The sequence below is a fragment of the Dasypus novemcinctus genome, chromosome 9, assembly GCF_030445035.2.
Source record: "Dasypus novemcinctus isolate mDasNov1 chromosome 9, mDasNov1.1.hap2, whole genome shotgun sequence".
Classification (NCBI taxonomy): Eukaryota; Metazoa; Chordata; class Mammalia; order Cingulata; family Dasypodidae; genus Dasypus; species Dasypus novemcinctus.
Genome location: NC_080681.1, coordinates 108,207,075 through 108,268,022, shown reverse-complemented (window position 1 = coordinate 108,268,022; position 60,948 = coordinate 108,207,075). Strand labels below are relative to the sequence as shown.

At 48.9% G+C, this 60,948-nt stretch overlaps 2 protein-coding genes and 1 long non-coding RNA gene across 5 annotated transcripts; 1 reads left to right on the top strand and 2 right to left on the bottom strand.

Moving 5' to 3' along the window:
- Positions 1 to 524: 524 nt before the first annotated feature.
- LOC139439620 (uncharacterized) lies at positions 525 to 37,128 on the bottom strand. Its single transcript, XR_011649568.1, has 3 exons — positions 37,044 to 37,128; positions 16,142 to 16,217; positions 525 to 913 (listed from the first exon to the last, which is right to left on the bottom strand). It is a non-coding gene; the product is annotated as an uncharacterized lncRNA (long non-coding RNA).
- A 3,136-nt stretch (positions 37,129 to 40,264) lies between these two features.
- TRNP1 (TMF1 regulated nuclear protein 1) lies at positions 40,265 to 47,107 on the top strand. 3 transcript variants are annotated; one of them, XM_071217620.1, is made up of 3 exons: positions 40,265 to 41,177; positions 45,408 to 45,462; positions 46,366 to 47,107. In XM_071217620.1, exon 1 carries the CDS (start codon positions 40,340 to 40,342, stop codon positions 41,006 to 41,008), a length of 669 nt encoding a protein of 222 aa, XP_071073721.1. In that variant the 5' UTR covers positions 40,265 to 40,339; the 3' UTR covers positions 41,009 to 41,177; positions 45,408 to 45,462; positions 46,366 to 47,107. The 3 variants fall into 3 exon arrangements, with proteins under 3 accessions (XP_071073721.1, XP_058160026.1, XP_071073720.1); XM_058304043.1 differs by lacking the exon at positions 45,408 to 45,462; XM_071217619.1 differs by lacking the exon at positions 45,408 to 45,462 and having other exon boundaries at positions 40,265 to 41,195.
- Positions 47,108 to 50,318: 3,211 nt separating this feature from the next.
- Positions 50,319 to 56,860, bottom strand: TENT5B (terminal nucleotidyltransferase 5B). The gene is made up of 2 exons (XM_004478758.5): positions 56,474 to 56,860; positions 50,319 to 52,187 (listed from the first exon to the last, which is right to left on the bottom strand). The coding sequence occupies exons 1-2, from the start codon at positions 56,720 to 56,722 to the stop codon at positions 51,168 to 51,170; spliced, it is 1,269 nt and encodes a 422-aa protein (XP_004478815.1). The 5' UTR covers positions 56,723 to 56,860; the 3' UTR covers positions 50,319 to 51,167.
- Between the last annotated feature and the right edge of the window lie 4,088 nt (positions 56,861 to 60,948).

Below are 60,948 nucleotides of genomic sequence, written 5' to 3'. Positions count from 1 at the left end.
CCTCGCTCCCACATCAGAGGCCCTGGGTTCAGTTCCTGGTGCCTCCTAAAAAGACCAGCACACAACAAACAGATACAGCAAATGCAAACAACAAGGGAGTGTGGAAAAATAGATAAAATAAATCTTAAAAAAAAAAGTGCATAGTTGCATATCTACCACCACAATCAAGATATAGAAAGTTCCACCAACTCCCCAAATTTCCCTGTGCCCCTTTGTAATCAATCCTTCCTGCCATAGGTTGAATTGTGTTCCCCCACCCAGAAGGAATGTAGGAATGTTCTAATCCTAGCCCCCAGTCCCTTGAATGTGCTCCATTTGGAAATAGGATCTTTGATGATGTTATCAATTAAAATGAGGCCAAACTGGATTAGGGTGAAGAAAGGAAGAATTGGACACCGAGGCAGAGAATGCCAGAAGCCAGGAGATAGCAAGGGACAGATTCTTCCCTACAGATTTCAGAGGAGGCATAGTCCTGCTGATACCTTTTTTTTTAAGATTTATTTTTATTTTATTTATGCCCCTCCTCCCCGGTGTTTTACACTCACTCTCTGCTGTCTGTGTCTGTTCATTATGTGATTATCTTCTTTTTAGGAGGCACTGGGAACTGAACCCAGGACTATCCCATGTGGGAGGGAGGTGCCTAATAGCTTGAGCCACTGCTGCTCCCTGCTTATTGTGTCTCTCATTGTGTTTCCTTCTTGTGTCTCATTGTTGAGTCATCTTGTTGCATCATCTTGTCATGTCACCTTGCTGTGCCAGCCCATTGTGTCAGCCTGCTGTCTTGCTTGTCTTCTTTAGGAGGCACTGGGAACCAAGCCTGGGATGTTCTGTGTGGTAGGTGGGCATCCAACTGCTTGAGCCACATCTACTTTCCCCTGCTGACATCTTGATTTCAGACTTTCATCATCCAGAACTGTAAGACAATAAATTTTGGTGTTTTTTTTTTGTCTTTATTTTTTAAATATTACATTAAAAAAATATGAGGTCCCCATATACCCCCACCCCCTCACCCCCCTCCTCCCCCCATAACAACAATCTCCTCCATCATCATGAGACATTGATTGCATTTGGTGAATACATCTCTGAGCACCGCTGCACCTCATGGTCAATGGTCCACATCATAGCCCACACTCTCCCATATTCCACCCAGTGGGCCATGGGAGGACATACAATGTCTGGTAACTGTCCCTGCAGCACCACCCAGGACAACTCCAAGTCCCAAAAACGCCCCCACATCTCCTCTCTTCCTCCCATTCCCTTCCCCCAGCAGCCACCATGGCCACTTTCTCCACACCAATGCCACATTTTCTTCGATTACTAATCACAATAGTTCATGAATAGAATATTAGTAATATCAGTAAGTTCACTCTAATCCACACTCTATTCCTCCATCCTGTTGTCCTTGGAATGGTTGTGTCCACTCCACATCTATATCAAGAAGGGGCTTAGATTCCACATGGATGCTGGATGCAATCCTCCTGCTTTCAGTTGTAGGCACTCTTGGCTCCCTGGTGTGGTGGTTGACCTTCTTCACCTCCATGTTAACTGAGTGGGGTAAGTCCAATAAATCAGAGCGTAGGAGCTGAAGTCTGTTGAGGCTCAGGGCCTGGCTATCACATGGTCGGTCCAGAGATTCAGATCCCCTGGGTATATATTAAACCCCAGCACCAACTATAGTTCTGGTAAAAGTAACAGGAGAGGCTTGTGAACAAAGATCACATCTGAGTCCAGCTCCATCACACAGAAACACAAACTCCAAAGTAGGGCTAACTGACATGGCACTGAACTCCATCTGCCATGACCATAGAACCTGTGGGTCTCTGTAGACCTCAGAAGAACCAATACCCGGGATTGTATCTACTTTACCTGTCTCTGGGACTCTGCTGAGGTGTGCATAAGGGCAACCCCTCTGATAACCTCCCGGCTCTTTTTGGAGACTCATAGCCATATAAACTCATTTGTCCTTTCCATTTCCCCCTTTGATTCAGGTCAAAAAGCATTTTTAACTCCTGGTATTATATGTAGATTGAGATATTCTGCTGGTCCGAGTTGACCGTTTTATTCAAGGTCATTTTCTAGTTACATCATCAGCTGGTACTTGGTAGTAATCCCTCAGTGCCAAGGAGGCTCATCCCTGGGAGTCATGTCCCGTGCTGGTGGGAAGGTAATGCATTTACATGCTGAGTTTGGCTTCGAGACTGGCCACATTTGAGCAATGTGGAGACTCTCAAGAGGTAACTCTTAGGCACCCTGCAGCTCTAGACCTAGTTCTTAAGTCAGGCACACAGGCTCACAAGCATAGTCATTAGTATCAAGGGCTCATTGTTGGACCTTCATTCTTTTTTGGTCTTTGCCGTTGCACTTGGGGGATTGTTGCTGTTCCTTTAGGGACTGCTATAGAGCTCCCTTGGCTAGGAATTCAGCACTCCCTCAGTTGTTGTTTTTAATTGTACCCACTATGAAAATATCCAAACATTTTTATGTACCCTGGATATATGCCCTGTAGAACTCCCTGCCAACCATGTGTCCCCTGTCAATAACATCCCACACCAGTATTCCTCCCCTGCCATTGTTGAACCTCTCTGTGATCCAAAACTTCTTCAAAAGTGAAGCCCAATATATTGCCAGGTTCCATTAATAGTAAAATGGAATATAGTGATGAGTTTAAAGGTTAGATATAGAATACATATTAATTTAGAAAAATTAAGGTAAAAATAAATTGGGGTATCAAAAAATTAAAAAATGCAAAAACTTTGGTTTTGATGTTTTGCCTTCCATCACTGCAATAAGTGTTGCCCTGTATGCAAATTGGCAAGGCAACTACTTCTATCTTTTCCTCAGTGTCTATGTCCTATCTTTTTTTTTTCTTTTTACTAATTATTAAGCTTATCTTTACAAGAGTTTTAGATCACAGTAATTCATATATACAATATACAGTATTCCCACATATCCAACATAAAACCCTTTTCCCTTCCATAGCAATAATCTTTTTACATATTCATACTATATTTACTGAAACTGATGTACAGATATTGAGACAATAGTTTTCAAACAAGGTAACATTTGTGTTTACATTGTGGTTTATATTTTAGACTATACAATTTTCTAAATTTTTAGTTATCTTATGTTTTACATTATGATCTACATTTTAGCCTATCAGCCCCTATATATTTTTGGTGTAATTTCACATGTCTTATATCCATCCTTGCGTACTATTGTGGGACACTTCTATTGCCCACACAGTTACACTGATTCCATTTTTTCAATACCTCTTTCCCCCACCCTTAGGGCCCACAGTGACAGTCAATCTTCATTGCCTGAAGGGCCATGTTCAGAGATACTTGCAACAGTGTTGAGAGCTTGACATGCTCAACTGCCCTAATGCACTGGGAGCCACCATTTCTGTTGAGAGATACAGTTCCCTCTATTTGATGGCTTCAGTCCTCCCCAGGATGTGGGTATGCCTTCACTTTCATTATATGGGTCTCTATCCAATGATATAAACCACTATGGCAAAATGAGCATTCACATATTCCCTAGGAGCCTGTCCTGCATCAGATTATCCCTTTTAAGCATATTAAACAGGTAACCTTCCTTATTATATTTTTGAAAAAGTTTTCTCAGCATTATACTCTCAACCAAATACCTGACAATCTCCTATGTTCATATGTTGCCCCACCCTCCCCCCAAATTTCTTGGGCAATATTACCCATCCTCCTACCCCTAACCCCCCTCAAGCCAGCAAAGCCCCACCAAAATGTAACCCTATGCCCCCATTTTATCCCTTCCTTGTACAAATATTTACCTCCAGCTTATCATAGATTTCACCCATGTAGGTGTCAGCTTACATCCTTCCTCTACCCCCCAATTTCCTTTAAGCCTATCATCCAGTCTCTAGCTCTCTGAGGCAGCTTGGTTTACTTATTTTATATCATTGAGGTCATGCAGTATTTGTCCTTCAATGCCTGGGTTGCTTCACTCAACATAAGGTTCTCAAGATTCATCCATGTTATCATGTGTGTTTGTAGTATATTTGTTCTTAAAGCTGAGTAGTATTCCATTGTATGTGTATACCACATTTTATTTATCCATTCATCTGTTGATGGGCATTTGGGTTGATTCCAACTTTTGGCAATAGTGAACAATGTGGCTATGAACATTGGTGTGCATACATCAGTTTGTGTCCTTGTTTTCAGTTCTACTGGGTATATACCCAGCAGTGGAATTGCTGGGTCATATGGCAAATCTATGGCTAGTTTTTTGAGAAACTGCCAAACTGTCCTCCAGAATGGTGCATTCCCACCAGCAGTGGTTGAGTGTTTCCATTCCTCCACATCTTCTCCAGCATTTGTAGTCTTCTGTTTTTTTCATTGCTGCCAATCTTATGGGAGTAAGATGGTATCTCATTGTAGTTTTGATTTACATTTCCCTGATAGCTAGAGATTTGGAGCATTTTTTCATGTGCTTTTTAGCCATTTGTATTTCTTCTTTGGTGAAGTGTCTGTTTAAATCTTTTTCCTCCTTTTTATTTATTTATTTATTTTTATTTTTATTTTTTTAAAGATTTATTTATTTATTTAATTCCCCCCCCTCCCCTGGTTGTCTGTTCTTGGTGTCTATTTGTTGCGTCTTGTTTCTTTGTCCGCTTCTGTTGTCGTCAGCGGCACAGGAAGTGTGGGCGGCGCCATTCCTGGGCAGGCTGCACTTTCTTTTCACGCTGGGCAGCTTTCCTCACGGGCGCACTCCTTGCGCGTGGGGGCTCCCCCACGCGGGGGACACCCTTGCGTGGCACGGCACTCCTTGCGCGCATCAGCACTGCGCATGGCCAGCTCCACACGGGTCAAGGAGGCCCGGGGTTTGAACCGCGGACCTCCCATATGGTAGACGGACGCCCTAACCGCTGGGCCAAAGTCCGTTTCCCCTTTTCCTCCTTTTTAAATGGGTTGTTTGTCTTTTTATTTTCAAGATATAGGAGTTCTTTATCTATGCAGGTTATAAGTCTCCTATCAGATATATGGTTACCAAATATTTTCTCCCATTGTGTAGGCGCTCTTTTTACTTTCTTGATAAACTCCTTTGAGGTGCAGAAGGCTTTAATTTTGAGGCTTTTTATCGATCAGTTCTACAATCTGTTTGATTTCAGATGTACTGTCTTCCACGTCGCTAATTCTCTCCTCTGCCTCTTCTAATCTGCTGCTCTTTGCTGAGAGTGTATATTTGATTTCTTGAACTGTGGTGTTCATCACCATCGTACCTGTTATCTTTTTGCGTATGTCTGCAATTTCTCTCCAAGTGTTTTCTTCATATTGTTAATCTCTTCCTTTAGTTCATTAAGTTGGTCTCTAATATATGTTTTGAGATCTTTAATTACTTGTCTGATGTTCTGCTCCCCTTTCTGGTTTTTAGTTTGTTCATTGGATTCAGCCATGTTTTCCTGATTATTGGTTTGGTTTGTAGTTTTTTGTTGCTGTCTGGTCATCATTTTATCTTGACAGGTTTAATTAGTTCCTTAGCTTCTTTGTCTAGTCTTAGGGATTAATTAGTTGTTGTTCGTATGTAAGTGTTATGTCTTCTCTTTGTCACTTTGTTCTTCTTACTCTATTTTCTTGTTACTGGCTAAGTTCACTTTGAAGGAAAATATTAGGGCCAGGGAAAGCAAAATGAGTAAGAAAAGGAAATGTATAAAGTAGTATTGGTAATAAATGTTAACAGAGCAACAATGTGAGATCTGGGAGAATGGATATTAGACTCATGTAAGTTGTGTAGAGTTTATAGCAGTAAGTAGAGTACCTATAATGAGACAGTCAACTGAATATGGGAAGGAATATTGTATGAATTAGAAAGCCAGTGTTTTCATGAGAGAGGGAAAGAGAAAAGAAAGACAATAATATCGAGAATGGATAAAAGACAGAAAACAGAACAAAGTTATTAGAAATTAAAAGTCAGACAATTTGGGGGCCAAAGAAAGGGAGGTGGAATGTAAGAAACAGTAGATGATGGAGGATAGAAAGATGTGGGGGAAAGGGGACAGTGTAGGTGGCCAAAATCAATACACACAGAAAAGAGGAAATGGAGGATGTGGAAACACAGCAAGTGTGAAGCGCTCCCTGCAGCACCTATTATAAAATAAAATAAAATAAAATAAGAAGAAAAAGAGAGAAAAGAAGAAAAAAAAAAGAGAGAAGAGAAAAGGGGGTGGGCAAAGAAAAGGTGTGTGTGTGGGGGAACAAGCAAGAAAAAGAAAAAGAGAAAAAAAAACTAAATAAATGAAAAAGGACCTTGGGGGATAAAACAGGAGAAAAGACCAGGAGACAATGCAATATTAGCAACCAAGACAAAAAAGAAAAATCAAAAACAAATAAACAAAAAAAAAAACCAAACGCAAATGTGGAGGGCTAGAGTAATCAAGGATCTCAGATGGACCTCAGGGTGTGGTGGATTCAGGGATGGGAAGTCTGTGATATTGCAGACTCAAGGTGTGTGAGTCTCTGGAGTGTGGGCCACCAGGGTTTAGGGGACACAGACCTGGGAACTATGCTCTGGTTAACAGGGGGCCTGGGAGGTCTGCAGCACAACACAGCCTTCAGGGATCCCCCCAGCTGGGTGCCACCCCTAGGGGGAGGGGTCCCACCTGCAACCTCTGACCTCTGTGTCGGAAACCCAAAATTCCACCTCTCACAAGAATCTCTTCTGTCACTGTCTCACCAAATCGACATCCAGACACCTCCTGCCCTGCAAGCCCCTGAAACAGCCCGCTCAGGGTTTGGGAACACCCCACACAACAAAGATCCCAGGATCACTGCAGCCCGGCCGCCAGTCCTAGGGGGAGGGGTCCCACCCACAACCTCTGATCTCCATGTCTCCCAAGAATCTTCTCTGTCACAGTCGCACCAAATCAACTTCCAGACACCTCCCACCCTGCAAGTCCCCGAAACAGCCCTCTCAGGGCTTGAGAGCTCCCCAGCACAGCAAAGCCTTCAGGAATTGCCGCTGCCTCCAGGCAGCCAGCCCCAGGGGGAAGGGTCCTGCCCACAACCCCGACCTCCATGAAAGAGACCCAAAATTCTACCTCTCACAAGAATCTCCTCTGTCACCGTCCCATTAAATCAACATCCAGACACCTCCTGCCCTGCAAGCACCCAAAACAGCCTGGTCCAGCAGGACTCCAACCCTACTCAGCCACTTCTTTGCAGGAGAGATTATGAGGTGCACTCACTCAGACGCCATCTTGCCCCGCCTCCTCAATTTTGGTGGTTTTAAGGCACCCAGTTTGTGGTATTTTGCATAGTGGCAAACAGCTTAGGAAACTAATATCCCTCCCCTGACCCCAGTCCTTGGCAACCACTGATCTTTTTTCTGTCTCCATTGTTTTGCTTTCTCAAGAACTTGTTTTGTTTTAAATGCATCCCTTCTTATCTATAAAATTCTGTATTAGTCAGCCAAAGGGGTGCTGATGAAAAATACCAGAAATTGGTTGGTTTTTATAAAGGGTATTTATTTTGGGTAGGAGCTTATAGATACCAGGCCATAAAGCATGAGTTACTTCCCTCACCAAAGTCTATTTTCACATGTTGGAGCAAGATGGCTACTGACATCTGTGAGGGTTCAGGCTTCCTGGGTTCCTCTGGGCTCAGCACTTCTGTTCTCTCCACAAGGGCAGCTGTAGACTGTCAGGCCAACTGTCTCTCTCCCTGGGGCTCCAGCTTAAGACTAGCATCAAACTCCAAAATCTAAACTCCAACATTAAAAACCCTTAACTCTGTGCTTCGCCATGCCTTTTATCTGTGAGTCCCCACCCACCAAGGGGCGGGTACTCAATGCCCTACAGACACAAGTAATCAAGTAAACCTCTGAATCCAATATAATCTAATATGCCCAGAGGAAAAGATCGGTTTGCAAATATAATCCAATATTTCTTTTTGGAATTCATCAATAATATCAAACTGCTACAAATGGTAATGATAATATATCCCCCTCTAGAGTATTTTGTGGAATATTTTGCATTAGGTACAGTTAGTAGTTGTTATGCTAATTAAAGTCACACTGATACCTCTGTTCTCTGCCCCTCTCCCTTGGGCATTCAAGACACTGAGTCCAGGCGGCGGACTTGGCCCAGTGGTTAGGGCGTCTGTCTATGACATGGGATGTCCGTGGTTCAAACCCTGGGCCTCCTTGACCCGTGTGGAGCTGGCCCATGTGCAGTGCTGATGCGCGCAAGGAGTGCCGTGCCACACGGGGGGTGTCCCCCGCGTAGGGGAGCCCCACGTGCAAGGAGTGTGCCCCATAAGGAGAGCTACCCAGCGTGAAAGAAAGTGCAGCCTGCCCAGGAATGGTGCTGCACACACAGAGAACTGACACAACAAGATGACGCAACAAAAAGAAACAGATTCCCTGCTGACAACAACGGAAGCGGACAAAGAAGACACAGCAAATAGACACAGAGAACAGACAACTGGGGTGGGGGAGGGGGGGAAGGGGAGAGAAATAAATAAATAAATAAATCTTAAAAAAAAAAAAAAAAGACACTGAGTCCTTTTCCCCAGGGTCTACCACAGCAGATAATTCCATCCAATTCCACCCAAAACCAGTGACACTCTTTGACACCAAAACTAGGACCTCAGGAAGTGGATGTGGCTCAACCAATTGGGCTCCTGTCTACCATATAGGAGGTCCAGGGTTTGATGCCCAGGGCCTCCGGGTGAAGGGAAGTTGCCCATGTGGTGAGCTGGCCCACGTGGAGTGCTGGCCTGCATGGAATGCTGGTCTGTGTGGAGTACTGCCCCATGCAGGAGTGCTGCCCCGCGCAGGAGTGCTGGCTCACATGGAGAGCTGGCGCAGCAAGAAGATACAACAACAAGAGACACAGAGGAGAGACAATAAGAGATGCAGCAGACCAGGGAGCTGAGGTGGAGCAGGAGAATGATCGCCTCTTTCCCACTCCGGAAAGTCCCAGGATCAGTTCCTGGAGCTGCCTAATGAGAAAACACGCAGACACAGAAGAACACACAGTGAATGGACACAGAGAGCAGACAATGGAGGGAGGAGGGAGAAATAAATAAATCATTAAAAACAACAAACAAACAAAAACAACTAGGTACCTTATGGGTCCAGTATTCATCATGACAAAGGAAAGAGGCCAACTGGGATGAATTTTTCAGATTAAAACCAACCTCTTCATTGTACTTTCTTTTACAGTTTACAAAACAAACACTTGTGATTTTTTATTTGATTCTTTACAGCCCTATGAGGTAGGTATTGTCATATTCATTTTATAGACGGGGAAATTTAGGCCATACTGTGACTGCTTGGAGGAGCACCCAGCTCCACCCAGGGAGCCCAGGCCTCTGGCTTCCCTTACAGAGCTCCTCAGCCTGCCCTCCAGGACCTCAAAGCTGCCTTTGGGCTTCTAGGTTGGGTCTCTTTCCAAACAGACTAGAGTGCCTGCCTTTGCAACCAGCGCCAGAGGAGCAAGTTTTGCCTCTTGGCCGTGACCTGGGGCCTGGTCCCCTGCTCCTGCCGTTGTTGCTCTACTCTGTTTGATTTTTACTTTTTTGATCAATTTCCTCAGGCTCCTGGGCTGGTGACAGATTTAGGGGAAAGGAAGGAAGAGTGGAGGATGATGCAGTGTTTACTGGTTTGTGCTACTGGATGGATGAAACAAGAGGGAGGGAAAGTTTGGGGAGTAAGGGGTAAGCTTGGTCTTAGACATGTTGACTTTGAGGATTTGTGAGCTAGCCAAGGAATATTCCAACTGTATATATGGATGACATTCACAGTAATGTTTACAGGCTCTAGGACCTGAAGAGATTATGATGCCTCCCTTCAAATACGAAACTCAAAATAAAATATACTGTAAAACATAAGATTTATATGTATGATGCCATGAAAACAGTTTCTTTCTAGATTTTTTTAATTGTAAAAGTCTGGACATATTCAAAGTCAAACATTTTACTTTTTAAAAAAAGTTTTATCATTATTTTTTGGTCTGCCTACAAGAAAATCCTGCATTGATATGCTTTAGCTTCTTCACAGCATTTATCTCTCACTGAAATTATCTTATTGGTTTATCTGTAGACAAACTCAATGTACATAAATGTTGAATGCATTCACTCATGCTTATGCACATGTCCTTCTCTATGAGGTTAATAAAGAGCCATCAGCCCTGGGTATATCTAAAATCAAAACAAAAACAAACAAAAAATGGGCAAAAATTTTAAATAGACATTTTTCCAAAGTGGAAATACAAATGGCCAAAAAGCCCATGAAAAAAAATATTCCAAATCACTAGTTCAGTGAAATGCAAATCAAAACTACAAGGAGGTAGGAAGCAGACTTGTCCCAATGGATAGGGCGTCCTCCTACCACACGGGAGGTCCGCGGTTCAGACCCCGGGCCCCCTTGACCCTTGTGGAGCTGGCCCATGCGCAGTGCTGATGCGCACAAGGAGTGCCCTGCCACACAGGGGTGTCCCTGCATAGGGGAGCCCCACGTGCAAGGAATGTGCCCCTTAAGGAGAGCCACCCAGCGCGAAAAAAGTGCAGCCTACCCAAGAATGGTGCTGCACACTCAGAGAGCTGACACAGCAAGATGATGCAACAAAAAGAAACAGATTCCCAGTGCTGCTGATAAGGATAGAAGTGGTCACAGAAGAACACATAGCGAATGGACACAGAGAGCAGACAACTGGGGAGGGGGTTGGAGCGGGGGGGAGAGAAAGAAATAAAAAATAAATCTTAAAAAAAAAAACTACAAGGAGGAAAGATGTGGCTTAACTGATAGAGTGTCCGCCTACCATATGGAGGGTCCAGGGTTTGTTCCCCTGGGCCTCCTGACCTGTGTGGTGATCTGGCCCATGTGCAGTGCTGCCGCGTGCAAGGAGTGCCATGCCACGTAGGGACGTCCCTGTGTAGGGGTGCTCCACGCACAAGGAGTGCGCCCTGCAAGGAGAGCCGCCCCGCATGAAAAAAGCACAGCCCACCCAGGAGTGGCGCTGCACACATGGAGAGCCTGATGCAGCAAGATGATGCAACAAAAAAGAGATGCAGTTTCCCAGTACCACCGGATAATGCAAGTGGACGCAGAACACAGAGCGAATGGACACAGAGAGCAGACAACTGGGGGGGGAGGGGAAGGGGAGAGAAATAAAATAAATCTTAAAAAAAACAAAACAAAATAAGCTACCAGGAGAGGGAAGTGGATGTGGCTCAAGTGACTGAGCTCCTGCCTACCACACGGGAGGTCCTGGGTTCCCAGATGCCTCCTGGAGAAGATGAACAAGACAGTGAGCTGGCATGACAGGCAGGTGTGGGGAGCTGATGCAACAGGGAGACACAAAGAGGAAAGATAATGAGATACATAGCAAAGCAGGGAGTTGAGATGGCTCAAGTGATTTAGCACCCCTTTGCCACAGGGGAGACCCCAGGTTCGATTCTGGTGCCTCCTAAAGAGAAGACGAGCAGACACAGAGAGCAAATGGCAAATGGACACAGAGAGCAGACAGTGAGCTCAAACAACAGCGTGGAGGGGGGGAAGATAAAGAAATAAAATAAGTCTTTAAAAAAAAAAGCTACAAGGAGATACCATTTCACACCTCATAGAATGGCCATTTTTAAAAAACAAAACAAAACAAAACAAAAAAAGCCCTGGAAAACTACAGATGCTCCTTCACTGTTGGTGGGAGTGTGGAATGGTGCAGCCACTGTGGAAGGCAGTTTAGCAGTTCTTCAGGAAGCTAAACATAGAACTGCCGTACGATTCGGCAATCCCTCTTCTAGGAATAAATCAAGAAGAATTGAAAACAGAGACATGAACAGACATTTGCACACCATTGTTCATAGCAACATTATTCACAATTGCCAAAGGATGGAAACAACCCAAGTGTCCATCAACTGATGAATGGATAAACAAAATATGGCATATACCCATGATGGAATACTACGTTGCTGTAAGAAATGAAATGGGGACACATATGACAACATGGATGAACCTTGAGGACATTATGCTGAGTGAAATAAGCCAGACACAAAAGGACACATATTTTATGGTCCCACTATTATGAACTAAATACGAAGAATAAACACATGGAGTTAAAATCTGGAGTATAGGTTACTAGGAGATAGGGGGAGGACTGAGAAGGGGTCCTGATGCTTAATGTTTATAGAATTTTTTACTTTGTAAAAGTGTGGAAATGGTTAGAGTTGGTGGAAACATATTAGTGAGTATACGTGACACTGCTGGTTTATAAACGTGATTGTGGCTGAAAGGGGTAGTCTAGGTACGTAAATGTCAGTTGAAAAAAAACTAGAGAATAACCTAGGGACTGTGTAACGTCGTGAACGCGGTGGTGGATGAGGATTGTGGTTAATAGTATAAATACGAGAATGCCTTTCTATGAACTAGAACAAATGTACAACACTATTACAAGGTGGCAAGATTATGGAGATACATGGGAAAAATACAATTTATTTAACTTATGGACTATAATTAACAGCAATATTGTAATATTCTTACCTCAGTGTCAAAGAAGGTACTATATCGATGCTAAGGCTCAGTAATAGGGGGGTTGGGGATTTTTCCTACTGGACTAAGGAAAACTTTTAAAAATTTACTGAGGTGATGATGGCACAACTCTGATTCGACTGAAAGCCACTGAGTGTACACTTTGGATGGACTGTACAAGGCATAGGACTGTGTAATAGTGAACCATGCAGTGGATGATGGACTGTGGCTAGCAAAACAGATATTATAAATGTATAATACTAATACACAGTGTTAATAATGGGGGCTTTATGGAAAATATACCAAATGTAAACTATGAACCATAGTTAGCATTAATATTTTGATGATATTCTTTCATGATCTTTAACAAATGTTTCTCAACAATGCAAAGTGTTGTTGATGGAGAGGTGATATATGGGAATTCTGCAATTTATGCATGATTGTTTTGTAAGCTCACAAGTCCTCTAATTAAAAAAAAAGACAACTTGGAACTTGGGAAAAAAATCAGTTGGTCTTAGATGTGAGGTTTTATTTCTGAATAATTCTCAACTCGATTCCATTGTTCTACATGTCTGTTCTTTCGTCAGTACCATTCTATTTTGATAACTATAGTTTTGTAATAAGTTAAAAATTTTTTTATTAGAGAAGTTGTGGGTTTACATAACATGCATAAAATACATAATTCCCACACACCATGCTAATATTAACACCTTGCACTGGTGTAGTACATTTGTTATAATTGGTGAAGCAATATTTTAATAATTTTTAATAATATTTTATAATTGTACTATTAACTATCTAGTCCATGATTTAACTTAGGGTTCAATTGTGTTGTGCAGTTTCATTAATTTTTAAAAAATTTATTCTAGTACCATATATAAACCTAACATTTCCCCTTTAATCACATTCAGATATATATATATTTCAGTGCTGTTAAATTCACAATGTTGTGCTACCATCACCACCATTCATTACCAAAAACATACCCATTATTCCAAATAGAAACTCTGTACATTTCAAGCCTTAACTCCCTATTCCCTATCTCCACCTCATCCCCTGGTGACCTATATTCTAGATTCTGACTGCATGTATAATAAGTTTAAAACCAGGAAGTGTGAGTCCTCCAACTTTGTTTTTCTTTTTCAAGAGGGATTTGGCTATTAAAGTTCCCTTGCCCTTCCATATCAATTTCATGATTGACTTTTCCATTTCTGCAAAGAAGTCTGCTGGAATTTTGATTGGTATTGTGTTAAATCTGTAAATCACTTTGGGAAGAACTGATATCTTAGCAATATTTAGTCTTCTAATCCATGAATACAGATGGTCCTTCCGTTTATTTAGGTCTTATTTGATTTCTTTTAGCAATTTTCAGAATTAACTTTTAATTAGGGATATTTTAAGCATACACGAAAGAGGAAGCATAGAATGGTGACCCTTCTGTCTTTTAGCAATGTTTTATAGTTTTCTGTATATAAGTCTTTTACATCCTTGGTTAGATTTATTCCTAGATATTTGATTCTTTAAGTTGCTATTGTAAATGGAAAATTTTTTTCTTGATCTCCTGCTTATATTGTTCATTCCTATTCTGTAGAAAAAGTACTGCTTTTTGTGTGTTAATCTTGTACCCCACCACATTGCTGAATTCATTCAATAGCTCTGGTAGCTCTGTTGTGGATTTTCAGGATTTTCTGTATATAGGATCATGTCATCTGCAAATAGGGAGAGTTTTATTTCTTCCTTTCTAATTTTAGTGCCTTTTATTTCTTTATCTTGCCTAATTGCTCTGGCTAAAACTTCCATTACATTGTTGAATAACAGTGTTGTGTTTTTCCTAATCTCAGAAGGAAAACTTTCGGTCTGTCCCCATTGAGTATGATATTAACAGTGGATTTTTCATATATGCCTTTTATCATGTTGAGGAAGATTCCTTCTATTCCTAGTTTTCTAAGTGTTTTTATCAAGAGAGGATGCTGGATTTTGTCAAATTCCTTTTCTGCATCTATTTCCCCCCTCTATTCTATCAATTAATTGGGTTTCTTATGTTGAACCATCCTTGCATTCCTGGGATAAATCCCACTAGATCATGGTGTATTATTCTTTTAATGTGCTGTTGGATTCAATTTGCTAATATTTTGTTGATGTTCAATCAGAATTTTTTTTAATCTCCCTGAGATGGCTCTCTTGTCTGCTCTTTGTTTTTGCTCATTGTTTGTGCTTGTTGTCTGTTCATTGTTTTTTTGCTCTTGTCTGTTTGCTTTTTGCTGGTTGTCTGCTTGTTGTCTGTTTCTGGTTTGTTTTTTTTTTCTTTAGGAGGCACCAGGAACTGAACCTGGGACCTCCCATGTGGGAGGCAGGCACTCAACTGCTTTAGCCACATCCTCTCCCCATCAGTAAGAATTTTGAAGGAAATGTCTCCTCACCACAACTCTATGAGATGTTGAGATAGTTAACATGTATTTTGGTAAGTAGAAGAAAGAGACTGAGAATGACTCCTCGGTTAAGTAAGAGGAGCCATGGGAAAGAGTCAGTACTTAGAAGCAGGTGGGGGGGAACACTTCAAGATAATGAAGGATAAAGAAGTACAAATGGTGACGGGAGAGCTGGAGGAGAGTGACACAGGGCCCCCTCACCGCAGCAAGATGGTGGCTGCCATTGTCACAGAAATGGCCATGATGGGGTTTGACTCCGAAATAGAAGTAAATTTCTGCAGGTTTGTGTGTGTGTGTGTGTGTGTGTGTGTTTGTGTGTTTGCACGTGTGCGCAGCGAGTCAGGGTATGTAAGTGGTAGTGCGTGAAGGGGGCTCCAGGCTCTGCTTGCCTCCCTTCTTTCCTTCCTTCTGCCAGAGGTATCCCCTGCTGGCCTCTGGTGTGCTTCTCCCACGTCAGACACTAGGGGGCAGCATGCAACAGTGGAAATTACCGAGGCTTTGGCGTCATAGGATCTGAATTGGAATCCTAGTTGGATCCTGTTCAGCTGCAGTGTGAACTTAACCGCTTTGAACCTTTGCCTTTCTCATCTGAAAATAGGTTTAAGGGAGGTAGGATAGCACAGTGGTTGAGTGTGAACCCTGGAGCTAGAGCGCCTGGATTTGTGTCCCATTTCTGCCACTAAACTAGTTTGTGTAACCCTGGCCAACTTATTGTACTTCTCTGGACCTCAGACTCCTCGTCTATAAAGTGGGGAGAGTAATAGTTTCTGCCTCATAAGGCTGTGGTAACCCATGCAGAAACTGCACCCTGTAAGTGCTACATAGATGTCAGCTATTTTATTTTAAACTACCCCCCCCCCCGCCCCGCCCCCAGCCATTCTGGGTCCAGGACTCTCTGAAGCAAGACAACTGCTCTGAGAGAAGCAGGACAACAAATTACTATTACTGACCACCAACTACATGGCAGGTATATTATGGACCTTATTCCCTTTAATCATCACAATAACTCAGTGGATAGCTGTGAAAACTCCCATCTTATAGCTGAGAAAACAGGCCCTCAGAGATTTTAAGCCACTTGCTCGAAGTCACACAACTAGGTAGTGGCAGAGCCCAGAGCTGACTCCAGATCTTCCAGGTCCAGAGCCCGAGTTCTTTGCAGTGTCCCCTCACGTGCTCAGGAGACTAGGCCCTTGGGGGAGAATGGGGATTCTCACCTCAGGAATTCTCCTCTGTAATCATCTGCAATCTGTCTGCCATCCTCCTCTTTCTCCAGACAGGATTTCCTGGAATCTGAATGGAATAAATAGAATGGAATGGAATTGGCTTAAAGGGAACCCTGCGGGTTGCAAGGGAACAGAATGGGGTGGGATGAGGCAGAATTGCAACACGGGAGTTGAGATTATCTGTGCAGGCAGGGGTTTGATTAAGGACCATTCAGAGTTGCCTCTCCCCTTTCTTTTGGTGGCCCAAGGATGGTGTGTCCTGGAGGCTAGAGGGAACTAGGGGAGTCTGAGGGTTATCCTGGGGGGTAAGGGGCAAGTGAGCTGGGCTCTGGGCTGGGTGAAGAGGTCAATAGAGGTGCAGCCAGAGGCCCAGAATTCTAAGGAGCTTTTGAAACTCTAGGCTGGGCTGTTGATTGGGGGACCCCAGACCCCTGAGACTGGGGGGTTCCTGGGGCTCGCTGGCTTTAGCTTGGGCTGTATCTGGTTGCTGGAAGCGGCTGCAGGCTGAGGAGCCACCTGGTGACAGGTGGAGTGGGGGCTGTTTCTTTGGTCCTGAATTGGTTTCCAAGCCCTAGTAGAAGTGTTTTCCTCAGAGTCCTGGTGCTGCAAGAGCCTTCCTCATCCCACCCCTCCCACAACTACTGATGAGGAAACAAGGCCCAGAGGGGAGTGGACTGAGCAGAGTCACGCAGTGAGTAAGCGGTGGCCCTTGGAGAAGGCATGAATCTCAGCTCCCTTCACTGTGTTCTCTGTTGTGTCAAGATAAACCTGGATTCAAATCCTGCCTTTATGAACCAGGGCAAGTGACTCAGCCTCTCGGGGCTTTGTTTTCAGCATCATTAAAATATCTTTACTCAGTCAGCCCTTTTCTTGCCTCCACCTGCACTGCTCCCTCATCCTCACATGCTCTCACACACACAAGTGTGGCCACACATGCCTGATGCTGAGTCCCCTGGTCATTCACGGGGAGCAGTGGGCAGCTCTGGCACTGACCCCCCCACACTCCTTCCCGTCCTCTCAGCTCATCCCACCTCCTCCGTGAAGCCTTCTCAGAGAGCTCCCAACCAGAAGGCTATCTCCTTGAGCCAATTCAGAGGGCTGATGGCCTTGACCTCCCCTACTGCTTTCCCTGTCCCTAGACAGGAGCTCTCAGAGGGCAAGTTCTGGTCTAGTTCATCTCTAAGTCCCCAGCACCCAGCCCAGGGCGGGGTCCAAAACTGTGATTGGGAGTGTTTGGGGAAGAAACGAGGGAAGGAAACCCTTCCAACTCCTCCCTTGGAGGAGCCCAGGACTGCTGTCTCCACCCTCCCAGACCATGGTGTGGCAGGAAGAGCCCCGGAATGGGGACCAGACAGACCTAGGCTGGAATCCTGGCTCAGCCTCCCCTGGTGTGAACCGGGGAAATGATCTCACTTCTCCAAGCCTTAGTTTCCTCTTCTGTCAACAGCCTTCCTGAGAAAGTGACATGTAAGCAGAGGACTGAAAAGAAATAAATGGAAGGACCTAGAAGGAGAGTCTTCCAGGCCTTGTAAACAGTGGCTGCAAAGGCCCCGAGTTGTGAAAAAGTCGGTGTGGCTGCAGTGCAGTGAGCAAGGGGGAGTGTGAAGGGCAATGGGGGTGCAGACGTGAGTGGGCGCTAGGTCACCCAGGGCTTTGAAGACCGCTGGGGAGTCTGTCTTTTAGTTTAAGTAGGTGGGGACTGACAGAGGGCCTTGGCAGGGGAGTGGCTTGATCCGACCTATACTTCAAAACCTTTTCTCTGGTTGCTATAAGGTGACTGCAGACGGGGAAGATAAAGCAGGGAACCCAGCAAGGAGGTTGTGGTGATAAGCCAGGCGAGAGCTGATGGTGGCATGGCCTAGGACGGTGCCTGTGACATGTGGGACGTGGTCAGATATGTGCTATATGCTGGAGGTGGATCTCACAGGCCTGGATGTGGGGGGTGAGGGAAGAGAGGACCCCGTTTTAGTTACCTATTGCTGAGAAATAAACTGGCCCCAAACTTGGCTTGAACAGAGATGATGTATTACTTGTAAAAATTCTGTGGATTGGCTGGGGCTCTACTGTTTCATTGGGGGTCATTCAAGTGGCAGCATTTAGCTGGGAGCTCAGCTGGGTCTGGATTATCCAGAACGGCGTCTCTCCCCATGACCTCTCAACAGCCAGAAGTCTAGTCACTCTATTAGCTTCCTATGGTTGCTGTAACAAATTATCACACACTTGATGGCTTAAAACAATAAGCATTTATTCTCTTACAGTTCTGGGCCAAAATCAAGGAGTCGGCAGGGCCACCCTCCCTCTAGAAACTCTAGGATTCAGTTTCCTTGCCTTTTATAGACTCCAGAGCTGCATTTCTTGGCTCATGGCTCCTTCCTTTTCAAAGCCAGCAGTGTAACATCCTGCTTCAGTGGCCACATTGCCTTCTTCTGTGTCAAATTTCCCTCTGCCTCCCTTTGATAAGGATGCCTGTGATTGCATTCAGGGCCCTTCCAGATAATTCAGGTTAATCTGCCCATCTCAAAATCCTTAACTTAGTCACATCTGCAAAGTCACTCTTATCATGTGAGTTCATACTCTCAGGTTCCAGGGAATATCTCTGGGGGCCACAGTCATTCAGCCTACACACAGACCTTCTTTACAGCATGGTGGCTGACTTCCAAGAGGAAAAGCCCACTGTGTAAGTGCTTGTGGAAGCTCTCCTTTTGTGCTTCCTAATGTCCCATTGGCCTAAGCAAGTCACGTAGCCAAGCCCAGAGTCAATGTAGGAGGGGACAATAGAAGGGCATAGATATCTGGTGACCTGGTTCATTGCAGGTCACTGATGTAACAGTAAACCACAACTCCTGAGTTTTTGACCTGAGGAAATGGATGAAATTCAAGGATACTGGGGGAATGGATGGAGTTTTCTGGAGGTTTTGGTGGCAGAGTGCAGTGTCCTGTCCCAGAACCTCCCTGCCACAAGTTAAACACTGAGGACAGTGGGCTTGGGAGAGCTAGCAGTAATGGGGACATCAAGACCCTGGCAGGTATGGCAAGGCTGGGGTAGGGTGGGATGGGAATGGGGAGGGGCAGCAATCAGAGTAGAGGAACCTGAAAAGTTTCAGGTCATTCCAGAGTCCCTACTCTGTGCCTGACCCTGTGGAATAGAGAAGAATAAGACTCAGTATATGACCTTGGGGAGCTCACGGCTTGAAGGTGAGATAAACCATACTCAGGTGGTGGGACTCAAGCCTAAGCCAGAACCCGCTGCCTTCCAGCTCTAGCAGTGAAGAGGTCAAAGCAGACTCAGGAGCGGGGCAGGTCTTCTGCAGATAATGTTCCTCCAATTTTATGGGTGAGCAAACTGAGACTCAGAGATGGGAAATAACTCATTTCCATTCTGTTCAATTCTTGCTGCAATCACAGGGAAGGTGGAGGGGGACAGAGCTCTCTCCTGAGCTTGCTGGGAGGCCTCTATAGGCTGGGGTGGGAGTGGGAGGAGCTCCTGAGAAGGTGTCCCTCCCTGTGCCCTGCACTTGTGCCATCCTCCCTGAAGAAGCCTGGCTTCAGGCCCATTTCAGTTCTTTCCTGTTCCTCACTGTGGGAAGAGTCCTGTGGTTGAGCCAAGAATCAAAGAGCAATGCTAACACACAGCCTCTTGCCACTAAATCCCTATAAAAGAGAAAGAAATTGAGCATCTGAGTAAACTACATTCTAATCAGATGCCTAGATATCAGCAAAAAATTACAAGCCATACTAAGAAAATAGAAGACATGACCCAAGAAAAGTAATATATCAAATGCCTAAAAGAGACGCAGAATTTGAGAGAACTAAGCAAGATGTGCATAAATCTCCAAAATCAAATTAATGAGTAGAAAGACAATATGGTTAAAGAGATATGACATCAAGAAGACATTGAGTGAGTGCAAAGAAGAATTTGAAATCCTGAACAGAAAAGTAACAGAACTCATGGGAATGAAAGGCACAATAGGTGAGATCAAAAACACATTTGAGGCCTACAACAGCAGACTTGAAATGAAAGAAGTAAGAATAAGTGATACCATAGATAGAAAGCTAAAACTGGAGGAGAAAAGAATGGAAGAAATTGAGAAGGGCTCAGAGAGTTGAATGACAATAAGAAATGCAACACTATATGTGTCATGGGAGTTCCAGAAGGAGAAGAGAAGGGAAAAAGACAGACAGGGTATGAACTTCCATGTCCCAGAAGCACACTGTACCCCAATCAGAATAAACCCGAATAGACCTACTCCAAACACATAATAATCAGAATGTCAAATGTCAAAGATAAAGAGAAAATTCTCAGAGCAGCAAGGGAGAAGCAAACCATCATGTACAAGGGACATCCAGTAAGACTTAGTACAGATTTCTCTTCAGAAACTATGGAGATGAGAAGAAAGTGGTATGATACAAATAGAATACTGAAAGAGAAAAACTGCCAACCAAGAATTCTTTATCCAGCAAAATTATCCTTCAAATATGAAGGCGAGTATAAAATACTCACAAATAAACAGAAACTAAGAGAATTTGCAAAAAAAGAATCCACCTTTGTAGAAAGAAAAAGACAAGAGAGACAGGCTTAGAGGAGAATATAAAGGATAGAATAGCAGAAAGGATAACCAAAAGAATAAAAAGACTGACAAAATAAGATATGACATATGAAAAACATAGAATTAAATGGAGGAAGTAAATAATGCATTTATCATTGAATGTGAATGGATTAAACTCCCCAATCAAAAGATACAGGCTGACAGAATGGATAAAAAAAACATGAGCCATCCATATGCTGCTTACCAGAAACTCACCTTAGACCCAGGGGTACAAACTGATTGAAAGTAAAAAGTTGGTAAAAGACTACTCCACGTGAATAATAAACAGAAAAGAGAAGGGCTAGCTATACCAATATAGAACAAAAAATACTTCAAATGCAAAAAAGTTATAAGAGATACAAAAGGCCATTATATATTAATAAAAAGGACAATCCACCAGGAAGATATAATAGTCATAAACATCTATGCACCTAACCAGGATGCCCCAAAATACATGAGACAAACTCTGGGAAAACTGAAGGGAGAAAATGACATCTCTACAATAATCGTTGGAGACTTCAACACCCCACTCACATCATTAGCTAGAACAACTAGACAGAAGATCAACAAGGAAACAGAGAACTTGAATAATATGATAAGCGAGTTAGACCTAACAAACATATACAGAACACTGCATCCAAACTCAGTAGGTTATACACTCTTCTCAAGTGCCCACAGGTCTTTCTTTAGGATAGACCACATGTTAAGGTACAATTCGGCTCTTAATAAATATAAAAAGATTGAAATTATACAAAGTACCTTCTCAGATCATAATGGAATGAAACTGGAAATCAATAATAGATAGGAGAAAAGTAAATTCACAAATGTATGGAGGCTGAGCAACACACTCCTAAATAATCAGTGGGTCAGAGAAGAAATTGCAAGTGAAATCGATAAATATATTGAGACAAATGAAAACAAGAACACAACTTATTAAAACTTATGGGATTTATCAAAGGCAGTCTTGAGAGGAAAATTTACAGCCCTAAATGCCTATATTAAAAATGCAGAACGAGCTAAACTCAAAGATTTAACTGAACAACTAGAGAAACTGGAAAAAGAACAGCAATCCAATTCCAAAGCAAGCAAAAAGAAAGAAATAATAATGACCGGAACAGAAATAACTGAAATTTAGGGGAAAAAAAAAAAAAAAAGCAATAGAGAAAATCAACCAAACCAAAACCTGGTTCTTTGAGAGGGCTAATAAAATTTACAACCCACTAGCTAGACGAACAAAGAAAAAAAGAGAGAAGATGCAAATAAATACAATCAGAAATGAAAAGGGGGAAGCTATAACTGGACCCCATAGAAATAAAAAGAACCATAAGAGGATATTGTAAGAAACCGTATGCCAACAAACAAGACGATCCAAATAAAATAGACAAATTCCTAGAAATACACAACCAACTTACACCGATGCTACAAGAAATACAAGAACTTAACAAACAGTCACATATAAAAAGATTCAATCCATCATCAAACATCTCCCAGCAAAGAAAAGTCCAGGACCAGATGGCTTCATAGGGGAATTCTACCAAGCATTTTGAAAAGAATTAACACCAATCCTCTTTAAACGCTTCCAAAAAACTGGAGAGAAAATTACCCAACACATTTTGTGAAACCAATATCACCCTAATTCCAAAACCACATAAATATACTACAAGAAAAGAAAATTACAGACCAACCTCTCTAATGAACATATATGCAAAAATTCTCAACAAAATACTTGCAAATTGAATCCAACAGCATATCAAAAGACTTACACATCATGACCAAGTGGATAAATTCCAAGTGGATAGTATGCAAGGCTGGTTCAATATAAGGAAATCAATCAACATAATACGCCACATTAACAAATTGAAGAAAAAACACATAATTATCTCAATCGACCCAGAAAAGGCATTCGACAAAATCCAGTACCCTTTTTTGATAAAGACACTTCAAAAGATAGGAATAGAAGGAAAATTCCTCAATATGATTAAAGGCATATATGAAAAACAGCCAACATCATACTCAATGGGGAGAAAGGTTGAAAGCCTTTCCTGTAAGACAAGGATGCTCACTGTCACCATTTTTATTCAATATTGTGCTAGAAGTTCTAGCTGGGGCAATTAGACAAGGAAAAAAAAAATCAAAGGCGTCCAAATAGGAAAAGAGGAAGTAAAACTCACTGCAGATGACATGATCATCTACTTAGATAATTCTGAAGTATCCAAAACAAAACTACTTGAGCTAATAAATGAGTTCAGCAAGATGGCAGGATACAAGATCAACATGCAAAAATCAGTAATGTTTGTGTACAATAGTACTGAATAATCTGAGGAGGAAATCATGGGGAAAATTCCATTTTCAATAGCAACAAAAAGACTCAAATACACAGGAATTAATTTAACCAAAGAAGCACAGGGCCTATATGCAGAAAACTATAAAACAATGCTAAAAGAAATTTTATTTTATTTTTTTAAAGTGTTCTTTTTTTTTTAAAGATTTATTTTTATTTATTTCTCTCCCCTTTCACCCTGTTGTCTGCTCTGTGTCCATTTACTGTGTGTTCTTCTGCATCCACTTGCATTGTCAGGCAGCACTGGGAAACTGCATCTCTTTTTGTTATGTCATCTTGCTGCATCAGCTCTCCATGTGTGCAGCACCACTCCTGGGCAGGCTGTGCTTTTTTTCACACGGGGTGGCTCTCCTTGCGGGGTGCACTCCTTGCTATGTGGGGCACTCCCATGTGGGGACGCCCTTGCGTGACACAGCACTCCTTGTGCACAGCAGCACTGGACGTGGGCCAGCTCACCACACGGGTCAGGAGGCCCTGGGTATCGAACCCTGGACCCTCCATATGGTAGGCGGATGCTCTATCAGTTGAGCCATGTCCACTTCCCCAAAGAAATTTTAGAAGTCCTAAACAAATGGAAAGACATTCCATGTTCATGGATTGGAAGAATAAGTATTTGTGAGGATGTCAATCTTACCCAAATTGATTTATAGATTCAATGAAATACCAATCAAAATCCCAACAGCTTACTCTACAGAATTAGAAAAGGCAATTACCAAATTCATTTGGAAAGGAAAGTGCACCTGAATAGCCAAAAGCATTCTAAAAAAGAGGAGTGATGTGGGAGGAATTACACTGCCTGACCTTGAAACGTATTACAAAGCTATAGTGGTCAAAACAGTATGGTACTGGCATAAAGATAGACACATTTATCAGCAGAATAGAATTGAGAATCCAAAAATAAACCCTCAACTATGCCATTGACTGGTTTTTGACAAACCTACCAAATTAATGTTAATGGGACCAAACAGTCTTTTCAACAAATGGTGCTGAGACAACTGAACATCTATAACCAAAAGAATGAAAGAGGACCCCTATCTCACTCCCTGTACAAGAATCAATTCAAAATGTATCAAAGACCTAAATATAAAAGCCAGAACTGTAAAACTGCTAAGAGAAAATGTAGCGAAACATCTTCTAGACCCTGTAGTAGGTGGTGGTTTCTTGGACCTCACACCCAAAGCACGTGCAACAAAAGAAAAAAATAGATAAATGGGACCTCCTCAAAAGTAAACACTTTTGCACCTCACAGGACTTTGTCAAAAGGGTGAAAAGACAGTCAATTCAAAGGGAGAAAATATTTGGAAACCACATAACTGATAAGAGTTTAATAGCCAGGATATATAAAGAGATGTTACAATTCAACAATAAAAGGACAAAAGGCCCAATTAAAAAATGGGCAAAACACTTGAATAGACATGTGTCCAAAGAAGAAATACAAATGGCAAAAAAACACATGAAGAAATGCTCAACATCACTAATGATTGGGGAAATGCAAATCAAAACTACAATGAGATATCATTTCACACATATCAGAATGACCACTATTAAAAAGACAGGGGAAACGGACTTGGCCCACTGGGTTAGGGCGTCGTCTACCATATGGGAGGTCCGCGGTTCAAACCCCGGGCCTCCTTGACCCGTGTGGAGCTGGCCATGCGCAGTGCTGATGCGCGCAAGGAGTGCCCTGCCATGCAGGGGTGTCCCCCGCGTAGGGGAGCCCCACGCGCAAGGAGTGCACCCATAAGGAGAGCTGCCCAGTGCGAAGGAGGGAGCAGCCTGCCGAGGAATGGCGCCGCCCACACTTCCCATGGTGCTGATGACAACAGAAGCGGACAAAGAAACAAGACGCAGCAAACAGACACAGAGAACAGACAACTGGGGGAGGGGGGGAATTAAATAAATAAATAAATAAATCTTAAAAAAAAAAAAAGACAGAGAACTACAAGTGTTGGAGAGGATGTGGAGAGATAGGAACACTTATTCACTGTTGGTGGGAATGCAGCATGGTACAGCTGCTGTGGAGGACTGTTTGGCAGTTCCTAAAGAAGTTGAATATAGACTTGCCACGTGACCCTGCAATACCACTACTGGGTATATACCCAGAAGAACTGAGAGTAGTGACATGAACAGACATCTGCACACCTATGTTCATAGTGGCATTATTCATGATTGCCAACAGTTGGAAACAACCCAGGTGTCCATCAACAGATGAATGGATAAAAAAAGTGTGATGTATTTACACCATGGCATATTATGCAGCTGTAAGAACAAATGAAGTTGTAAAGCATATGACAACATGGATGAACCTGGAGGACATTATGTTGAGTAAAGCAAGCCAGACACAAAAGGACAAATACCGTATGACTGTGTTACTGTGAACCAAATATACTGTGTAACAAATTGTATTTCAAAAAAAATTTTTTTATGTATCCAGTAATTTAATTGAGAAATGTATGTTTTTATTCAACAGTGGTTTCAGTTTTTAATTGTTTATATTTTCAATTATTAAATGTACAATATAAAGTTAAAAAAAAAAAGAGCCCTATGAGGAAACACAAAGAAAGGGGGTGACATGGACGGGAGTCAGGCCTAGATTTGACCTCAGGGGGCCCCAGTCTAGGGGATGAAGGATGTTGGGGAACTGTTTGGAGGTCACAGGTCACAGGTCTCCCCATGGGAGAGCACATCCTGGCCTTTGACTTCTGGCTAGGTCTAGGCAGGATTCTCTAGCAAGTTGGGAAGGTGGGGTTTGCCAGGTTTAGTCCTGGGAGCACAATTAGGAGGGTAGGAGGGAGTCTGGACCTGCAACCTGAATGACCTTGAGCTTGTCCTGCTCTCCTGGGCTAGTCCCCAGGACCATCCATCACTCTGTAGAGTGGAGCAGCCAGAACAGGGGCCCAATAATAACGTGAGCCAGGCTATCCTCTGGCCACCCCTCTGCGGGAAAGGCAGCCCCACATCCAGCCCCAGACTGAGGCCTGCTGTCCCCTCCCAGCTTGTCTGGGAATGGAGTGGGGTGGGGCACCTGCTGCGTCCCCGACTCAATGGCAGGGAAGGAGAAGCATGGAAGGGAAAGGCAGAGGGAAATCGAGGCTCTGGCATCTGATAACAATTACCACAAACGCCACTTTTCCTTGGAACCCGAGCAGGGTGGGAGGCCTAGTCCAGGGAGGAAGGCAGAAGCAGAGGAAGAAGTGGAGAGGGAGATGGAGATGAGAGCAGAGGGAAGAAAGAAACAGAGGGAAGAAAAAGGCAGAAGCAGGCTTAGTGGGTATGAACACTTGTGCACGATTTCAGGTAGGCAAGCAATGGGCTGTTTATTATTTTTTTAATCCACTCAAGCCCTCATTCTACCTGGCTGGTGGGAAATCCAAGCTCCACTATTGTTGGACTCTCTCAACCCCCTGCAGCTCCTGGAACTGGGCTGAGGTCCAGAGCTGCTACAGAAACAGGTATGGACAAGGCCCTTCCAGTCTGGCCTGGGCACCAGCTCACCCTGGCCCGCCGGCCCCTATGACTCCTTCAGTTCAAGGACGATGCCATTTCCGTGCCTGTCAGGCTTGGGCCATGGAACCTGGTGGTGGACCTGGAAGCTGCCCTGTGAAGGGTCCCGTCTTCTGAGTGCCACTCATCCCCTTGAACCCAGTGCCTAGATCGCCCTGTTCCCTGAACTGCCACCCCAACCCCTGCATGTCTCCAATCCCTGGGTCTAGGGATCTGTCCCTCAGCATCTTACAGCTGATCAGCTGGGACCAGCCCAGCAGCCCCTCTCAGACCTGGAGCCTTGGGCCCAGCCAGAGAGCCTGGGGGAGGGTCCCCAGAACCTCTGCCAGCCACCCTTGTGGCTGGTAGTCCCTGTGGTAGGCGGGTATGGTAGGCAGCCAGGACTGGTACCTCATCCTGAGCAGGAGGGACCCGATTGAGAGTAGCAGTCATTTTATTTTATTTTATTTTTTAAACATTTATTTATTTTATTTATTTCTCTCCCCTTCTCCCCAGTTGTCTGCTCTCTGTGTCTATTTGCTACATGTTCTTCTTTGTCCGCTTCTGTTGTTGTCAGCGGCACGGGAATCTGTGTTTCTTTTTGTTGCGTCATCTTGTGTCAGCTCTCGGTGTGTGCGGCGCCATTCCTGGGCAGGCTGCACTTTCTTTCGCGCTGGGCGGCTCTCCTTACGGGGCGCACTCGTTGTGCATAGGGCTCCCCCTTATGGGGTTATGGCATGGCACTCCTTGCGCGCATCAGCACTGTGCATGGGCCAGCTCTACACAGTCATTTTAAATTATTCAATTCATTTGTTTGGTGTGCTGGCTCCACACTGCTCTACGAGGCCCCATGTCACCTGGCTTTTGAGAATTTATGGTGAAATGTCCATCAACAAATGAATGGATAAACAGAATACAGTATATACATATAAGTCAGCTATAAGAAGGAATGAAGTTCTAATACATCTTACAACATGGATACACTTTGAAAACATGCTGAGTGAAATAAGGCAGACACATGTACAGGTATAGGTATATTTAAAGAGAAAAAATAAAAGCAGCATCCACGTAACAACATTAGTTGAATGGGACATTCCAGTACCTTTTAAGTCCTCTGTGTGGCCCTCCCTTGTTGCCTCCTCTTTCCTCACCCTCCCAGAGGAAACTACTGTCCTGAAAATGGTATTTAATCTTCCCTTTGTTTTCAGACCAACTTATCCATTGAATACAATAAGAACAATGCCTTGGACTCACAAACTTTTGGGGACCCACAAAAAATGTTTTAATTTCTTTTAAAATCAGATGATGGTTGGGAAGCAGATGTCAACCATTCTTTCCTACCACACGAGAAGTCCTGGGTTCAGGTCCCAGTGCCTCCTAAAGAAGATGAGCTGGATGCCATAGCTTGGCAGGGAGTGGATGTGGCTCAGGACGTTGGGCACACACCTCCCATGTGGGAGGTCTTGGGTTCTGTTCTCAGTGCCTCCTAGAGAAGGTGAGCAAACAATGAGCAGACAGATGAGGGAACCCTCTAGGAGAGAGGGGATAAATTAAAAATAAATAAAATCAGGTGATGATTGAATAAATGAAAATTTTCGAATGGGGAAGAAGAGAAGCACCGCGCATACGGAGAGCTGATGCAGCAAGATGATGCAACAAAAAGAGACACAGATTCCCAGTGCTGCTGACACCTCTAATCTATTTTCTGTTCCTATAGCTTATTTTAGATACTTCATATAAGTGGAATCATATAATATCTGTCCTTTTGTGTTTGGCTTATTTCACTCAACAGAATGACTTCAAAGTCATCCATGTTGTGGCATTTATCAGAGCTTCATTCTCTTATATGGCTGAGTAACATCCCATTATACGGATATACCATTTTGTTTATCCATTCATTTGTTGAAGGACATTTGGGTTGTTACCACCTTTTGGCTCTTATGAATGATGCTGTTATGAACACTGGCACACAAATATGTTTGAGTCCCTGTTTTCAGTTCTTTCCGGTATATATCTAGGAGTGGAATTGCTGGGTCATATGGATCATATAATAATTTTTATATTGTAATTCTATGTTTAACTTTTTGATGACCCACCAAACTGTGCTCCACAGAATCTGTACCATTTTACATTCCCACCAGCAATGCACAAGGATTCCAATTTCCAATTTCTCTAATCTTTGCCAAAACTTGTTATTTTTCATTAAAAAAAATAGCCAAAAAGTAATAATAATAATAATAGCCATCCTAGTGGGTGTGAAGTGGTATTATCATTGTGGTTTTGATTTGCATTTCCCTCTTGACTAGTGATGTTGAGCATCTTTTCATGTGCTTATTGCCATTTGCATATGTACTTTGCAGAAATATCTATTCAAGGTTTTGCACAATTTTTAATTGGGTTGCCTTTTTATTGTTGAGCTGTAGTTCTTTAAATTCTAGATATTAAATCCCCTTCAGAAATATGATTTCCAAATTGCTGCCTGTGGTTTGTGCATCATTTAAGAAACCATTGCCAATCCGAGGTTGTATAGGTTTGTGCCTATATTTTCATCTAAGAACTTATAGCTTTAACTCTTAAATTTAAGTCTTTAATTTCTTAATTTTTTTTAACAAACAAAATAGATTTATTTGGGTTAACATTTCTCTTAATGTAAAGAGAAAGCTTTCAAAAGAAACCACCTAGGACATATACATAACCACCCCCCAACCCCCACCCAGATAACCCAAAAGGGAATAAAAAGGGGTAAAGTTCTTTGGTTTTATCTTCGCTTCTGGAAGCTGTTTCCACTTTACATTCCATTCCACGGGCTCGACCTCTTGCAGACACATGGGCCTTCAGAATAACAGCTTTTCCCCGACCAGCCCCTGAGCCTTGGTTTTTATTTTTCATACTCTTTAACATGGGTGCGTTTTCCAGTATGTCAGGCAAAATCAGAAAGCGGATCTTGCTGCCGCGGATGTACACCGGCTCCAGCTGGACCCTAGCTGGACCCTAGCTGGACCCTAGCTGGACCCTAGCTGTAGTCGACTGTGAAGTTGGACATTCGGCAGTTCATGCTGGCCTCTACCTCGAGGAGCTTTGCCCGGTACATCTCCCGGGGTTTGTCTCACCTGTCACGATGCGGCCCTCGGCCTCCTAGAGGACTTTAATTGGCACACCAATCCACATCCTGGCAAGAAGAGAGTTCTGCTCCAGCCCCCGCTTCCTCGGCCTCCGTAAGGTAGCAACTCGAGGAGCGGCGAAGGCGGGTGGTGAGCAAACGGAAGGCCTATCTCTTCATTTTTATACGGTGCCGGGAAAAGTTGAACTTCATTCTTTTGCATGTGGATATCCAGATTTCCCAGCACCATTTGTTGAACAGAGTGTTCCCTCCCCATTGAATGGTTTTGGCACTCTTGTTGAAAATCAATCGACTCTAGATGTGAGGGTTTATTTCTGGGCTCTTAATTCTCTGCCATTAGGCTGTATGTCTATCCTTATGTCAGTACAACAGTTTTGATTACTGTAGCTTTGTAGTAAGTTTTGAAATTGGAAAGTGTGGGTCCTCCAACTTTTCAAGATTGTTTTGGCTATTCAGAGTTCTTTGAAATTCCATATAAATCTTAGGAATTTTTTTTTCTTCTTCTATTTCTGTAAAAAAAAAAAGCCATTGGGGGAGTGGAGGTGGCTCAAGCCATTTGGTGCCTCCCTTCCATATGGAGGGCCCCGGGGGCACCCCCTAAAAAAAAAAAAAAGACATGCGCACACAACAGACACAGAGAGCAGACAGCAGGTGCAAAACAATGGGGGGGGGAGAAAATAAATAAATCCCAATGGCATTTTTTTTTAGGATTTATTTTATTTATTTATTCCCCACCCCTTGCCTCTTGGGTTTGCTGTCTGCTCTCTGTGCCTATTCACTGTGTGTTCTTCTGTGTCTGCTTGCCTTTTCTTCTCGTCTTCTCTTTAGGAGGTACCAGGAACCCATCCCAGGACCTTCCGACATGGGAGAGAGACGCTCAATCACTTGAGTCACCACAGCTTCCTGGTTTGTTGTGTCTTTCATTGTCTTTCCTCTGTGTCTCTTTTTTGTTGCATCATCTTGTTTTGTCAGCTCTCCACACAGGCCAGCTTTTCACTGGCAGGACCCAGGGAATCATACCCGGGACCTCCTATATGGTAGACAGGAGCCCAATCGCTTGAGCCACATCGACTTCCTGCCCCTGGGATTTTGATAGGGATTATGCTGAATCTGTAGATCACTTTGGGTACTGATGCCATCTTAACACTGTCTTCCGATGCTGAACATTGGATGTCTTCCCATTTATTCAGTGTCTCTTTAGTTTCTTTCAGCAATGTATTATAGTCTTTAGTGTAAAGATCTTGTGCTTCAGTTAAATTTATGCCTAAATGTTCTCTTTTTTTTTTTTTTGATGCTAGTATAAATGGAATTGTTTCGTTAAATTCTTTTTCAGATTGCTTATTGGTAGTTATAGAAATAGAACTGGGGGGAGGGGGAAATGGATTTGGCTCAAGCAACTGCGCTCCCTCCTACCACAGGGAGGGGTCCTGGGTTTGGTTCCTGATGTCTCCCAAAGAAGAGCATGACAGCGAGGTGATGCAACAAGATGAGGCAACAAATAGACACAGGGAAGAAAAACACAATGAGAGACACAAAAAGCAGGGAGTGGAGGTGACTCAAATGATTAGGTGTCTCCCTCCTACATGGGAGGTCCTGGATTCGATTCCTGTACCACCCCAAAAAGAAGACAAGCACACAATGAACAGACACAGCAAGTGCAAACAACAAGGGTGGGTGTGTATAAATAAATAAATAAATAACTCTTTAAAAAGATACAACTGGGGAGCAGATGTAGCTCAAGCAATTGAGCACCTGCTTCCTACATGAGAGGTCCTGGGTTTGGTCCCTGGTAACTTGTAAAAATAAACAACAAGGAAATAAATGAAACAGCCAGCTCAGGGGAGCCGATGTGCCTCAGTGGTTGAGTGCCAGCTTCCTACATTCAATCCTTGGCCCCAGTACCTCAAAAAAAAAAAAAAAAAAAAAGAAATACAACTTACTTTTGTGTGTCGATTTTGTATCCTGCAAATTTGCTGGATGTTTATTAGTGCTAGCATTTTTGTGTGTGTATTTGGGTTTTTCAGTATTTTCTACATATATGATCTGGTCATCTGCAAATAGAGGTCATTTTACTTCTTCCTTTCTAATTTGAATGCCTTTTATTGCTTTTTCTTGCCTAATTGCTCTGGCTAGAACTTCCAGTATTATGTTGATCTTAGGGGAGAGCATTCACAATTGACTATGATGTTAGCTTTGGGTTTTTCATTGATATCATTTATCGTGTTTAGGTAGTTCCCATCTATTCATATTTTACTGAGTGTTTCTATCAGGAAAGTTCTTATTATCTTTCAAATACCTTCTACAGCTGTAGTTATGTCCCTTTCTTCAAACCTAACATTGTTTATTTGTGCCACCTTTTTTTTTTTTCTTGATCACTCTTACCAGAAGTTTGTCCGTTTTATTATTGTATCAGTTAGGCATTTGATTCAGCTGGAAGTCACACCATCACTAGAGGGAGGCCCTTGTCCTTACGTGCCTCGATGGTATCCATGGCTTCCGAGTTTCTGACAGCACGATGGAGGAAGGGAGAAAGGGCAAAGGATGAAGGCCACCTCAGTGCTCAGTCCCTGGTCCTTTCTTCTCCACCTTCACTCCTCCAGCAGTGCCTCATCCAGTCCCTGGGGGTTAAATATTGTCTCTTACGTGCTGATGATTCCAGATTCCTCTCTGCAGCCCAGTCCTCCCTCCTGAGTTCCAGACACATGTCTCAAAATCTCTGCTTGAATATCTAAAAGGCATTTAAAACTCAAAATGTCCAAAATTGAAATAGAAAAGAAAAGAAAAGCCACAAAATGCTAGAGCGGGGAGTGGTCCTTTTCTTTTGAATGCTTCCTGATTGCCGCTTGCACTTTGATTGCAACTTGCCTCCCCCTCCCCCCCTAGAGCCTGCAGTTCCTGGCGTGCCCCCATTTAACAGAGCTCAGCTAGCATTTAAAAAGAAAAGAAAGAAATAGAATGGCGTAGACTAGATTAGTATGGGAAATATCAGCATGGGTCAGACAATTAGGGTGGCAAGTATTGCTTATGAAACTTTTGTATGGGTACTGGGTCCTGCTGTAAGATGTTTGTCTTATTGTAGATTGAAGTAAAAAAAAAGATTGGCTGTTCTAGGCCTTGGGGTTCAACAGATGCCCTCAGGGCAAACACCAGCTTCAAGGCTCTGTTACTCCCCAGGAATTGCTCTTTCTTGTCATCTCTGGTCCGTGTCTCCTCCTTACTTCATAGACAGTCTGTTTAAATATCACCTCTCTGTCGATGACTCCCAAATTTGTCACCAGCTCTAACCTCCAGCTCTGATTTCCAGAGCCTCTCTATACCTGTCTGCTTATCATGAATGTCCAAATCAAAATTCCTTCCCTATGAGTGTAAATGTTTACCAGAAATATATTTTTTTCCTCTCTGTCTTCTTTTTTCATGTTTTGCCTTTCCACATTATACAGTAAGGAACATGATTTTATAAGTTAAATTTTCCAGGGCACAGTTTTCTGGAGGCCATGTTAATGTCTGTTATTTCAAATAATCTTCCCCTTCTCGGTGGCTCCACAGTCCATCCTGCTGCTCCAAGACAAGCCCAGAGGGTACTCCCTCACCCCCATGCTAATCCATCCTCAAGTCCTCAGTTCACCCGCAAAGAAATCTCTCCAAACGCTCTCCCTCTCTTACTCCCGCCATTACCCCTGGTGGAGCCGAATCCTCTCTGCTGGATTACTGCAGTAATGTCCTAGCTGGTTTCCTTCCCCCACACTCCCTTTTGGTCCATTCTCCTATACAGCAAACAGGGTAATCTTTTAAAAAGAAACTCAATCACGTCAGTCCCTGACTAAAACCTTTCAAAAGCTTCCCCTGCACTTAGAGTAAAGACCCTTGCCCTGGCCTCGGGTCCAGCCTGCTCCTCTTACCTCAGCTCTCCAGGGTTCTCCTGCTGGCTTACCAGGCACTGAACATACAGACCTTTGAATCTCAGGGCCTTTGCACTTGCTATTTTATCTGCTGGGAACGCTCTCTCTCCAATTCTACATGACTGACTCCTACTCATCTTTCAGGTCTCAGCTTCAAAGTCACTCTGCTAAAGAACCACCTCCCTGACCCCCCTTTTTATCATGTCACCCCATTTATTCATCAGTCATGGTTTCTAGGGAAGCACTTTGGCATCGTGGTTGGAAACAGGCTCTGGAGGCGGATTGCCTGGATATGGAATCCTAGCTTGGGCCACTCATTGACATGTGACCCTGGTCAATTGACTTCCCTGCTCTGTGCTTCAGTTTCCTCATCTGAAAATTGGGTAAGCTAATAATAGTACCTCCCAGGATCAGTACCTGGCATAGCACAGAGTAAGCCCTAAGTGAAAATTAGCAGGTATTTTATTATTTCTCATGGCACATTTCTCGGGCTGTAGTTAGTTTGATTTCTGAAACATAAGCCTTGTGGAAACAGGGATCGTGCCTCTCATTTACTGCTGCGCCCCCTCGCCTGTGGCACAGTGATTGGTGGGTGGTGGATGCTCAGTAGCGCATTGCTCAATGAATGCATGAAGACAGGTGTGATTTCAGCTCTTTTGGAGCGTGGTCTAGACATCCTGGGGTCTAATCTTGCCCTACTTACCCTTAACACCTGTCCATTTTAGAGATGTGAGGATTTGAGACCCATAAAGGAGGGGTGATTTGGACAGTGCCTCAAGGAGGAGGGGGCAATTGTTCTCTCTAGCTTCCTAGAGGGGAGCACACCCTCTACTTGTCAGAAGTGTGACAAAACATCAAAAGCACGTGGAACCTGCCACATCCATTGTGAGCATAAGTCACAGCCTATTTTTATCCTAGGAATTCTAACCAGGGCAAAATTTTCATGATAAGAGAAATTTAAAACAAAGAAGATCTGTCAGCTCTTTGGAATAACTCATCTGACATCGATCCTGCGGTTGTACCTTCGTGGGAAAGATATCCAGTCCCCTGTCCCCCCACCCCAACATTTTGTTTGTGCCACAATTTAGGAATCCAGAGGCTTCATTTAAAAAATAGAACCACAGAGGTTCAGAAAGGGGAAGGGATTTGCTTGAGGCCACACGGTGAATTAAACCCAAGTCTTCTGACTTCGAGGACAAGATTCTTTAAGCCCTAATTGATTAAGAAACTTGTGAGAACGGAGAGAAAGAAGTGAGAGAGAAGGAGGGAGGAGAAGGAGGAGAAGGACTAGAAGGAGGAGAAGGGGGTATGGAATCAGGTGCAGCCGGGGGCACTGACAGGTGGTGGGGAGCAACCAGAGATCCTGGGGACAGGGCAGGGGAGTCTGTCAGGGAAAGGGGAGATGGAGGCTGGAGCCTGGCTGGGTTATTTTCAGAGCTGCTATCTTTGTCTGCATCTGCTAAATTATTAAACTGAGATCACATCCTAGAGGGGCCAGGCCAGGCTGCCAGGAAAAGGCTGGAAAGAAGGGGCTGCCTCTCTTAGCAGAGGCCTCGGCTCTGCCAGGTTGGGGTGGAAGAAGACTCCTCAGGCCTGGTTTCCCTGCCCCACTCCACTCTCAGCCCCTGCGGGGATCCTGCTTGGGGCCCCAGCCACACTCACCATCCCCTCTGCAGGGCTGTCTCCACTGGCTGCTGTCCTGCCGGGGAGGGAGATATGGTGGACACAACATTGGGATCTCATCCCATCTGCCTCTTCTCTCTCAGGGTCTCTGACTCAGAGCACAGGTTTTGAGTCAGACCAATATGGGTCCCACCCCACGACCAGCTGTGAGACCTTGGCAAGTTCACCTCTCTGAGCCTTGTTGTCCTTGTCTATTCCATAGATACTAACACTTCATTTCTCAGATGAGGACCCTGAGGTTCAGAGAGGGAAAGTATCTTTCCCAGGGTTGCACAGCTAAGAAGGGACTGAGCTTTGATTCAAAGCCAGAAACTCTGATTCCAGATCCCTGTCGGTTGGTTGGTTTTTTTTTTAAGATTTATTTATTTATCTACCACCCCACCACCCGTTGTTTTGTGCTCGCTGTCTGCTTTCTGTGTCCATTTGCTGTGTGTTCTTCTGTGTCTTCTTATCTTCTCTTCAGGTGGCATGGGGAATTGATCCTGAGACATTCCAGATGGGAGAAAGGTATTCAATCTCTTGTGCCACCTCAGCCCCCTGGTCTGCTGCATCTCTTATTGTCTCTCCTCTGTGTCTTTGTTGCGTCATCTTGCTGTGCCAGCTCTCCACTTGGGCCAGCTTGCTGCACGGGCCAGCACTCCTGTGTGGGCCAGCACTCCTGCATGGGCCAGCACTCCTGCGTGGGCCAGCTCTCCTGCGTGGGTCAGCACTCCTGCGTGGGTCAGCACTCCTGTGTGGATCAGCACTCCTGCGTGGGCCAGCTCTCCTGCGTGGGCCAGCACTCCTGCGTGGGCCAGCTTGCTGCGTGGGCCAGCACTCCTGCGTGGGCCAGCTCTCCTGCGTGGGTCAGCACTCCTGCGTGGGTCAGCACTCCTGTGTGGATCAGCACTCCTGCGTGGGCCAGCTCTCCTGCGTGGGCCAGCTCTCCTGCGTGGGCCAGCACTCCTGCGTGGGCCAGCTTGCTGCGTGGGCCAGCACTCCTGCGTGGGCCAGCACTCCTGCGTGGGCCAGCTCTCTGCTCAGGCCACCTTGCTACATGGGCCAGCTTGGCTTCACCAGGAGGCCCTGGGAATCAAACCCTGAACCTCCTATATGGTAGATGGGCTTGAGCCGCATCTGCTTCCCTCTATTCTTTTTTTATACTTTTATATTTTCTCTCTTTTCCATCTTTTACAAAAGGAATTGTGGTGGTTTGGAGTTATGTACCCCAGAAAAGCATGTTCTTAATCTCAACCCATTCCTGTTGGTGTGATCCATTATATTCTTTTTTGAAAAATTGTTATTTATTTATTATTATTTTTTATTTATTTCTCTCTCCTTCCCTCCCTCCAGTTGTCTGCTCTCTGTGTCCATTCACTGTGTGTTCTTCTGTGTCTGCTTATATTCTTGTCAGCAGCACTGGGAATCTGTGTCTCCTTGCTGTGTCATCTTGCTGCATCAGCTCTCTGTGTGGGTGGCGCCACTCCTGGGCAGGCTGCACTTTTTTCACGCTGGGTGGCTCTCTTTATGGGGCGCGCTTCTTGTGCTTGGAGCTTCCCTATGCAGGGGACACCCCTGCGTGGCACGGCACTCCTTGTACACATCAGCACTGCGCGTGGGCCAGCTCATCACATGGGTCAGGAGGCCCTGGGTTTGACCCTTGGACCTCCCATGTGGTAGGCGGATGCTCTATCCATTGAGCCAAATCCACTTCCCTGATCCATTTTAATTGGACCTTTTGAAGAAGTTCCATCACGTAAGGTGTATGTAGCTTTACTGCATCAGGAAGGGTTTTACTTACTCTTACTACTGGAGGTCTTAGAGAGAAGGCCACAGAGAGAGAAGCCACAGGAAGCAGCCAGAAGCTGGACATCAGTGGAATCTGGAAGAGAAAGAAGACATCACCATGTGCACTCTCATGTGACGGAAGAGCCAAGGACCAGGGATGGCCGGCAGGCAGCCCCAGAACGCCACAGTCTTCTGGGAGAAAGCATCGCCTTGCTGGTGCCTCAGCTTTGAACTTCTCCTACCCTCTGAACTGTGAGCCAGTACATTCCTGTTATTTAAACCAATCCATTGTACAGAACTTATTTTAGGATCAGAGAAACAAAAACAGGAATGTTATAACTTTTATAAAGATCTGAAAAACACAATAATCCTTATAGGTTTTGTTTTTCTTTCTGTTTTATTCTTTAATTCCAACGGCGGTAGTTGGTGGGCTGGCTGGGCACTAAGAAGTGGTTGCCTGCAGCCTCGTCCACTCCCGAGAGTGTGGAGTTCAGGTCAATTAAAGGAGCCAGCAGATGCCAAACCTTTCTTGCCTCTGGTCCTTTGCTGTGCTGTTTCTTTCCTGGTCTCTGTTCCACCAGTACCTCTGCATTGCTCTCCTTGACTCACCCTTCATGTCTAGTTTAGTTATCAACTCCTCCAGGGAAGCGCTCCTGCCCGCCTGGGCTCAGTGTCTGCTGAGCCCCTGGACTGTGTGCTCCTGAGGGCAGAGCCCCCTGGGAGCATGGCTCTACCTCCAGCAGTCAGCCCAGCGAGGAAAAATCGCCAAATTTGTTGAGTGATTGAACGAATAAGTGAATAAATAAAGGAATGGAGGATGGGATGTCTCCATTCTCAATAAGCGCTATCCTTATGCTATTTTTCAATTCAAACAAACATCTACTGAGTGCTTTGTAAGCCAGGCACTCTGCTTAATAAATAAAACCAGTCTGGGGGAAAGACTATACAGTAACGAAATATTAAACAAGTACACATATCCCTATGAGTTGTTAGAAGTAACAAGGAGAACAGAAACAGAGAACATTGTCAGAGACTAACAGGAGCTCAGCAAAGGAGGTCAGCGATGATGGTGGGGTGGGTCAGATCCTGTGTTCAAGTCCTTGCTTGACCACTTAGCTGTGTGTGACCTTGGACAAGCTCTTCACCTGTCTGGGCTTTTATTTTATTATTTTATTGTCTTTATTTTTTTAATATTACATTAAAAAAAATGAGGTCCCCATATAGTCCCCACCCCCCTCACCCCACTACTCCCCCCATAACAACAATCTCCTCTGGGCTCTGGTTTTTCATTGGGAAGAAAAGGCTGCTGATCCCCCCTCTCCCAGGTATAATGTGAGGAGATAAAGAACAATTTATTCATTCAGTAAATATATGTTGAACATCTTCCAGTGCTCAGAGAAATGACTTGCCCAAGGTCACCCAGATAGGCAGTGTGTGTGGGGTTTGAACCCAGGTCTGGCTGGTGCTCTGGATCTGGCTGGCAGGGCGCAGCAGGGAAAACCCTCCTTCTGTTCCCCTTCATTCATCCCCCTGCAGTTGGGAGCAGTGATCTGATGCCGGCTACATGCCTGCCTGTCCTCATTCCAGCCTAGGGGCGGGGGCTTCTGCACTGGGAAGGACTTGAGGTGTGATGGCACGAAGGAGACCACTGAAGGGCTGGTGCCAGTCAGCAAGGCAGTGCTCCCTGCTGGGGGCAACCTAGCAGCTCCTGAGCCACCCTCATTGAGCCCCTCTGACTTCCAGAGGCCCCCCTCAATGAACTGTGCCTCCCCCACCTCGAGCCTCCCCCAGGACCTCTGTGCCAGTAAGCCTCCTCCACCCACTGAGTCCACCTCCTCACCGAACTGCTCCTCCCTGAGAACTCTCCCCTCCCTGGGCCGTGCCCCCTCAATGATCCCCTCCCCCTCCATGGGCCTCTACTACTCCCAGTTGCTGAGCACCCCTCCTCCTCCTCATTAACCCCTCCCTCTCTTTAGCTAAGCCCTCCTCCTTCCCCTTGACTGAGCCTGGTGCCCCTTCATCGAGCCCCATTCTGCTCTCTGAGCCGCATCTGAGCTCTCAGGAGCCCAGCAGTCTCCCCCACGAGGCCCTAGCACTTGCTCTAAGGCACCCGAAAGCACACGGGGGTGGGGCACTCTGGTCTCGTCCTGCCCATCAGCCTCCTCTTCCGGCTGGTCAGTGGGCATACTGGCCCCACCTTCGGCAGGTATTTCTGAACCCAGGCTGTCCGGTCCCTCCCAGGTTGTCTCACAGCTGATTTCTGGCCCTCTGGCCCCAGCCGTTGCCCACCACAGAGACATCCCCTGTCTCTGATGCCACCTTTGAGCAGGTGGAAACTGAGGCAGGGCCATGGTGTCTGGGAGAGGAGGGCATGGCGGGGTCACTGTTGCTGAGTCATTTTGCCGAGATGACCGAAGTCCCTCATCAGGACGGCCCCTCAGCTGGGGGGACACCCAGGTGCCAGAGGCTCCAGAATGCAAGAAGGGCTGGGCCGGTCCATTCCTGCCCAGATTCAGCCACCGACTGGCCTTCTGACCTTGGGCAAGGCACTTAGCGTGCCTTCTCGATGTGTTTCCCCCTCCGTTTAAAAGGTGTGGGGACCCCTGCTGGGAGGAACGGGAAGCAGGGGCAGGGAAAGAGCTTGGCCCACCGTGGGGTCCGGGGTCAGCGGCAGCGCCGAGGGGTTGATTCTGTAAGTGTGGCACCGACCTCGTCAGAGCCCTCTCGCCCCCGGACGCCAGTCCTCTGCGCTCCCCGCCCCTCCACTGCCCCAGCGAGATGGGAGAAGGGCGTCCTGGCAAGCGTGGTGGCCCGGGAGAGCAGGGAGAACCGTTCCACCAGGCTGCAGCGCGCGGGCCGGGCCGGGGCGCTACGCAGAGCGAGACCTCGGGATTTTCAGCCCGGACTCTCCTTGCGGCCTCAGGCAGCCCCTCCCCAGATGGGAACTGGATCCCCTGCTCTCCGACCCCCAGCTACCAGAGATGATGACTCTTGGGCGGGCCAGACCTGGGAAGATGCGAGCCCTACTTGGGGGGGCGTCCAAAGAGGGCGTCGTGGAGCCGGGACTGAGGCCCCGGCAGGTGTGCGGAGCGGCCCGGAGGGGCGGGCCGTGGGGGGCGGGCCCAGGGCATGCTGGCCTCTGATTGGCTGCGCTGCCCGTCGCCCCGCCCCGCGATCCCGCAGGCGCCCCCGCGGCCGGCACGGCGCCGGCGTCCCAGTCTCCGGTGCGCGGCGTCCGTCCTCCCCCGCGCGGGGGACAGCGGGCCAGGCCCGCGGAGCGACGGCCGCAGACCGCGGGGCGGACGGGGGATGCCGGGCTGCCGCATCAGCGCCTGCGGCCCGGGGGCCCAGGAAGGGACGGCCGAGCCGGGGTCGCCGCCGCCGCCCCGGGAGCCGTCCCCGTCCGCTCAGCCCCCGCCCCCGACTCCGACCTTGACCTCGACCCCGGCCCAGGCTCCGCCGCAGCGGGAGGCGGCCGAGGGGCAGGAGCTGCAGCGCTGGAGCCAGGGCGCTAGCGGGGGAGCGGGAGGCACCGCGCCGGCGGGGGGCGCGGGCGGCGGCCCGGGCGCGGCGGCGGGACCCGGGAGCCGCGCGCTCGAGCTGGCCGAAGCGCGGCGGCGGCTGCTGGAGGTGGAGGGCCGCCGGCGCCTGGTGTCGGAGCTGGAGAGCCGCGTGCTGCAGCTGCACCGCGTCTTCCTGGCGGCCGAGCTGCGCCTGGCGCACCGCGCCGAGAGCCTGGGCCGCCTGGGCGGTGGCGTGGCGCAGGCCGAGCTCTACCTGGCGGCGCACGGGCCGCGCCTCAAGAAGGGTCCGCGCCGCGGTCGCCGCGCCCGCCAGCCCGCGCTGCTCGCCTCGGCGCTCGGCCTGGGTGGCTGCGTGCCCTGGGGCGCCGGGCGCCTGCGGCGCGGCCACGGCCCGGAGCCGGACTCGCCTTTCCGCCGCAGCCCGCCCCGCGGCCCCGCCTCCCCCCAGCGCTGACCCCCGCGTCCTCACCCCGGCCACCTCGGGCCGGACGTCGCCGAGGTGCCGACCAAGGGATGCTGGACCGCCGACCTGGTGGACGGCGTCACCGGCGCGGATGGACGGACAGGTGGACCGCAGAGAGAGAGACCGTCGGGGGGCCGGGGGCCCAGTGAAGGAGGCTGAGGTGCGATCTTAGCGGCAGGTGCATCCGAGGGACGGGGTGGGGGTGCAAGGTCCCGGGAACCACCCTTCCCGGGGCCTGCTGGGTCCCTAATAAAGCTGTTCACTCTCCGTTGCCCCTTCTCCCAACCACCTGGGGAATGAGGTGGTAGCACCGAATCCCTATTATAGAGTTGGACAGACTGAAGGCGCGCAGATCCCAGGAGGGGTTTGGCAGCAAACTTTCACCAGCTCCAGCTTGCCGCACGGATGCAGGACCCACCCCCAAGCCTCGCCCGCGGCGGTTCCCAGGTCCCGAGGGGCTGTAACAGGAGACTTGAAGCTGCTGCTTCCTGGCCCTGCCCAGCTCCATTCCTTCCCGGGGGGGGGGGGGGGGGGGGGGGAAGAGGGGGGAGTGCTCCCAGGATGGAGTAGGGGCTGGCACAGGGATGTACCAAATTCTCCCCTAAGCCCCTACTTCCCATTTTAGGAGATGGAATCCCAGAGAGGCTGAGGATTTGTTCCCATCGTATTTCTCATACTTGGGCCTTCTGCCTCATTTCTCATGCCCTCAGGCAACCTCACTAAGCCTGCAGTCCTCACCAGGGTGGGTGTTTGGCAGCTGCCCAAAGCTTCTCCTGCCCTCCTAGGGGCCCTAACATGGCAGGACCTGGGGATGCCGGCCCCCAACCTGGTCTCTAAGATGACTCTGCCAGGGCTGGAGCCAGGTGGCATCCTTTAACAGGCCCCAAGGGGGCAGGTATGACATTGACTACCAGAAAGGGGGACCTTAAAGGGCCAGGCCTGAAATGAGATCTGCTTCTCTTCCTGTCCAAATGCCCTTTGGGTGCCCCAGCCCCTGTTGCCACTCAGCTCTGAATGGCCTGGCTGCTCCTTTGCTGCTCACAAGCTGAGTTAACTACAGCCTCACTTGTCAATGCATAAAGCGAATATTATCGCCTCCTGGAAGGGCTGGGATGAAGCTTGCATGGGGCAGAGTCCCTCTTCCCCCATAAGTCATGGAAGAATATATTACTGTTTTCTATCACAGTTTTAAGTCCTAGAAACATGCAGTGCTTTTGCTGATTGAGCCAGGAGCTATTTTAAAGGAAAAGAGAGGGGATTTCTCAAGGTTATGTGCCAGCGAGGCATAGAACCAGGTCCGAGGTCTGTGTATGCCTTTCCCAGAGCATCTCTTCTCTTCCCAGGGGCAGGGCTGGAGAAAGTTGGCTTTTCTCTCTAGCTGTGTGCCCTGGAACAGTTTTGCCTCCTCTCTGGGCCAGTTTTGCTCAGTCTCTCCTCTCTCATGGCTTTCCCTCCCCACAGCAGGGTTTGAGGAGGGTAGGGGACAGTGGAGATGATAACATCAGAGTCACAGGAATCCGGTCTAAGCCTCCTGTGGTCAGGTGCTCAGTTCTGACAGGGACCCTCACCTGATCCTCCCTTATCAACCCTTCCTTTCTCCGGGTACCAAACGTGGGCTGGTTTCAAACAGCCAGCCTTCCTGAATCCATTCTTAGCTGGAAAGGGGGGCCCAGGAGAAGGTCTCAGAGCCCCTGAAACAGCTCAGAGAGAAGGGAGCATTGGGGGTAGGGGTGGGGGCCCTGGCATCCTCTGGCCTCCCCAGGGAGGGAGAACCTTCTGAAGCCATTCAGGTCATTTGGGGTTTAATGCCCAAAGAGGAGAGCAACTTGCTGGAGTGACACAGAGGGCGCTCAGACTGCAGTGCTAGGCTAAAGCAGAGCCAGGACTGTTTGTTTTGTGGGTTGCAGGGGAAGAGGGGTTGGCCAGAAAAGCTTTTAGCTAATGGTATAAAGTGTTCTGTGCCATTGCAGTTTCACCTTTCTCCTGGATTTATTGATAATCGGCTTTGGCCCGATCTGGAGCAGGGTGGATAGGAAATTAGAGATGACTCTTGCTGGAGAAAGTGGTGTATGGAGGGGAGGGGGGGCTGGGAGCAGGTAATGGCGATTAGTCCTGGTGTCAGAACAGCTTCTGTCCCCTCCCTCCACTTCCAGATGCCCCACTGCACCTCACCACTGGCATTGGTGCCCAGTGGCTTGGACCCCTGCTCCTGGTTCAGCGTTCCCTCCACTCCCCCTCACTTGGGTAACAAAAGCCACCTTCCCAAACCTGCCCTGCCCACCCACCCAGGGCCCCTTCTAGGAGCTCCCCAGCTCTCCATTTTCTCCTCAGTCAACAAACATTGGTATCTACTCACTGGCAGGCCCTCGAGGAGCAGAGCTGAATCTGAGGTCTGGGCTTTTAGGGACTTAGATTCTCACCTCCCCTCCAGGAGCCTTTCCTGGGGTGAACGTCCAGGGCCTGGGCAGTTGGTGTCGAGGGCTACTGTTACACCTTCACAGATAACTCCAGCCCCCGGGCAGGAGACTGACCCTTCTTCCCCCATACCTACCCTCCCCCACCCCCATCCCCCCCAAAAATAGCCTTCTGAACACTTTCTTGATGGTCTTCAGCCCTGGGGACTGGACTGAATGCAGGAATCTTGGGGGGACCTGGGCTTTGAGGACACTGATGGCCACGAGTGAGTGTGGAATCTCAGCAAAGGGAAATGAGGGGAACAGGAGCCTTCAGGCAGGTGCGCAGGGCTGGGAGACCAGTTCCGGCTTCTAGTTTTAATGCTGGCCCTACCCCTGTCCCGAGTAAGCCCCTTAGGTCTCTTGGCCCGGGTTGGTGCGTGGGTTGTTGCGTGGGTGTGCGGTCCCGTCCAGGCCGGGGCGGGGGGGTGGTCTGAGGGCGTCTGCGAGCGACGCCACCAGAGGCCAGTGTGGGGCTGCTTCGCTGGGTGCGCGTTCCCGCCCCGGCCGGCCACCCTCTTCCCGGCCGAGCCGCAGCTTCCTTGGCCTTGAGCATTGACTTTAAGGGTCTGGCAGAGGGAACAGGTCGCGGCGGGGGGTGCGGCGGCGAGCGAGGGCGTGGCGCGGGTGCCGGCGTCCTGGGCGGCCGGGGCTGGAGACCGCGGCTGCGCTCCTCGCCGGCTCCTGGGGCGCGAGCTCACCTGGAGAAAGCGCGCCGAGGAGCTGAGGGTTGACGCGCAGCTGAGGTTTAGTTGGGAAGATCGCCGAGATGCTACGGCTGGGCCGAGCCCCGGTCCTCAGGGAGGGGGCGCCATCAGGAGAGGCTACCTGGGAAGAAAGATTGTCCCTGGTGGGGTCACGGGTCACCGAGAGTAAAGGCCATTTCGCTCCACGCTGATTATTACACTGACCAGAACACCCCTCCCGCCGCCACCTGGGGGGTTAAGGTGGCCTCCTAGATATTATCATTGTTCTTCAAGAGGTACCTGAGATTGGGCCCCGGGACCTCGTACATGAGAAACAGGCGCTCAGCCACTAAGCTGCACCTCCCACCTAGGTATTAGTGAGAGGCGGCAGGGCCCCCGCCTGCAGAGGCCAGGCTTCTTTCCCTGAAAGCTGGGTCTTTGGAGAAAAACCCAGGTGCCCAGACTTCCCAGAGCTGATGGAGCCAGCTGCTCCCTGGCCAGCTGGGGAGAAGGTATTTGGGAGAGCTGGTTGAGCCGCAGTCTTCTTCTCCCATCAGCCCGTGGCTCCTCCCTGGCCTGGAGTAGAGGGGGAAAGGAACCCTTGGTTCTGGAATAATTTATTAGCCACCTCCTCTAGGCCAGGCATTGTGCTAAGCACTTTACATCCATTATCTACCGTCAGGTGTCAGCCCTCACAATTGAAGAGGAGCTGGGGGTCCTCCGCTGGGCTTGTTGGCTGGGCTCTGCAGAATAGAGACACACAGAACTAGGCAAGAAGAAGTGGCTTTATTTACTGGTGGGAGCCGGGAGATGTACAATCTCAAATCAGCCTCCCTTTGAAGAGTTTTTCTCACAGCTTTTATACTGGTTGAAATAACATTAATCGTTAGGGTGACATTTCTAAGAAGGGTCTGAAAAATTAGGTTTTGCTTTCTCAATTAATCTTAAAATACGCGTGACACCTGGGTCAGGTAATCTTGGGGTGACAAGGATGTGGGGTGGTGCTGATGTGAAGGTACAGATTATGGTGGATGTGAAGGTACAGATAACAGATTCGAGTAAAGAAAGCAAGTGAGGAAGTGCATAGACATTTTTGGCAGAAATAAATCTGGTTAATGTTAGATCAATAGCTCTGCATGCCTCCTGTCATGTGAGCAAGAGTTACATAGAATTTTTCTAACATTATAGGGTTTTTTTCTAGTACTACACAATCGCTCTGCAAAATAGGGGTTATCATCTTCATTTCCACAGATGAGGAAACTGAAGGTCGTGGAGGGTAGGTGATTTGCCCAAGGACACAGATCCTGTAAGTGAAGAACGCTTTAAAGATTTGGCCCTGTGGCTTCTCCTTCATCAAGCTGATATGGGCTCCGTTTGGGGGCATTTCTGGTTTTTCACCTTTAAGGCTGGGTACAGTGACCCTTGGCGTTGGTTCTGGGCAGGGATGTGATGAGGTTGGCAGAAGGTCTCCCAGGATCTGCGTGCACCCAGAGGCCAGCTCCCCAGCCTGGATGCCTGGGCCCCCGGGAGTGACTCAGGCTGTCAGCACACCGGGCTTCAGCGGAGGGTGGGACTAGGGGCTGCCACTCTGAAAGGCAGAGGAGAGTGACAGGCTCCGTGGTGGTTCAGTCCTGGCCTGGAACTTCTCAGCTGGGGGAACTTGGGCAAGTGACTTCCTTCTCTGAGCCAGTTTCTTCTTGTTTTAGTTTAGTTTAGTTTTACGGAGGCTGGGGGTGGGGCGGGGAAATCATCTCTGAGTGTTAAATGGAAGTCCAGCTAAGTGCCTAGCACAAGATAGGGACCTGTAAATGTCAAGTACATTTACAAATCCGCCTGGTCCTGGAGGGGTGGCCAGGATACAGCCTCCAGGCATCGCCATATGAGGCATCCCTGGAAATGGTCCCCTTCCCCCTCCCAGGCCCTCGGGTACTTCATAAGGGGAGAGGTGGAGGAGGGGCAGGCCTTTCATCCCAGAACATTCCATTCCAGCTGCTGGGGCTTGTGGGGAGCCCAGCCAAGGACAAAGGCCCACGGGAACCTCTGCTTCCCAGGGGCCCTTACTCCCTCCAGGGCGGGAGCCACTGGAGCCCTATTCAATATACCACCCCTCCACCTTCTCTCTTAAGGAGGTAATGTCGAAGGGTCTGGGTGGGGCTGGGTGGCTGTGCGAGAAAGAGATCATTGAAGCTCTTGAAATTATTCTTTCCAGCTCCTCGGAGGCTCTGCTCTATGGATCTGGACTCCTGCATTCTCCTTCTGCCCTGGGCACCTCCTTCAGGAAGACTTCTCAGATTGACCTTACACAACCTTGGCACCCTCTTCACAGAAGCAGAGGCTCTGCTTTCTAGTGGCAAGGGGATCCTGCAGCCTGGGGAGCTGCCTAGCCTGTGAATTTCTCTGTATGCCACTTTTGAGTTTGGCTTACACTGTGTAATTGGAGATGTTACAACAGGTCTCTGAGATGTAATCAGATTATTTCCAATGCGAAAAGGAACAGGATTTCTTTTTAAAATAGTCATCCTTCTTAAACAATTTATAGCATAGCTGGAGCCCCCATGTTGGTAGATGTCATTGCTTCTGTCTAACTGAGCTGGGAGGCGTGTTCGAGGGATAACTTTAGTTTGAGGATCCCTCAGCTTCCCTCAACCACGGTCCTCGGAAGGCTGCCTGTGGCCCCTGAGAGAGACAATCGGTCGATCGGCTGCCGGCTTCTGGGGGTAGGGGGGTGGCGGATACACCTCTGAGTTTTCAGGAAGCGGAGGGGCCAACATAAAAGTTCTAAGCAAAGTCTTAAATTTAAAAGGGAAGCATATTTATTCAAATATCTTGATAATAGAAGGGGTGGCATTTACTCACACACAACCCAGAACTTGTAGAATTCGCCAAAGTGAATGTATATTAGTCCCCTGATTTATTAATTCAGGAAGAATAAATTTCAATCATGTGAGGCACCTGTGTGTGGTTTTGAGGCTCACTTTGCCATGTCCTCGTCACCTTTCCTTTCGTGTGTGTCTGTTCCAGCTCTTTAATTTGGCAGTTCCTTGAGCAGCTTTTCTTTGGTTTCGTTTGGCAATCGGGCATGTTGACTGATTTGCAGGCTGATTTGTCACTTGACTTGGCTCAAAGCTTGCTCTCTCCAGGAAGTCTTCCTGATGAAGGATGTGGCAAGAAAGGCAGGGCCTCGGCATGCACGTGTGAGACGGTGTGACACTGAGGCAGTGTGATGGCCCTGGGGAGGCTTGTGTGTGACTGTGCTGGCGACAGGGTCTGTTTATCAGGCAGGGTGCCATCAAGAGCCAGGGCACACACAAACCCGGGAAAGTTTTTTTTTTTTAAGTACCGGGGCTGGGGATAGAACCCTAGACCTCATACGTGGAAAGCCAGCACTCAGTCAGAGCCACATTGGCTCCCCCGAGTTTGTTTTGTTTTGTTTTCCCATTTGTTTGCGCTTTTTTTTGTTTTTAGGAGGTACTGGGACTCGAACCCGAACCGAGGACCTCCCATGTGGGAAGCAGGCACTCAACCACTTGAGCCACATCTGCTCCCCGGGGAGGGTTTTAAAAAGTGCCTATTGATAAAGGCCTGGGCTGGGCTTTGGGACTGACAGGGATGGTGGGGGACCTGCGCCAGCAGCCCTGGGGAGCCTGTACAACCCCTCGCGGGGTGGGGGAGGGGGGCCTGGCCGGAGCAGTGGCCTTTTAAGGCTGGCAGTTTAGGGGGGAGGGAGCAGGAGGAATGAAAACCTCACTCTCCTTCCTCCCCTCGGTCTCCTGGGGCTCTCGCCAGCCAAACCCTAGAAGACGCCAGAGAACAGTCCATACAGGTCCACTCAGGTCAGCCCCGCAGGGCCCAGGGCAGCGAGGGGTGTGGAGGGCCCAGCGCATCAGGGAACTGCCCGAGGCCGTTGTAATGCGTCTTCCTCTCCTAGGGATCCCCCCTTCCCGTGGGTCTGAAGGGGGGTGTTGGACTCTTACCTGGAGAGCACTGTGGGGTGGGGGGTTGGAAGACAGGCTCTCCCTCAGTCCTCCCCTCACTGGGTCTGATCCCCAGTTCCTGACTCCTCCCATCTTAGATGGTTACGGGACTTATAGGAGCGATGACAGCTACTGAGGTTTTTTTCTCACACCTGGAAACACTGCACCACCCCAAACACACCCACAGGCACACCTCTTGCGGCCTGAGGCTCCTGATGTGGCCGCCATAGCCATGGCTAGTGTCATGTGCTTCCAGAAAATGTGCACCTTGGCACACTGCTGCCCTCTGCTAGCGTTGGACAGAAAATGACAAATGCCACAGCAATGCCAACCATTACGCTCGGTCACATGTCAAACATGCCCTGTCATATTTGTGTACCGGAGACATATTCTGTCACATCCATCTTTGTGAAATCAGCGTGGGGGCGGGATGGAACGTGGGTTAACAGCAACGGTTCTGGGGTCAGACAAGCCTCTGTTTGGCCTCTCTGCCCCATCATCTATAAAATGGGATGATAATACTTGATCTTCCCTCACAGAGTTGGCTGCAAGTAGCAGAATAAGAAAACTGAGGCACAGAGCCTGGCCTGGAGTGAAGCACTCTAGAAATGGGAGCTGTTGCTGTGAATGCCTGTCCCATGCGCTCCCACATCCACACAGCCAGGCATCGTGTGTGCTGGCACCAGTGGATACACACCTGCAAAAGGCCCCCAGATGCCCCTACCCACCCCAAGCGGTACATGTGCCCCCCACCTATGCCGCCAGGAGCATGTGTATGTTCACCTATAAGTTGCCTCTGCCTAGAATGTTCTTTCCTCAGACATCCACCCCCTTGAAGTCAAATATCACCTTCACATGGCCCGGTTTGCTTTTAAAATTGCAAACCCCAGCCCTTCCGTTCCCTTGTCCTGATATATACATATTTATTTTATATAATTAGGCATTGCTGATCTTCTAAGGCTATATAGCATATTTTCCTATAGAATGTAATCTTGATAAGAGTAGGGATCTTTCCCTATTCTGTTTACTGATGTATTTCAACCCCTAGAAGGGCATCTGGCCCGTGGTGGGCTGAACTATAAACCCATGAATCACACAGGCTGCTTTCTTACCCTCAAAAAGCACATCCAGGTGACCCCCACTCACCACCCCCAAGAAGCTATAAGGCTGCTGTATTTACACTGTGAACACCCCCTCATGCCCAAGGTTAAACAGACAAGTCAGGCCCCCAGCTGGGTGGGCACCTGGGGTTGGGGGGTGTTTCCAGTCACCAGGCAAAGCAAGCCCTTCCACCTGCCCTTCCTGCCTGTTTTGAGTCTGGCAGAGCAGGGGCAGGAGATACTCCGCAGTGACCCGCTGGGCAGGTGAGTGGCTGGACTCATCCTGATGACCTGCCGACTCCAGGGCGGCCTTGTTTTTCCCACCAGGTCACCACTTCAGAGGCCCCTAATGAGGCTGAGTATGTTAAGGGCTTCCCAGGTCCAGGATCAAAGAAACCAGTAAAAATGGGCTCATCCAGGCAGCTCCCTAAGGGCTTGCGGGCTGACACCTGCTTCCCGACAGCCTGGCCCGAGCCAGGTAGGGAGACCCTGCCCCTCCACGGGACCTGCTTAGAGTGAAGCAGAGCATACCTGGGAAGAGCTGCAGCTCTCCCTTCAGCACCGGGGGGTGAAGGAGCGAGTCGGAGGCTTGAAGGAACTGCTCCCTGGTAGGGAGACCCTAGTTGGGCCCAGCTGGGGTCCCTGGAAGACCCTGGTCTCAGCTGCTGTTCCCAGAGGGACTCCAGCCCAGACTTACCCAGCTTGTGCTGTAGCTGGTGGGAGAACAGGGATCAAGGAGCCCTGAGCCCTGGAGGGTGAGGCCCGGCCCAGGGCCTTGGGACTCCAGGTAGAAAACACTGAATTATTTACTCTTTCACCAGAGTCCTGGACTTGCTGAGGCAACACGTGGATGTAGGTCACGCATGTAGACACAAGCTCCCAGGATACAACAGTTGTCAGGACAGGGGCCGGTACCGAGCAAGGGAGGAACCAAGGAGCATTCCACCAGCCACCGCCCAGGCCTCAGACACCCACCCCCGCAAGGGACCCCTGGCACAGAGCAAGCCAGACCAAGGCTAGGTGAGGCAACCACAGCCCCCACAGCTGGGCAAGGTCCTTCTTCCCCCAGAGAAAGCATGGTGCTGGGCTCCGTGTAGACAGTTTTTATTGGCAGGTGTTAAGAGTGCAAAACAGTAATAGACCCAGAGGGAGGGAAAAGGAGGTGGGGCATGGCGGCCCCCCCCTCAAGTGAGGACCCTGTGGCCAGGCCAGTGGGGCCCAGCACCCTCTGAAGAACAAGCTCCCAGGCTGGGGGGCTCCTTGCCACACAGGGGAAGGGGCTCAGGCCATGCAACCTGGCTCCTGTCCACCGTGCACAGAGACCCTTCAAAAGGAAAGCTTCACAGCTTGGAGAGGGGTGGTGTTAGGAGACTGAGCTAACCCTCCTCCTCCCCAAACCCAGTTATCTGCCTCATGCCCCAGGTGCCCTTCTCCCAGTGATTAGCCAGGTTGGACCATCAGGCCCTGAGTGGCCCAGCCTGACCCAAAGTGAGTAGTTCGCTTAACATTTTAGCCATGAGGGTGGGCTGCAGGCCTTCAGAGGCTGCTGGCATCACTGTGGGCTGGCCCTAGCCAAAAAGACCTTTCTTAGGCCATTGAAATCAACCCAAGGTGCAAGGCAATGCAGCAACAACCCCAAAGCTACTTAGTCGCCTGAAGGCCATCACCCCCCAAGACAAACAGCCCTTGTGGCCCACAATCCTGCTGATCCAAGAGTGTGGGACAGTAACTGAAAGGCCCTCCTGCCGAGGACCCCAGCTTGGCCTGAAGCCACAGGGCCTCCTCAGGAGAGTCTGGTCTGTTCAGTAGAGGGCCCCACCCTGCAGCAGTGCTGGGCCTCCTGTGCCAGGCTGCTGGGCTCTGGTCACGTCCTCCACACCCTCCTGGAGGGCCCGCCCAGCCTGGCAAGGCCCAGTCCCTCCTGGCCAGGGTCCGAGTCAGTTACAAGGCAGCCAGGTGGGGTACGAGTGGGCCCGGGCCAGCAGAGGCTGCACGGGGGTCACATAGTAACTGACGGTGGTGGGCACGACCCCGTCGGGGCCCGGAGAATGCCAGGCCAGGGCAGCGGCGGCAGCTGGGCCCTGCTCGGCCAGTGCCTGGAGCGCCAGGGTGGCAATGAGGTCCAGCGTCTGGCGGCGCTCGTGGCTCATGAGGCACATGGTGCTCTCGTTGACCACCTGGTGCAGCGTCACCAGGCAGGCGTAGCGGCGGGCGGCATCGGCCCCGCCAAAGTGGGCCTCCAGGTAGCGCTCCAGGGTGCGCTGCTGTTCCACCAGGTCAGGGAAGTCGATGAAGAAGCGGGAGCACATGTAGCGCTGCAGGGCCCGCACGTCAGTGCTGGGCTGTGGCCGGAAGCCCCGCACCAGGAGGTGGCAGTACTTGAGGAGGCCGCCACCACGGATCTCCTCTGGGCTGTGTGTGGCGATGACACGGTGCCGCAGGTGCTCCAGGGCCTCGGCGAAGTCCCCGTACAGGCTCTCACCTATCACGGTGGGGTGGAAGGCCTCCGACATGGGCGTGGATGAGCACTGGCCAAAGAGCAGCAGGGAGTCCAGGATGATCTGGAAGGAGTCCACGCTGAACTCGAACTGGCGCCTCACCGAGTCCACGAACTTGAGCTCCACGTTCTTGCCGCTCTTGTTGGACAGCGAGATGAGGCTCCAGCGGTCTCTGTCCGTGCACACTTTCACCAGCTTCTGCACGTAGGCCTCCTTGAGGGTCAGCGGCGTGATCTTGGCCCGGCTCACGCCAGCTGGCAGGAAGTCCAGCAGGCAGGCCAGCACCACCGCCTTGGTCAGCTGGAAGGACGCCTCGCTGCGCAGGTCCACGCAGAACACCAGGTCCAGGTCTTTGTAGCCCAGGCCGTTCTCAGGGTGCAGCACGTGGCTGGCGGCGGAGCCGTGCAGCCGCACGCTGTGCACGTGAAGCCCCTTCTCCTCCAGGCTGCTGCGGACCACCTGCGGAGGGGAGGGTGGGAGGGAGAGCTGTCAGGGGCCTGGGTCCCCAGGGTCCACCACGGGCTTCCAGGTAATAGTATCAACCACTGGTCACCTCTTGGGCCTCTGAAAAGTCGAGACTCTGAGCCTCAGTTTCCTAATCTGGAGAATGGTCCATTTGTAGAAGGAGTGACTCAAAGAATGGCAATAGTAAGAGCAAACACACACACAGCATCCGCTAAGCTCCAGGTCCTGAGCACTTTATACATTCAGGCATAAACCCACTTAGTTTGTACAACCACCCTATGAAGTAAGGACTAATATTCCCACCACACAGGTGGAGAAAAAGAAGTACCGAGAGGCCAAGAAACTTGCTCAAGGTCGTACAGCTGGTGAATGCAGAGCTGGGAACTAAGCTCAGGCAGACTCTATGCCTGACCTGCTTTGACAGCCCACCTTTCTAAAACTTCAAGTTAAACAATTTTGTGCCAGGCATGGTGCTTAGGGTTCAAGGATTTGGGAATATGGTCAGGGGTTCACTGCATCACCACACTAACCCTCAGGGTAATCCTGTTTTTGGAGTACCATAATCTCCATTTGGAGATAGGAAATCTGAGGCTCAGAGAGGTTAAGAAAGGTGCGCAAGGTCACAGAGCAACCTAGCTGAGACTAGGACCCGGGTCAGCCAGATTCTAAAGTCCACGCATTCTTTAGCCTATGATCCACTCACCTTAACTCATCTTTACTAGGACCCAGCGAGGCAAATGTTATGATACTCATTTTCGCAGATGAGGGAACTGAGGCTTAGGGAGGAGAAACAAACCCCCCAGGCTCAGAGGGGAAGTGGCTCAGAAATGGCAAGGCTGGGAGTGGAAGCCAGGCCCTTTCTGCTTGGGGGAAAGGGGACGGGCTCAGGAAGCTCCGCAGTCAGAGGGGAAGAGGTACAGGACGGCCGCCAGGCCTGGTGACTCAGGAACCTGGAGGGAAGCCTGTAAAGCCATCCTTCAGCAGCGGCCGCTCCCTGGACCGAGACACGGGTAGGGAGAAGCTGTCGCCGGGGCCGACAGTCAGTGTTCTCAGCAAAGTTTGCACCCTCTCCCGGGGTGACCAGACAGCATTCCTGCCCAGGGGAACCCCACCTTGCTGCCAAGTCAGCACCAGCGCCCTCCTCGCCTCGCAGGGAATTACTGCAAAGAATGCACCGAAGTGCTGAGGAGGCAAACCACAGCAGGGCAACTGGAGGCGGGCGGTGCCCTCCACGAAGACTTCCGGGAAGGGGGAGGGCGACCCTGAGCAGGGGAAGGTCATGGCTGCAGGGGAGGAAACTGACCATCAGGAGCCTGGAGTGGCAGCTGGGCGCCTATTATAGGTCAGGCGCTGGACCTTCTCACCAGGACCAACAGGGGAGGCTTGGATTCCCGTGGCATGGGTGGGGAAACTGAGGCTTACAGGAGTGAAGTCACCTGCCTGAGGTCAGCCAGCACTGCCTTCAAACGCAGGTATGGTCCACTCCAAAGCTATCCTCTATCACATTACAGGGCCAGGGTTCAGAAGCGGCAGAGACTAGAAACCTCGAGTCACTGGAGCCCAGAGCTGGGGTTGTTGGGGATCGGGGAGGTAGGCAGCCAGTGTTTGTGGTCCAGCCAGTGGGACTTCTAACCCCTACTTTGTCACCTGTCAGCTGTGCCTGTGCAGGCCAAGGAGAGAAGGGGCCCTCAGACCATGGCTCAAGCACCCTCCCCAAGACCCCTGAGAGCTGACTGAGTCTTGTTCCGTGTCAGGCCCACTCCCAGGCCAGTGCCCACCCCAGGGCCTGGCATCTGGCCTGATGAGTAAGTAGCTGTACCCTTGTTAAATCTCCTGCGTCAGGGCCATGGAACTGGCTGTGTCAGCCAGCGGCAGTTGTCTCTTTCCCAGATACTGCCACGCCTAGGGACCGCAGAGCAGCTTGGAGCCTCCTGAATCAGACTTTCCAGTCACGGAGGGGACAGTACCTATGCCCGCCCATCCCCTGTGCCAAGCCCCTCCCCAGAGTCACTCTGCTCCCAGGGCGGCTACTGAGATGGGCAGGCAGGCAGGGAGGCTACAGGTCCTGTCAGCCAGCAGGCCTGCAACACTTGCATCCAGAGCCACCTAATGCAAGCCCTCGGGTACAGCTGCAGAGATCAGATCTCTAGGATTGTCTAGTTCAGTCCTCTGAAACCAGGGAAGGCAAATGGTTAGTCCAAGGTCACAGAGTTGATAAGTGACATGTTTAGAAACCAGGTCTCCCAGGGCTACAGACAGGGGCGGGTCCTCTTAGCCCAGGTACAAGCAAGAATAGCATCTCTAGCTGTAGGAGAAGCTTTGTGGGGGAAGAGAAGGGAAAAGTTCTAGTTCTTGAGCAGTGGGACAACTCAGCACTGGTGAGATGCCCAAAGTCAACAACCAGCACCACCCGGACACTCTCCACAGCTTTTGAAGCTACCAGCTGCAAATCCCTGCAGGAAACAAACTTTCTTCCCTGTGGAGAAACCTGTACAGGCCAGGTAAAGACACCTGTTACTCTGGATTCTGGAAACAGAAAGAATGTTGGAGCACAGTAAAACAGACACACACCCTGCCCCCCCTCATTGAAGAGATGGGACACTAGGGTGCAAGAAAGGGGACGGATAGCAATTCAGGACCTGAACCCAGGTGGGCGAACAACCTCCCTCCTGGTCCTGCTCAGAAGTTGCCACCAGCCCTCCATCCCCAGCTGACAGCTCCCTGCTCTGTGCTCTCCCTGACCCTAGTCCAGGAGGACACTGTACCATCGCACTGTCCAGGCAGCTCCTACTGCCCTGCAGTCTCCCGCCCCTGGCAGGGAGCACTTGGGGGGCAGGGAGGCTGGGTCTCAGTCACCTTCGCCCTCAACAGGTACCAGCAAAGGCAGTTTGGACTAAACTGACTGGAGTAGGGACTTCTCCTTTCAGGGCACCCTTGTCCCTGCAAAGGTGTCACAGCTGGGGGCCCCAGAGTTGTCCTGACCATCCCAGGGAGAAAAACCCAAAATGGTTTCCTCGTCACCCAGATGACAGTGGGCAGCCCAGGAATGCCTCAGCCAGCACCATGGAGGCTGTGAGTGAGTCAGCCCTGGAGAATCTGCCCCTGCTGCCTTGCAGGCCGTGGAAGGGAGGGCAAGGCCATCCCCCAGCAGGCACGCATACCCACCCACCCCACCCCCCTGCCCCGTTGGAGGCTAAGGTGGCAGGAAAGGGGCATGGCCTGCTACCCCTAGCTGCTGCAGCTCCACCTCCAATTCGAAGTCAAACTGCTGAGAGGAATCAGCAGGAATTGTGTTTGGTTTGGGGCCTTTTTTCCATCAGAGGATTCCCCTAAAACTGAGAGCCAGGGAAGGAGTGGGAAAACTTTGAACCCAGAGCACCTAGACCCTGGGACGACCCAAGATTTCCTGGCTTTGATTTTTCCCTCATTGCCAGGTAATCTTAGGCAGCTCCCCACCCTCTTTGGCCCTCAGCTTCCCCAGTTATAAAATGGGTACAACAACGACCATACCCTGGTATTTCAGAACATGACAGTGCCTGGGTTATACAGATGAAAAAGCAGTTTTGGAGTCGCTGGGGATCAGGTAAAGGGCAGAGTTGAGTCTGAGGGAGGGGGGAGGGGCTGCCAAATTCTCAGGAGCTTGGGGCTGGAGACCTGGGTTGCCTCCTATTTCCAGTCTCAGGGAGGGAAGCATCTCAGCTGACAATTGATGTTGACCTGAGGAAACAACCTCAGTAGAGAGGTAGGGAGTCCCTGCCAGGATTTCTGCTTTTTCACCTTTCTGCCGTGGGGGTGAGTGGGTGGGTGCAGTCTTGAGTCAAGGGCTATGGGAGCACCGGGATAGAATCTGACCTTAGAACCTGATGTCCAGGGATATGAGGCTGGAGATTAAAAGAGCTATTTTGGACCCAGGCTTGCACACCTCCCACTTCAGGCAGCCTGGCAACTTTTGCCCTTGAAGGCAGGACTATTTTCCCTCATCGGGTGGCCCACGCCCAGCCAGCGCCCTGGTGAGTGGTCCGGGGGTGGGTCGGAGATCAGGGATCCCCAGCAACGGGGGTGGAGGACCCAACGCCAAATGCGGAGGGATTCTGAATCACAAGGGAAGAGGTCTGGTGCACCATCGCTGAGCTGTGCGATTCTGTTACAGCCTCTCCCCGTCTCGGGGCCTCAGTTTCCCTAGCTGCCCAGCAAACAGAACGGACTCTGGGCGCCATTCGCCCGCGAGGGCCTCAGAACAGCCTCCCCGCCCTCCCATGGCCCACCCAGCACCCTCTCACCTGCACGATCTGCCGGGGCTGCACGCTCAGGGTGGGGAAGTTGCCGCGCCCGTGGATGGGAACCGGCTCGTTGAGCAGCGCGTCCAGCCGCTGCACCTGCGGCCAGCCTAGCCTGCTCAGGTGTCGCCCGGACGAGGCCGCCGGGTCGGGGCCGCCGCTCACCGGGGCGGCCGTGGCCACCGCCGCAGCCGCCGCCACCTGCGCAGCCGCCCCTTCCGGGCGCTCAGCTCCGCTCTCCGACGGCATCATCCGCGCGAGCCCCGGGCCCCGACGGCAGAAACCGGGGGTGCCGACGGCGAGGAGCGCAGGGAGAGCGGCTGGGCCGGGCCAAGGCGGGGGCGCGGGCGCGGGACGGGGCGGCAGGGGCAGCGCGGGCGCACCTCCGACGGCGACGGCCAGCCGACCCCGGGGGTTGCCGGCCGCCGCCCGGCCGACTCTTATAGGCCGCGGGCGACGCGCCCATTGGCCCGGGCAGCTGTCACACAAAGGGGGTCTCCGCCCATCTCCACGCCCCCGCCATTGGCCGGCCGGGCTCTCCACGTGAGTCGCTCGTCGCTCTGGAGGTTCCGATTGGCCGGAAGACACACCCCTGCCCCGCTCTCCTCCCGCCTGGAATTCCCTCCTTTGGGCCTTCCAGAACTTCTGTCCATTTTGAGTGGCCCGAGCGGAGGCAGGACCTGGCCTTAAAGGGACAGAGCCCTTCGTGGGGTAGGCGGGAGGGAGGTGACTTGTAGAGTTATAGAGAATCGGACCATTGAGGAATTTCATAGTTGCTGTTTTTTGCTTGTTTTTGCGGGGGTGGGGGGAAAGCGCTGGAAATAATTTAGAAATCACCTGACCTGGTCACCTGCTATTTTCAGAAACCCAGAGTCGTTGCTCTCCTTACTCTACTCCACACAGCACTTCTCCTGCCCTCCGGCAATGTTCCAGAGGAAAAGGTCTAGGAAAGGTAACGTTGTTTATACTGAGGTATAAGATGCTTTCTAACGCACTGTTCTGATTGGCCCTTTAAACCACAGCATGGCGAGCGTTGTGTCCTTTCAGGGTGGGGAAATTTGCTCAGAGCTGGGTGGTAACTCCCCCAAGATCACACAGCAAACAAGCCTGGGCCCTGGTCCTGAACCAGGGCTATCGAATTAGTGGCGCATGCACCTGCCCAGATCCCGGGCCTTTCTGGGGCTGGAGGATGAAGGACAGCTGGAATTAAAGAGTCTTCCCCACCCAGCATCTCTGGCCCTCGGCCAGCCCTTTGAGGGTGGGGCTTTCTGGGCGGCAGGCATCAAGCCTTAGCAGCACATGCCCTTCACTAGATTTAGTCTGAATTGCTTTACCAGTTACTTTTCCGCTTTGTTGAGTCCCGTGCACCCACAGACAAGTCACTTGGCCTCTATGAGCCACACTTTCCTCTTCTGGCCCAGAAAAGGTGCTCAATAAATACTTTGAGATTTTGATTTGTTTTTTTACAGTTGGCACAACATTTTCATATGTCCTATTGAAATACATTTATATGTTTTTCTCTCCCACTTTACAAAGCTTAAACAAATCTTTATACGTTTTTCTCCCCCACTTTACAAAGCTTAGGATGAGGCTTATTTCCTAATAACATATTATATTAAATGTCATTCTCCTAATATTCCCCTATTCTCCTGAAAGGCAGTCTGGGCAAGGAATATTATGCCTAATTTACAGAAGGGGAAACTAAGAGCTAGAAACTGAACTACATCTCAAGGTCACCAAGTTGCTTCTGACAGATCTGGGACTAGAACTCTCAGACCAGGGCAGTCACTTGCTCTTCTGGAGGTCAGCCCAGCCCAGATCCTGCCCTGGTTGTCCTCAGCACAGCTGCTTACTGTTTTGTTTTACCTTCTCTTGAACGATAAGACAGAAATAAGAAATCTCCTTCTGCTGAGCCCAGATTCTGCTAGCCCTTGGCCTACCCAGTCTCTCTGAGGCTACTGATGCGAGAGTCTGAGGCTCAGTCACAGCACTGCCCCTTGCCCCCACCCATCCCCCAGGAGAGGAAGGAAAGGAAAGGAAACTAAGTTACTGAATACCTACTGTGTGCCCCTTCACTTTATTTATTTTTATATTATTTTTTATTTTTTAAAAAATATTTACTTATTTTATTTATTTCTCTCCCCCTTTCCCCCCACCCCAGTTGTCTATTCTTTGTATCTGTTTGCTGGGTGTTCTTCTTTGAATGCTTCTGTTGTTGTCAGTGGCACAGGAATCTCTCTTTCTTTTTGTTGTGTCATCTTGTTGTGTCAGCTCTCCGTGTGTGTGGTGCCATTCCTGGGCAGGCTAAACTTTCTTTCGCGCTGGGCGGCTCTCCTTATGGGGCACACTCCTTGCACGTGGGGCTCCCTTACACGGGGGACACCCCATGTGGCAGGTCACTCCTTGCGCACATCAGCACTGCGCATGGGCCAGCTGCACACGGGTCAAGGAGGCCTGGGGTTTGAACCGCGGATCTCCCATGTGGTAGACGGACGCCCTAACCACTGGGCCAAGTCCAGTTCCCCCCTTCACTTTAAATTCTTGATCTCTAATTCCTAAAAATACACCTCAAGTTATGGGATCACTATCCTCATTTTACAAGTAAAGAAACCGAGGTTTAGAGGGGTCAAGTGACATGCTCAGGTCCTACAACCAGTCTCCATGCAACACATCCAGGTCTCCTGACTCCAGGGCCCTATTTTTCAGCTGTTTCTTTGGGAGGAGTTGGCATTACCTACAAGACTGATTGATTGGTTGATCAATTCATTCATTCATTTAACGGTCAATATAGAGTGTACTTACTGTGTACAAGGTTCTGGGCTAGGCACTGAGATATAATGTGCAAGGTTTGGGCCCTTCTAGAGCTAACATTCTAGTGTAGAAAGGTGACAGTCAAGTAAACAAATGAATTAGAGATTTTAGGTAGTGCTAAGAAGAAGCTAAAATGGGAATTGGACAGAGAGGAGCCGTGTGTGTGTGCCTGTGCGTGAATGTGAAAGAGAGAGAGCAAGAGACAGCAAGAATGACTTCAGGAAGTGACTTTTCCACTGAGTGCGTTGGACCCTCTTCTGCCCCATCTCCCCATGGCAGAGAAGGTGTCGGGCTCTACATTCCTAGAACTCTGAAGGCCACAGTGGGAAGGGCCTTACCCACAATCATTTTGTTCACCCTTTTCCCACTTTATACACAGGAAAACTGGGGTACAGAACACAGGAGGGATTTACCCCTGGGGGACTGGCTAAGGCTGGAAACATGAGGGCCGTGGGCAGCTGGCGGGGGCAGGTTGGTGCAGTGCCAAAGCCACGCAAATCCCCTGGAATCTAGTTCTCTAAGGAAGGAAACTCTGGGCTCCCCTTTCCTCTCTCCTTCCTTCTGTCTGGGCTAAGAAGAGCGATTGGCAGATTCACGCATTGTGAATCACCTTTCTGTTGACACTTCTAGTCCCAAAGTTAAATATTCTGAAGTTCTTCGTCACATGACCTGAACGGCCCTGTGATGGCAGCCTGGGTGTAGGAATCTGAGAGAGAGCAGGGGTGAACCAAGACCAACTTTTTATTTCAATTTTTTAAATTAAAAAAAAAAAAATTTTTTTTTGAGGAGGTACCGGGGATTGAACCCGGGACCTCATACCTGGGAAGCAGGTGCTGAACCACGGAGCTACACCCACTCGCAAGACCAGCTTTTAATTGTCCCTGGAAATGGAGGGGAGTGGCAGGAGGGGTGCATCCTGGAGAGTCCAGCGACTTGCAGATGTTGTGTATGAGCTATTTCCCCACTGTAGCAAATTTCCTATTGTTCTTCTGACTCCAACTGATTTTAAAAGGAAACTATTCTCTCTGATAAGTAAGTCTTAGGGAGAGAAAAGTAAGTCATTTCCCTATCTGGGCCTCAGGTCCCTATTCTATAAAATGGGAATGAAATAAGGAGTCAGGCTCTTCCACTCACACCTTCTATGACTTGAGGTAGCTGGAAAGGAAAAGGGGTCCTGGGAAGTGTCTTGGTCCCTACAGTGGCCCCTGCTCAGCTCTGGGACCCCAGACAAGAGCCTTCTGGTAGTTACTGTGTAGGTATATTATCAGTCCACATTTCTGAGCACCCTCTGTGCCTGGAACTGTGCTGAATGCTCTCCTCACGGTCTCTCATTCAATTTTCAGAACAGAATCTTTTCTTAAAATTTATTTATTTTTAAAAAGATTTATTTCTCCCCCCCCCCCCAGTTGTCTGCTCTCTGTGTCCATTCGCTGTATGTTCTTCTGTGACCGCTTCTATTCTTATCAGAGGCACCAGGAATCTGTGTTTCTTTTTGTTGTGTCATCTTGCTGTGTCAGCTCTCCATGTGTGCGGAGCCATTCTTGGGCAGACTGCACTTGCTTTCGCGCTGGGCGGCTCTCCTTAGAGGGTACATTCCTTGCGCGTGGGGCTCCCCTACACGGGGACACCCCTGCGTGGCAGGGCACTCCTTGCGTGCATCAGCACTG

Excerpts from the sequence above, each read along its gene's own strand:
- TENT5B (XM_004478758.5), bottom strand. The coding sequence starts at position 56,722 with ATGATGCCGTCGGAGAGCGGAGCTGAGCGCCCGGAAGGGGCGGCTGCG. Across the intron at positions 52,188-56,473 it reads AGCCCCGGCAGATCGTGCAG|GTGGTCCGCAGCAGCCTGGA; the intron begins GTGAGAGGGTGC and ends TCCCCTCCGCAG.
- TRNP1 (XM_058304043.1), top strand. The coding sequence starts at position 40,340 with ATGCCGGGCTGCCGCATCAGCGCCTGCGGCCCGGGGGCCCAGGAAGGG.